Source organism: Cryptomeria japonica, chromosome 10, assembly GCF_030272615.1.
Source record: "Cryptomeria japonica chromosome 10, Sugi_1.0, whole genome shotgun sequence".
Lineage (NCBI taxonomy): Eukaryota > Viridiplantae > Streptophyta > Pinopsida > Cupressales > Cupressaceae > Cryptomeria > Cryptomeria japonica.
Window position 1 is genome coordinate 608424010 of NC_081414.1, and position 72089 is coordinate 608496098.

Genomic DNA, 72089 nt, shown 5'->3' on the forward strand with positions numbered 1-72089 from the left:
GGTCTGCTCGAACCACGCTCGAACCCACATGCTAAATTATGACACACACTTTTTCGTAACAACCAGGTTCGAATGAACCCGATATTTTCTAACTGTCGGTGTTCATTCGAACCCTGGCCTATAATAATCCACAAAATAATACTATTACTTTAATAATATAGAACTTGGAATATTCCTACATGAATAACTAATTACTCACACACAAGGCTATGCACAACAATATATACTATCACCTCGATCATAAATCAACAATCAAATTAGGACCACAAAAGCACCCAACAAGACAACTAAGGCTTAAATAGTAGAACTAACAAGACACCAACTAAGCCTAGAGTGTGATAAGACCTTATGCCATCTCCAATCAACTTGTCATTGGGATTAGAGATATACTCAGACTTGTGAAGCCAGGTGGAGTCAATGTATAGTACTTGCATCCTGTGGAACACCACACATCTATACAATAACATATACACTTGCATATATCATAAATAATCAAGCAGGTGAAAGAGAGTTGCGACATCACACCTTGCTCATAAATGAGTGGTATAACATCGTCCCTTCCACGTCTACAGTAGTAATACAATCATGGCAACCACAACATCATCAGTAACCTCAACATATCCAATATGAGCATGAAGTAGGGTTAGCACATAGCATGATATCATCATCCACATAAAACCATAATGCATCCACTATCAATATGAAATCTCTAGCACAAGATAAATCATTATTATAAATAAACATGAACCATGTGGATTAAGTAGCGAAATAATCACAAAGCTAATCATAAACCTTACTTCAATAATTAAACCATAGCATAGAAACATCGCCATAGTAATCATAATGAATCCACTAATGTCAAAGAAAATATCAATATAAAGAATTAAACTAGAGGTATCAAGAACATGAACAAATCCATAAGTATCTATCACATCCTATCATAGAGGATGAATCAAGGAGGGGCACTACATCCTCGCCCCCTTATACACAACTTACTCCTGGAAGTCGCAAATCTTAGGGCAAACACAGGCACACATTGGTCTAAAAACTTCATTTGAATATAACCAAATTATATCTTTCTTATAGGAGAATTGAAAACAATATACCTTATCTTCTCATTAAAGGATTCATTGATCAATAAAACATCTTACTTCAACCATTTTCCTTAGTCAAAACAATATAATAGCAACAAAAGTTTCCTTTTTATGATTCAATTATTCAAATTATTGCATTACACAAGAGATAAAACAAGACACGTCACTTTTACTAGCTACAATGAGCATAATAATTCATTAAAATACCTTCAAGAGAACATCATTTAACCATATTTTGTAAGATACACTTATAAATCTCATCACCGAGCTAGTATCTATAAACGCAAATTACAGTAACTCACACTTTCCAAGCATAAAAATACTCCTTTAACATCTATAAGCACACAAATGAGAAGATAGATATACACTTACACATTTTACACATAGACGCCACTATATTACTGAAGAGGTCACACAATTCATCCATTTGAGGGGAATATTTTTAGAATGAGTTTCATCAAAGTCAAATATAATCAAGATATTGCACAATAACCAAAATATAGTCCATACTCGCAATAAAAAACAAGATTCATGGCAAAAAACATCTCAATCTCCATACCAAAAGCTCTAAACATAAAGAACAACACACCCTTGGCTAAAGAGGAGTGAATCTCACTACATATTGCAAGCATTTGATGCACACCATCTACCCCTACCACCTATGCTAATTTAATATCAGATTTCAATCACATCTACTCCTACCATCTATGCTAATTTCCTAGCATGCCATTAACCAATCAATTTGTCTATATTAAGCATGAAATTAGATATCATAGCCTTACTTGCAACAACTTTATTTCCATTTACAATTAATGTCACTTGAATCCAACTATATACATACTCCTAACAAACTCATCTCCTACCAACACTTAACTATAAGCATTCATAAACTTAATGTTTTCAAAAACTCCAAGAAAATTGTCAGCTAGTGACATGTTATAACCTCATTCAATTCATTATCAATCTACTACAATTCATTTAGCAAGCTCATTCTTAAAATTCCAATAAATTAAGGAGATAACATCAATTCTTGATCTATTCATTTGATCACACAAAACATTTAATCAAAACCATGCAAATCTTCTATGAAGCTAAAGACTTTTATCTTTCCAAACCAAATAAGGACACAATGATATGATTTCAAATTTCCTATACTATGCATGCAATGCACCAACTTTACCTTACTTGAAGCATATACTATAATATGATCTATTAATTCATAAGACTTCCTACATTATTCATGCATTTTGTCTTTCAATGCTAATTAATTCTAACCAAACTTCTCTTTTTTACTGTACACAAAATCGTATTCATTAATGAGTGTACATTGCTTCTATTTAGTATCAAATAAACTCCTAAGCACTATGAACCTTATATCTAAATAGAGAGAAGAGAGGGGAAGAGCATTGCCAAACAATCAATATATGCACACAAATTATACATGGATGATTGAATTTTCCTAGACATGCCAAATCCAACCTTTCATGAGGTCTCCTAACATGCACACACACGCACACACATCATTAAGCTACTATTTATATATAGATGCATCCCATGCAAATTCATCATATACACATCATGATCTACACTAAGTCATACTCATATGCACAATACAAACACTTCATCCCACTTATTTATAAGAAAACAATGTATTATTCCAACGTAATAAGCTAATCCTATAAACATAGCTTCATTTAAAGAGAATACACACAATTTTCTTCCTAGTCTTATAACATGATCATTTATATACCGAAAACAACCTTCAACATAGGAGTTACAAGGCAAATCAAGGCCACATAGAATCATATAAACATTACTTGCATCAAGAAAACATGCATAAGAAATGAATACACATGTTACACACAATCATGATTTCTAGAAGGATTGGGGAGAAAGAACACAAAGCATAACCATCTAAATATCCAAGGTTATATTGACCCTTTGTCAAGCATAAATCTTGAAGGACAAGCACAAACACTATAAGACACCACACAAGGCTAAGGACTACAACCTTAACCAGAGATCCCAATGTTTGCAACATGGGCTCTGATACCAAATGTAATGCCCGCCAAAATACCCTAGAGAAATTAACCAACAAATGTAACTCTTGATAAACATTTACATTTACTTAAGTATGAACATATGAACATAAATAGGCAAGTGGAAATAACTTACATCACATAGATTCACATTACCTAGGGTATCCCAATGTCATTACTTAGCATAACATAAAGAACATAAACAATATCATAAAACTCTACTACATTATTTCTTACATTAATTCTAATATTCATTTAAACTAAGATATATAAGAAGATAATCACGTAACTACATCATTATGCATGCATGAAACTCAACTTATTAACATACCCCGAGTCTATATTATCATTTGTTCGTGATTCCAGGTCACACTAAAACTAGGTTCATTTTAATGCACCAAATCCAAATGTTCCTAGACATTATTTCCAACATCTAGATAATATCATCAATTGCAACCATAACCAAATCCTTTCTTAATAAAGGCATATACAAAAACATCTAACATAATACATGATCTCACATCACAATTATTACAAATAAGATCATTACAAGAATACATCATTCCTCTACTACAAGAACCATAATCTCACTTTACAAGAATAATCATCCTAATTGCATTTCATTCTACTCAAGACAATCACCCATCATACAACATCTATAGGGTAAAAGCACAATGCTATGTCACACTTTTATAAAGGAAGTGGCCAACACAACTAAAACTATTTAACTTCGACCACATAAAAGTGACATTTCTGAATTGAATTTAAAAATGATATAAACTATTCAAACATAGAAATATTCATGAAATTTATGTCTCTTATTTTTAATTTTTTTTTTTTAAATTGACATTTGTTTTATATATTGAAAGACAGATTTTTTATTGCTGAAAATTAGGGGTTCTAGTCGACATCACCAAACAAAATAAAAACGAACTTATTTTTTCTGATTTTAATTTTTCAAATAGACATATATATGCAGTGTTAAAAAAAAATTGATGTATATTTTTCTCGTAATAATATTTTGAAGTCCAACATAGTTGAATTTGGTATTTTTCATTTGGCGTCACCTTTTGTCTACTAAATTTATGATTATCAAAAAAAAAAATTATACCCTTTCGGAGAAGATTCTCTCATTTAGTGAAATATATATTTTTAAAATTTTTCTAATATCATTTAATATTTTTTTTTCTAAATTTCTAATCAACTTCTTTTTAAACTTTAAAAACCTACTTGCAATGTTTAATTTTTTCTAAATTTCTAATTAGCTTCTTTTTAAATTTTTATTTTTGTAAAAAAATATTCTGCCTAAAGAAAAATTGAGCAAAAGTGAAAATTTTTAGAAATATAGACAAAATAGGTGATTTGGCTGCCACATCACATGCCACATAGGTGAGTCCAGCCAGAATTAGTTTGGCAAAACTACTTTGAATTGTTTTAAAAAAAATTAAGTTCAAGCGCTCACAAAAATAGGGATAATGTAGCCAATAGTCCAACCAAACTAAGTTTAATCTAACTCTTGGCACCATTTAGGCACCGTTCCAGTGACACAAGGCGACATGTGGCTAGATTGTAGTCCGGTCAGACTGAGTCTAGCGGATCACCCCCAGTTAGCCCCAAGTGCAACATAGCTTCATGCTTTTGACCTTAATCTATTTCAATTGATCCTATTCTACCTTCAACTTTAGATAATTAATAAAAATTCTTAAGATGGTAGTTTATAGATAATAAAAACTCCCCAATGTTCCTTAGATTATTTAGTGCTCGTAGATGTCTCTTTAGCAAGCATCCCTCCCTCTACTCCTAGGTCTACAATTTCGAAAGTCAACTATTCATGGAAAGTTGTTTAAAGGCAGAACAAAGGTCTTTCTATTTATTGTTATTTCATCCTCTCAACAAGTATGTGTTTGTCTAAGATTAGATCAAACATTGTTTAGGCTTGATCTCTTTGGTTTCCTTTTTTATTGATAACTTGGGTGCTTTTTTGTGTGTAATTGCTTTGTTATTGTCTACTATTAGGGATTGATCTATCCAAAAAAAAAAACATACCCCCTTTCTCTAACAACATACCCTCCCCCCCCCCCCGCTCTCTCTCTCTCTCTCTCTCTCTCTCTCTCTCTCTCTCTCTCTCTCTCAAACTCAAACTCTACTAATCAACCCCTTTCAACCTCCTAATTAGAATAGATTTAATTAAAGTAGGATTTATATTTTCAAAATTATTAAAAAATATATATATTGATTACTTTTATTATATAATTAATTTAATTTTAGGGTACAACATATATAAATTATAATCCTAACTCGTTAACTAATATTTGAATATTTCAAATAATTGTAAAGTAACTATAAAGGTTTTTATCAATGATAATATATAAGCCTAACCGTAATTAATAATTATTTTAAAATATTAATTAGATAGCTTTTAATTATAATTATTATAACTCAAATAATTAAATTATAATTCAAATCCTTACTATTATAATTCTAAACTCATTATGACTTGATTACTTAGAAAAACTGATATAAATAAGTCTAGGGGAGTATTAGAATAAGGGTTAGAGATGAGATTAGATTACAAATTCGAGTTAGAATGAGTATTATGATTATTTTAAGAAAAATGTAAACAATGATCTTTTTAAAGACATTTGAAAAATTGTACTAATGCTAAGTTTAAATGTATAGTTAGGTTTAAGGTTAGGTTTAGAATTAGAATTGCGGTTAGGATTATTTTTAAGCTAAGTACTAGGGTTATAATCATGTTTAGAATTACAATTAGTGTTAGGCTTACAATTAATGTAAGAATTAGGATAATGATTATGCTACTATACAATAAGAGATTAGATAACAATTAAAAATTAGAATTAGAGCTATTATTACGATTACAATCAAAGTTACATGTACTATTAGAATTATGGTTAGGATTAAGGTTAAAATTAGGGTTATGGATAGGATTGGGAATAAAATTAAATAAAAATTACCCTTAAAAAAATTGATAAATAGTAAATATATATATTATTTCAAAAGATGTCAATCTTGAATATTTTTATTTATTTAAGATTTATGATATATTTCTTTAAATTTATTTAAGAGTTCTTTTATTTATATACTTAAAGAAGCTATTCTACTTTGAACACGATCAATTTTAGTTGTGCTAGTCATAATTGCATCTAACATGAATCAAACTTAAAGTTGAAGTGAAATCTAACAAATAGAATCTTCATTAGAAGTATTAAAAATGAATCTTCATTGGAAGTATTAAAAATGCACGAGTCTATTGATCTCATACTAAATCACTATGTTATATTCATCATTTACCTGCCTCTAAATGGACAATAACTATTTTACGTGCAAGAGTCTATTGATCTCATACTAAATCATTATGTCATATGTATCCTTTACTTGCCTGTAAGTCAACAACAGCTATTTTACATGCAAGAGTCTATTGATCTCATACTAAATCACTTTGTCCTATGCATCCATTACCTCCCTCTATATGGACAACAGCTATTTTTTTGTCTTTTTTCTGGAGATACCCCAAAGGAGGTCCCCTTCAGCTAAAAACCAAGGTATGAAAGATATCCAATCTACCAAAATCTGCAAACCAAAGACCCATTGAGAACAACATCTACTTTTACTAGACTAAACATACAAAACAAATACTTTTAGCACAATAACTGAACTAGACCTGCCATTGTCCATGGATCATGTGTCGATTCGTCGCTACTCCACCACAGAAGGAATTCAAGATAAGGTTTGATGATTCATCTCCAAATCATGGCTTAGACTTAAAATGTTTCATGAGTGCCAGAGTAAATCTTTGGAATAATCTCATTTCACCGTTGTAATAAATAGCCACATATCCACTGCGAGACGTAAAATATATTGATTAGGAGCGTTTACCCATTTGTGGCTGACAATCGTGGCTCATGGCCACAATCCTACGTCCTCCGCACGCAGTAGTTGCGCCTTTTCCTGCTAAAAGCCATGTGAATCTGTTCATGCAGTTTGCAAAACTCTAGGCCGCCAGAGGATTTTTCGTAACTTTCATCATTACAGACTGGATAGAGCAGAAGATATTTGAAAAGCCCAACAATTCCGCCGCGGTTTCCCGTCAGTTGCAGCAGCAAGGCCTGCAGATTTGGTTTCTGGCTGTTCCGGGTGACCACCCTCCCGACCATCGACGAATGCAAGCGATTGACGAGTACAAAAGTAGCCAGCTTTAAATCACACATTAACAAACATATTAACATATTAAGTCTAGTGAATGTCAGTTAAGTTAATTCTGAGTTTAATACTTTTAAATTTAGAAATCGAAGTTTAATCTGTGTGATTTAAGTAGTCAGGTTTAAATCACACATACTAAGCAATATATTAAACCTAAAAATGTTAATGAACTCTGAGTGTTTAACATTTTTAAGTCTAGAAATGTATTCTTAGTGTGACCACACACATTAAGCAATATATTAAGCCTGCAAAATGTCAATCAACTCTGAATGTAACACTTTTAAGCTTAAAAATGTAAACTTAATGTATGAAATTTAAGACGTTCTGATTTAAGATATCCACTCAAAACTTAAGCCCACCATATTTCGGCTCCTACATAGGATGACTAATGAAACCCCGTCAATCACTTGTATTTTGAGTGATCGGTGTGCATGTTGTACTAGATATTTGCCAAATTACTGCTATGCCAGGCATGTATGCGGTATGCAAAATGTGGATGCAAAGACAAGGCACATAGAGTGTATTATAGAATGCCACGTTTCGTGCAAAGCCCTTGAAATATTTTGTTGGGTGCTGCGGTGAAAACATTAGTGAATGCCTCTTAATTTTCCCCTACTTATTGCTCATTCGCTAGAGATTTTTATTAATAAAAAACAGAAAACCCCAATCAAATAAAGATAAATGAAAAGATCATCTCAGACCATAGGATAAATATCTTGGCATGGTTTTCAAAGTAGAAATTAATTACAAACGGCAACTTGGAAACATTAGTCTCTTCTTTGAAACGTAGGGACAGATTAAAAAAATCTTTGAACATGATAAGGAAATGCAAATATATGTTGAGGTTAAAATTGCAATGAAGCACGGGCAAGAAACAAAATCTATTGGGAAAAACTATCAAATCATACAAAGTGCAGGCCCATTAAGAAAGTATTGCACACAACTTACAACCTCCTAAAGTGCAGGCTCGTTAAGAAAGTATTGCACACAACTTATAACCTCCTGCAAAGCCTACGCAACAAAACATTGATTAAACTTGTGATCATCAAGAATTAGAGACCAACCTTTCATCTCCAAGACACATGATAGATAATTTAATTTGTTCTATAGATAATCAAATGTGGTCGCATGAACATGATATCTATCATTTCATATATATATAGAGGTCAATGATCTAGTATTAAAAAAATGCCTAATGAAATTGACAAGCTTATAGTCAGATTCCTCCCTTTTACTAGCATTATGTGTTACTGGAAAATGAACTATGGAGTAGGGTAAGACCATGCATACACAACATAATAAATTAATAAAACTTAAAATAAAACTTTGTGACCCCTCACCAATATCAAGATAGAAATTTTAAACATGAATAGAGTCAATAGACACACATGCAAAATGGGTTTCATTAATAAGCATAGAATTGATAAAATAGAATCTCGTGAATGACGATGATTGCAGGTTAGGCAGAAATTGAATCTGATACAAAGGCCTTTGAAATGGTGAGGAAAATGTAACTCATATGTGTAAGAACATAGGCAAAATTGGAGGTTTGGATTGGGATTTGGGCCTACTGGAAAGCCATAATTAAGTTGAAGTCAATTGCAACTTCTTCCGTAGACATGCATGAAATTTAAAATGTACAAACTATTCTCAAAGTCCATGAAAAATAAAAATAGAATGGTCTCATGATTTGGAAGGATCGCAAGACAAACACAAACACAAAATGATTGAATTGGAATGACTTCAATCCTAACGAAATTGGCAGACACAGAACATGAATAATGAGAGAAGATATCCTATACAAGTCAATAAATAAAAAGGATATTCATATATATATATTTTTTTTTCAAAAGACATTGAGCCTATATATATTAATATAAACAATTTACATAGTTATAAAGAAATAAAAGGCTCTCATAAGCCCAGATTTAACCATGAATTCTTGACTCCTATCTACAAGAGTTAACCCACTTCATTTGAAATCTACTACTGCTATGCAATAATGGAACCCATCAAAAATACAAAATGGTTCCCCATACAAATTTTAACGAATTTCAAAATAAAGGTATCTGAATCCCTAGATGCAGAACTTGGCAAGCACCTCTGATTCTTGCAACATATGTGCTACTCCTGCATATTAACCAGAGCAAAATCATTCCCCCCGAACCGCTCAACCGACTGGAGGCATCATTGTTTGGTGCAAGTACTGGAGAATGGTTAGCACACGCATTGTCTAGCACTGCTACATTCAAATCCGGGAATGGAGGTGATTGCAGGACATCTGCACCTTGCGCAAATTCAAAATGGTCTGTGTGGATGCTCTATGTTCAAAAGGGGTTTCCCATTCTTCCACCGTGATTGGCATTCTATAATTTCTAGGCAGATAATCCATGTGGATGCTTTGGCATTGATCGCAAACACCACATACCCTAATTTCTATCTTCTCTGTCGAAACAGAGCCTCAAATCATGCTTCCCGAAATTGTTATCTAAGAAAGCCCTTTCAATCTTCCACACTGCGTTAACAAGCTCCCTTGCCAACTGAATATAAATGCATAAAAGAACCTTTTCTTTGCACTCCAAACTATGATCGCGGATGAGATTATTACTTGCAAACACAACACAAACACATTAATGAATAACTTTACTTCGGCTCGCTGAGTGTTTGTCTTGGCATGTGCGGAATGAACTGGCATGCATGCAATTTGGATGAGGATTTAACTCCTCTCTATTTCTCTGCTACAATTCCCACAAGCCACCTCCAGATCTCAATTTAGGGAAATCCCCAAAATCAGATGTGACGTTCACTCCAGATATGCTACTTCACCTTATAATTTCATCATATGTATTCTAAAATTATCAAATCTGTCATCCTGTGTACTACTTACGGTGGCAATACATGTGCTTGTTAACATCCTCTCAACAAACATTATGCCTTTCAAGATTAGCTAACAGAGCAAGGTCAAGGAAATGGTGCCACTTGAAGGATCCATCTAATGTGTCAATCTCCTTAGCATCTCCACCCATATTGGCAAGCAAATCTGCAAGCTTGTTCCCCTCTCGGAATATGTGAGACAAAAGGTAAGAGTCAAATGTGTCTAAAATATCCCAAACCTGTTGTAATGTGTATTTGATATGCCAATTCACACTCTTCCTAATTTTACAAGCATTAATTATAATTAAAGAGTCACCCTCAACGTGAATCTCTTTATACCCCATTTCTTTTGCCGCGAGCAAACCATGCAACAGTGCTCGTGCTTCAGCAACGTTATTTGTCCCAACTAGAAGAGCAACTGATTTTCCTGCTAGAAGTATCCCTGTTTGATCTCTAATAAATATACCTGCTCTTGAGACACTCGGGTTACCTCTTGAAATACCATCAAAATTGATCTTGACAAATTGTGGATTAGGTGGATGCCACTTGATTTGACTTCTATCAATTTTGGCTTTAACCATAAGATGATGGCTTCCAATGAATGGTAAGGTTATATTGCTCCATTTCCTCATAATGTGATTGTCCCAAGAAGTAAATACAGAAGAAATAGTTTTATTTTTTTGAACAAATGAGTTAACTACTTCAGAAATGGACTTATTAATGGTTTCTTGAACATGCTCAATAGGCAATACTTCCTTTCTGAAAATTCTCTTATTACGTTCCCACCATATTGACCATACCACCATTACAGAAGCTACCCACCAAATATGTGCAAAAAGAGCATCTTTACATAGAGTGGGCCAAGCTTGAAACCAATCCCACAATGAAGCAGCAGTGGGGGTGAAAAAATCTAGTTTAGCCATAACATAATGCCAACATTGTTGAGCAAACTTACAATGGATGAATAGGTGGCCCACTATTTCAAATTCGTCACCACATAACACACATCTGAATGGATCAGCTATTTGAAGTTTTACTAATCTATCACTTGTAAGAATTCTTTTTCGAAGTGCAAGCCATTCAAAACTTCCAGCTTTGGGCATTATCAATGAATCCGCTCTTTGAGATGGCTATTGATTCTCTCTGCACTGTATAGCCATATATCCCTGCTTAACTGAGTATGAACCAACCTTGGATGGAAACCAAATGATTTCATCCGATTGACCATTTATGAAGACAAGTCTTTCCAAAAAGATTTGATTTAGCTTGAGTTTCTAATTTTCTTCAATTAATGTTGTTGAAAAATCTTTCCAAGTACCTTTCCCAAAGATGCAATCTATGATGCGTATGTAATCTATAACTCTAGTGCCCCAGCTGTGAGAAAGGATTGGAATTTTTCATCGTAGCTCATGGACTTCCCTTAATGGGATGTGTCCATTCCATGAGTCATCCCAGAATAGTATGCTTTCTCCATTATGCACTTGCCCAGAGAGATAATATGTTACTACATTCCTAGAAGACATCATAAAACTCCACATTGCTGATCCTTGGAGAGGATTTGAAATTGTAAAAATTTTGATTGGCTGAGAGGAATCTCAATATTTCGCTTGCATGATTTGACACCAAATTGAAGTTGGTTTAGTGTACATATTCCACACTAGTTTACCACCAAATGCTTTATTTCTTTTGTTGAGCTGGTGCACACCCACACCTCCTGAGGTCTTATCTGCTGCCATGCTATCCAATGAAATCAAAGGGACTTTTTTTCTATCAGACATATTCCCTTTCCAAAGGAAACCTCTAATAACGTTTTCAATATTCTGGATTACTGAGTTAGGATCCTTGAGGACTACAATGTAATAATTTGGTATTGCAGCTAGAATAGATCCTATTAGAAGAATATGTGTCGAAAGGGACAACCATCTCACTTTCCAAGCAGAAATTTTGAGTTTGATTCTTTCTATCACTGTATCCCAATAGGATGTCTTATTTGCCCCCACGAAAAAAGAAATTCCTAAATACTTACCTAGAAGGTCCTCAAGCTGAAACTGAAGAGTTTGTAAGATTTTCCTTTTTAACATTTGCTTAGTATTGAAGACATGGATCTTAGATTTTTGCTCATTAATCTTCTATCCTAAAATAGAAGTATACATATCTAACACCTTTTTGACTTTCTGAGTTACTTTGAAGCTTGATTTTCCGAATAGAAGAGTGTCATCCACAAATAAAGTGTGTGTGACTGATATGCTTGTATTAGGAATGTGGATGCCTTGCCAAAGGCTAAGCTCACTTTTGTGTTTAAAACTTTGATATTGCGGCTAAGGGCTTCTGCCATGATGATAAAATGAAATGGAGGGAAAGGGTCACCTTGTCTCACTCCTTGAGTCACTTTGAAGAAGCCCAAAGGAGATCCATTTATGATAATTGACAAGCATGACATTCTCCACTTACACCATTTAGCATAAAATCCGAATTGCTTCAAAACTTTGTGCAGGAAGTCCCATTTTACCTTGTCATAAGCTTTCATCATATCTAACTTAGCTATGAAGGCTGAGAGTTTTGAACTATGAATGGAGTGTAAAACCTCATGTGCCACCAATGCACCCTCAAACATTTCCCTACTTGAAACAAATCTACCTTTCTCTAGAGATATGATTTTTGGGATTAAATGTTGAAGCCTAAGGTAAATAGCCTTTGTGATAATTTTGTAGATAGTGTTAAACAATGATATGGGCCTGAAATCTACAAATATTTTTTGCTCCTTTACTTTAGGCAATATGACTATGTTTGTTACATTGAAAGTCTTTAAGATTGATCCACTCTTCCTTGATTCTTCTAAAACCTGAACCAAATCCCAACCCAAAACATCCCAACATTTCTAGAAGAAGAGAGCGGTAAATCCACCTGGACTTGGCGATTTATCTGCTCCCATGGAGAAAACAACCTTATGAACCTCCTCCAATGTGAAAGGTATCAATAAGCTATAATTATCCTGTTGATTTATGAGTGGGGTAATGGCTACTAATAGTTCTTGTTCTTCTTGATGTGGTGGGCCAATATCTAATTGAGGAGGAGCTAGTAAGATGTTGAAGAATCTGATCCCCTCATCTTGTATTGTTGTAGCATTTGTTAGAAGCTCCCTTATAGTAGCATATTGAATGGAGAAGATAGTTTGAGCTTCTCTTTTCATCTTGGTTGAAGCGTGAAAAAACTTTGTATTGTGGTCTCCCTCTTTGAGCCATAGCTCTCTTAATTTTTGTCTCCAATAGATTTCTTCTCGTTTACATAGTTTTGTCCATGTTTCCTATAAGGTTTTCTACTTATTGAAGGTGCTAGTGTCTAGACCATGCAAATAATGTGTTCATGAATTTCTGATAACTCTTTAGAAACTTGCTCTTTTTGAGTAAAAATGTTTTGGAAAACTTGTTTATTCCAAATTTTGATTTGTCTCTTAACAAAGAGCATTTTCTTTTGAAATTGGTACATTTTAGTTCCTTGGAGAAGCGGAGCACTTACCCACCATTGGCAAAGTAAAGGAAGAAAATGGGGCTGTCTAACCACATTCTTTCAAATTTGAAGGATGGCTTACGCAGGGATATGAAGTTGCCTTGTGAAATCTGCAATGAAATAGCATAGTGATCTGAGCATAGTAGAGGCACAATCTCTGATTGGAGGTTGTAGTTGTCTAGCATCCAGTAGTTTGATACCAAGAACCTATCTAATCTTTCAGCTATCTGCAAAAAATCCTTTCTTTTGTTTGTCCAAGTGAATTGCCCTTTCTGAGGATGAACATCTTGCAATGCATTATCTATTATGAAAAATTTGAAATCTTCTATTGTTTTGTGCATGGAGGAATAATACCTCCTTTCTTTTCTTGCACAGATGCAATAGCATTAAAATCTACCCCCAAAACAATCTTAGAAACAACATAATTTAGGATGTATGTTGTAACAGTATCCCATAGCTTCTTCTCATCATTGGTTGTTGTTGGCCCATGAACATTAATCAATAAAAAATTGAGATCGTGGTTCTTAACCTTTAATGCCTGCCAATTAGATTCTGAAGTATCAACTTGTATTTGCACCGATTTAGGATTCCAAAGAGTAATAAAACCCTCAAAAGCACCTGTTGTTGGATTGTGAATAACACTCCATTTTTGCCAGTTATTGATTGTGTTTTCAAAAGTTTGTTGTGAAGTTTTGGTTTCTTGAAGCAGTATAATATCTACCCCACATGCATCCAATTAACACTTGATCTGGGATCTTTTGTCAGAGACATTTAGACCTCTGACATTCCATGAAAGGAGTTTCATTGCACACGAGGAGAGAAGAAGACTCTCCTCGGCCTTTTTGAGAGTGAAAATTTACCATCCAAGTTGGATTGAATCCCAACATCAAATTTTTCCTTTAGTTTGTCAATCTTAGACTTCCTATCCCTTATCTTAGATGAAGGTTTCGATGGACTATGAGAAGACATAGTTTGGGAATTGGAGTGCTTGTGAATAATCAAATTCTGACTCTTGAGACTCTTCCATTTGCAACTCTGTTTCTTCAAAATTCGGTGCAAAGTCTATTTTGCACAATGAATCTTCGGAAGACTGGATAGGCTGAACCTTGCCCATTTTCATGTTACTATCATCATAGAAGATATCAACTACAATCTCATCTATTAACTCAGATCCTACTGACACTAACAACTCTTCTGGCAAATTTTCTAGCATCACATCCTGGACTATCTTTTTAGATACTTGAGCCTAGGCAACTTTGGTAATGTCTTGTAGCAAAAGTTGTGAAATGGTCTCTCTTTGTGGGAGATCAACAAAAAATGTTTGCTTTCCTAGGCGCATTATTTGAATGCAAAAAAGAGGATTACACTTCAAAGTTTTAAGCAGTGCCATATTAATAACCTTGATCGAACCACAATGAGGGCTTGTTGCTGACTGTAGAGGAGTACAATGATTAGATTCCCCAAAAACTATGGTGTTGACCAGATTTGGTTGGGATACATTGTACAAACTACTCCTTTCATCTTCTGAGTCTTGACACTTCTCTGCTTGAAAATATGATTGATTATTATGCAGCATGACCAGCTGTGAACTGATTGAAGTATCTACTTTTGTTAGTTGCATAGATTGTAGGCATTTATCTTGAAGATGTTCCAAAGAGTGGCAGACAATGCATGTGTTTTGTTTACTTTCTATAAAAATGGATTGGGTCCGTTGTCCATTAGCTGAGTTGATTTGAATATCCTTGGGGACTTTCTTAGAAGTGTCCAATAAGATGCATGTCCTTACAGATTTGGAGGGGTCATGGAAGGACGATTTGTTATGTTTGAGAAAAATACCAATCTAATTTGCCAATAGTTCAATGATAGGTAGTTCCCTAAATTCTAGAGGCAAAGCTTGTAGTTGTACCCAAAAAGGAACAAATCGATTGTCAAAACTAGCAGATGAAAAATGTGGTGACCAAGCATTCATGCAAAGACCAGCCCCTTGAAAGACCCAAGATTTGTTTTTGAAAACAACATCCCTATGCTTATTTGCATGAAACAGAACAAGAAAAATACCTTTTGCGACATCCAAGAAGAAAACTTGGTCCACACCTTCCCATTCATTCTTTAAAAGAGTTTGCAATGCTGATATTGGTAACACAGTTTGCCAAAACTTACAGATTGTGGATCTCTGCCTCAGAGCCTTAGATTGAGGTAACAGTTGGTCCTGCAGAAAAGTAATGGATGAGGAACCCTCTTGGATCAAAGAATCCTCACATTTTCCCATGGAAGGCTATCTCTACTGTTGTTTTTCTTTCTTTCACCATGTTTTTTCCCCTTTCTTATCAAACCCATAAGTTGTAAGTTTGGAATTTGTGCTTTGTGGTTTGGTTTGTTGGAAGCATCTCCCTTGTGTTGAGATCATGATAATATGTACCCTCCACCTCCACCTCCAACTTTCAGCTATTATCTGCATCTTTGCCCTCCTCCTGAGAATGCATAGGTTTGTGGGTCTCCTTGTGGGGCTTTTGAAATATTCTATCATGAGCTGAAAACTGAGACCTATATTGATCTTTTGGTCATTGATCAAACCCTTTATGTTGTGTTCCAGAATATTGAGGCTTGTAATTTGAAGTTCGAGTTCGGTAATCTTTAGCTGCTTCTTGATGAAGACGGTGGAGATACAAATGACCTTCCGGCTGACATGAGAATCTCTCATCCCTGTGTGGATCCTCCTCACATATATCAAAAACGGGTTGCTTTGCCCTACTTAACTTTGGAAGCCATCGAAAGGGAACCCAGTTAGGTCTTTTGACCTATAAGTCGGTATCAGTTATTTTGTTGCGATTTGTCGAGAAAACCCATTATACCTCTGCTGAGCATTGACCCTTTTGTCTGCATTTCCATATCTCTCCTCTGTACTCGACGGCCATGACTCTCTATAACCCCAATCTCTATTCTACTTCCAAAAACTGCCCCCTCTACACCAAATGGTCATATTCGCCTGATCTTTGGACGACGGCCATGGATCTCTGTAACTCCAATCTCTGTTCTGCTTCCAAAAACCGTCCCCTCTACACCCAACGGTCATATTCACTATCCCCTCACAACCTTCTTGTTATATCTCTCTATCCAATTTTTTGTGTCAGTTTCTTTGAAATCGAGCCACTGTAGAGAATATATAAGAAAACCAAGTGTGTAAGAAGTTAAACTATAATTAATTTAATTTCCAATGCACAAGTTCAAAGCTCTTCCACTATTTCCTCCTCCTTGCATTGTAATCTACATTATTTGACTATTTTTAGCCTCCAAATGAAACATGCACCATTATTGCCTGTCAGCCATTGGGAACCGACTATGTTAGTCTCCGATCCATTATTAGTTTAAACCCATAATTTTCAATTCTTTGGTTACTAAAGATATGAAAAAATTATAATTTCATCATAAACATGAAAGAAATAGTTTATTATATAAATTCAGAAAATAGGTTATTAATGAAAGAAGGTTGTGCTGTATAAGACATAACAACAATTTATAAATTTCAGTCATGGATAAAAAGAAGAAAAATTAAAGGTAAAAAAAAGAATTCAAAACTACATAGCTTTGTCCTTATCAAACATGCAATATTAGTTTAAATGAAAGCAAATGTACAACCAAGAAAATCTAATCCATCAGAACTAAAATGCTATCTAAAATTTAATTATTTTTATGATATTCAAAAGAAATCACAATTATTCAATTACCTGAAAAATTAAAATAAACATTTAATAATTCTCTAAGTGATTGTGTGTGCATTCTATCACAACCTTATATTGTCATCATGCTAAGTTCCCTTTCTCTAATGAGGTGGGAAAGGAGTAGGGGGAGGAGGTGGGGTAGGGGGTGGTGAATCAGTTTGGAACTTCAAAACAAATTATTAACAAACAAAATTAACTAACTTAGCATTAACACATTAATCACCAATACATGAGCATCAACCATCAACACATAAACACTAGATTTATGTGGAAAACCCAAACATGGAAAAACCACGATGAGAATCTGACTCACAATATGAATAACAATGATTACAACATTTTAGACCTACTGCCAAGGAGCACCAAAACCTGAAGGACTTGCAAAGCTAAGGCACACAACCTGAGGAAAGATACAAAGAGGACTTGCTTGACTGAAGATCACTTCTTCACGACAAGGTACAAACTATTGCCAAAGGACTCACTGTTAGTCAATCAACGAATGAAATAGTTGAATTGTAATTGAGAAGAATTCTCTTGAACATGAAATTGTCCATGAACAACTAGATCAAGTGATCACCATCAATGCAAACATCTCTGGTAATCTTCACTGGACATCACAACACACTATCTTGCAAAATATATCACCTTCAAAGCTCTTCTCAAACTAACATTTACACAACTACAAACTCAAATCTGCTTTCATATCATTTGCATAAACTTCTCACACAATCCACTTTCCATCACATCACAATTCATCCATCCGCACATCTTAAATATGAGATACAACATTGAAAACCTAATTAAGGGTTGACCAAAATAGAAAAAACAATATTACACAAAATAAGCCACTCAGACCTAAAATACTCAAATTGTTCTACTCCAAGAGAAAGAGGGAAACAAAAAATATTGCAATACATCCTTCCACAATTGATCCAATGATCCGCACATGCTAAGACATTCTCCAAAGTTGCTACCAGACGTATCGTGTAGAAATAGCAACCAGTCGGCCACCTAACCTCTTCTTATGCAAAATACTCCATGTGAATCTCCACAAGCCATGGTGAGGCCCAAAACAACATCTCAGGACAACTTTCAACAATATATGCAAATCAAAAGAATATGATCCACTAAACCACAACACAATTAGCAACATATCTGAAGCACACCAAAAGCTTTTCGGACCATCTTGAATACAATAAGCCACAACCAACACCAAAAATATTAACTACTACACAAAACACAATGTGCAACAACCAAGATCATATCTGGACCAACATCTATCCAGATAATCAAGTTTGATATCAATGACAACCATACAAGTTCATGCTTCCAACATCTTTTGCACTCATCGAAATGACACTAGAATATTAATCCATGTTAGTATCCATAATCAAAATCAAAATCCAATATTCATCATAACGTTTTACATTCTCTAAAATAATAGTCAGATTTTGATTGCTTCAAATCTACATAGTTGTTGCAAGGTGTGCGCCCTTGGTCTCTGTGCAACACAAGTGGTGGGTTTGTGACATGGTTTAACTTCCTCCCATGGATTATATGTGTCTGGTGGTTGTAGTGGGTATTGATAGACCGACCTTTTGGCGCAATGACAATCATACCCAACAATTGGTATCAGAGCCTAGTTCCTCAGAATAAGTTTAACAACTTGAGGAAGATCTGGGAAGGGGATTCAATGGATTTTGATGGTCTCCAATATCAACTCCTAGTTGCACTAGATGATTTTGATTAGTCCAAAGTTGAAGTCCGAGAACTGTAAGGGAATCTTAAGGATGCTAAAAAATCCATTCAATCATTGAAAGATCAATTGAACAAGTAAAGGGAAAAGAGAAAGGAACAATGTGAGAAGCTAAAATAGAAGGGAAGAAAAAGCATGGAAAATAGTCACCTAAGTCAAGCCTTGAAAGAGAAGACACAAGAATGTGGGAAACTTGCAGAAGAAAATGCAGCTCTAAAGCATGAGATGGAATCTATTGTGATGGGGTTGGCAAAGGAAATTGAAGGAAGAAAGAAGAGTGAAGAGAATCGTTCTCGGTCCTTGAAAGATAGATCTGATGAATGTTGTAGACATAATTGTGAGAATGATCAGGTGAAGCTTGAACTGCAGCAATCCAAAAACAATGAGGAAGAACTTGAAAGGCAGATTGTCATTCTTAGGGATGAACTTGCTGCTACAAATGAGTACAAGGAGAAGTTCAAGATTAGCTCAAAAGCTTGATGAAACTATTGGAAGCCAGAAGAGTGAATATGACAAGCGAGGTATTGGATTTAATAAAGGTGAACACTTTGGATCTGGTCAAAGCAATCCTAAGTCAAAAAATCAGAAGAACAAAACTAAAAGGTCTTTGGTAAGACAACCTAATGCTCAAAAGTTCAATGCCAATTGTTTTGTTTGCAATAAATTTGGTCATAAGGCTAGTCAATGCAGAAGTAGAATGAATCAAAATAGTCCATCTTTCTCCGGTCAATGTTTTAACTGCAATAATTATAGACATAAATCAAGTGAATGCAGAAGTATGATTAATAATTCTTTCAATAGAAGGAATATTAGATACTATACATGTGGTAGGTTTGGGAAAAAATTTAATCAATGCAGATCAAGAGAAAATCAAGGGAGTTATGGTTTGGGCAAAGAAATGTTGTGTGGTACAATTGCAACAAATCCACTCACATTGCAAGATTCTGCAGAAGCAATAATGTGAATAGGAATGGTCTGGCCGAAAAGAACAAGAATTTACAGGCATATGATAAAGGGAAAGAGAAAGTAGATGAAATCGGGAATCAAATGAAGAAGACATGGGTGAGTAAGACTAATATTGATGCAACAAATGGGTCCACACTTGAATCCAGTGCTAGAAATTTCTCCCAGAATTGATTTAAGGCCTCTGGCCTAGGGGGTTTTCATGAAAATCTTATACCCCACTATAACAAATGATACATGAATCTGACAGGTTGATAGATGTTGTATTAGGCTATTTTAGATGATTGGGATTGGTTTTCAAAAGATATTGGGCAACATTGAAGATTCACAAATGAATTTTGTGCAACAGTCTGAAAAAGAAAGATATCCAGAAGGTTTAGGGTAAAATGCATTTATTGCACCCTAAAAGTTAGATATGAGAGTGATAAAAAGAAACTATGCCTCTTCATTTGTCACTTTGCATTCGAAGAAAAGAGAAGGAGAGCACTCTACAAGAATATTTTCTGAGAGATCAAAGCGTGAAGGATATTCCCATGTGAAACCCTAATCCAGTGAAAAGGTATTTGATGCTCTGCAAAAGAGGACAAGTTAGATGAAAACCTGTGGTAGTATAACACACACACAAACAACAAAAAACAAGTGTTAAAGTTAGTGTTATTCAACCAAAGATTAACCTAAGCAGGCATATCAAAAGAGATACCAAAAGCATGAGAGAATATTTAACTAGGAAAGTAAATATGATGAGGCATCTCCAAATGCCTCCTAACATGCTCTTAGATCTTTCTCCTTTGTTCCTCTCCTCTCCAAGTTCCAAACTAGTGTAGCTCTCAACAACTTTTTGCACTATGGATGCTTATGGAGGTTTGAGATTGAAGTATTTGCTCTAAATGTAAATAAAAAGCTAATACTAGATGCTATGATGCTAAAATGATTTATTTTTAACCAAAATGACAAGATATTAGTGATTATGCTAAATGCTCCCTAAAATTCTTTATAACTTAGATGCATACAAGTTTTCAGGATTATGACTATGAATGCAAAATGCTTGAGGATTTGAAAATGAGGAATGTGAGCTCTATTTATAGGTAAAATGGAACAATGGATGGTTGAGATTGAGTAATCTCAACAAGGGTCGGGATTGAATGATATTCAATCCATGTGAAGGCTTTCAACCCAATCCCAGGATGACAAGTGTTAATGTGAGATAGGTTGAGAGGAGGGGGAATAAGCATTAAATGCTTGACATGACCTAAGAGTTAACTTGGGAGTCAAGGTCAAAGTTGGGTTGAGTGAATAAATTCTTTATTCAAAGAATAAAGTTTTTATCCAATGGATAAACTCTTGTGCAAAGGCAAAAGGGATAACCATGGTCAAAGCAATAAATGTTTGAGGAGACACATGAGTGCAAGTTGATATAACCATAAATGGCTATGTAAGAGCCATAAATGGTCATGTAAGAGCCATTAGTGGTCTTGGAAGACTTTGGAGGTTAAATTGTTGAACACACAAAGCATTAAATGCTTTTCAAAGACTTTGAAGTCTTTGAGAAGCGACTCCATGTTGCTTAGGAATGTGACAATAATTAGGGGATGGATTAGGCTAATTAGGAAGGGGTTAGAAGAATCTAGAAGGGGGTTTAGGCTTGCAAGTGGATTTGGTGGGTGAAGGAAAATAGGATTTTTATTTAAAATAAATTAATTTATTTCAATAAATGTGTGCAAGTTGCATTTGTAGGAAAATGCAAGTGGGGGGGATAAATGATTTAAATAAATGTTTGATTTTATTTATTTAAAAGAGGAACAAGGGGGATTTAATTAAATAAATAGAATTTATTCTTTTAATTGATTTGTGAATTTGGTTGAATGAATTAATTAAAATAAATTGAATAATTTATTTAATTAATAGGAGAATGTTTGAAGATGAATTAATTAAATATTAATTTAATTAACTGATGGCTAGTGGATTTTTAATCAAACTAATACGAAATATTCATTTAATTAAAATGGACAGATTTATGTGACTACAGTATTTATTTATAAAACTTTTCGAGTTGAAATTTTTTGAAATGGCGACTCCACTAGTTGCTAATATCACTAAAAGAGCTCGTCCAAATTTCAAGAAGCATCTGTTTATATTTGTTGAAGTAGATCCTCTAGTTGCCTTTTCATCGGTACCATACGGTGTTTTACATGTTGAAGATATTAGGGTTTATATTCATGCCAATCTTGAGAAATTAGGAAGTTCACATATGTTAAATCTTTATTCCAAGAAGATGTTGGATGAGAGTTTCAGGCTCAAGTAAGAATACCAATTACTGGAAGAGAAGAGTTTTGTGCAGTTTGTCAAGTTCCCTTTGTTTGATGAACATGAGTGGGTCTGGTATATAAACTTCCCATGGTTAAACAAGTCATTTAAGATCACCAAGAATGTCATTAGGGTTGTAAATGGTCTATGCTCATCCAGTGATTTGCCCACATTGAAGTCCATGAGGAACCAGATAGTCATAGATACAACCGGTTCAAAATTTGACAAGAGGGCAATGACAATCAATGACATACTAGAGCACGATGTGAGATTGGCTTGTATGGTGATTGGTTACAAAATCTACCACTCCAACAGGGAAAATTCAGCATCCGGTACTACAATTTATGCAGCATAAGAGATGGTCAAGGAAAACATGAAATATAATCTATGTGAGTTTCTCTAGAGTGAGCTGATGAAGAATATGACAAAGATTAAGAAGGATAAGAAGAATACATTCAAATACAGTACTTTAATCCTATGTCTATTCTTCTATTTCATGAATGAAGTTTCGAGAATAGGTCAAGTTCAATGGTAATATGATAGACCGGTAGCTATTCAGATCAGAGAATTGTTTTTACAACATTGGTGATAGCAAGGCCTAGAAAGATACTCTCTGGGGATACTTCAAGAACTTTCAAAGTGCAACGCAAGATAGAGAGAGAATCCCTAAGTCAATAGTTGAGAAGTATAAGGACACAATATGCTTCATGTTTGACATTGGTCAATGTCTAATGGAAGCAATGGAGCCAAGGATAGTATGGATGATGCCCATAGGGTATGAATTTGATGAACAAATTCTTGAACAGTGTGCTCAACATCTCTTGAGAAAGCCTGTAGAGCCCTCTAAAGAAAGATTTGGCACATTTGCAAAGAAGGACTTACAACTATATTCTCAATTTAAGAAACCAAAAATTGTGAAGAAGGTGAGGAAACACATAGAGGAGTATACAGAGAGTATTAGGATTACAAAGGAAGTGGTCCGGGAGGACACAAAAAGAACTCAGCAAGCTAAGAAGCCAATAAAATTTGAATCTATTGGTCCATAAGCCTCCGCTTCCAAGCCAAGACAGAGTAGAAGCATTGCACCCTCCTTTGGTTTTGCCAAGATAGTCAAATCACAAGCCAAGCCATCCGAAAAAAGGTGAAAAGAGAAAGAAGGATGAAAAATCTAAGGTGTATGTCATTGTTAAGGATGATGAGGAAACTGATTTTGATGAGGCAGTAGAGGAAATAAAGACCAAGGGCACTAAAGCATCAAAATTTTCTAAGGTCAAACCCTCCAGTGAAGAGAAATCTAGTAAGAAAGTGAAGGTAGATTCTGACAAGCCTAGCATGATAGTTCATGAGGTTGAAGAAGCTCTTACTATGCAAGGTAATCTAGATCCCCTCTTTGAATTTTATGACAAGTTTGATGACGCCAGCAAGAGGACTCTTGAAGAAGCCACAGTGAAATACTTGAACATTTTCAATAGGGCTCTTGTAGAAATTATGTTTGAGATTCCTAGAAGCCTATATGATAATCTGGAAATGAGAAAAGGCAGTGTAAAAACAAAAGATGAAATATTAAGAGAATATGTGATAGTCAATTTACACAATGTGATAGCAATTGAGGAAGTCAAAAGAATACTCAAAGAAATTAGAAAGGCATTTAGAAGCAAAACCAAAATCAATAAGCTCGTGATTGGGGAAATAGATGAAGTAGTTAAAGATATTGACAAGATTTTGAAGCCAATTTTGAAAAAGAATCAATATGATATTGTCTCATCTGTTTCTGAAGTGAAAAAAGTACAATCAAAAGTTGATCATATTGAAGTAAATGTTTCTTCTGCTCCAGAAGAGAAAGGTGTAGATGTTCAAAAGGAAGATGTGATGGATAAGGGTGAAGAGGAGACATGAAAAGAAAATGAGGTTGAGGATACTCATAATCCTCTTGATCGACCTATGGACACCATGCCATCAGTAGAGACTCAAGCTCCATATGATAATTACGGTTCAAAAGAGGTCAAGACAAAAATTGACATTGAGGACAAAAAAGGTTGAGATGATTGGTGTTGTCTCTGAGACAAGAGACACCGTTGAGGATGTAAAGGACTTTCTTGAAAAAGATAAACTGATCTTTGATGATCCAACACTGTCCCAAGGGCCAATCAACTTGGATACTCTCTCTCCTATTCAAAAATTGAAGCTAGCATCTTTTGCACAAGCAAAGGCAAGAGAGGAGATCTTGAAATCTCACATTGAGGATAGTGAGCTGTTAAATCTATCTTCTGGTGTCCTAGAAAATATAATGCCTACATTTGCAAGGGATACATCATATTCTCCCTCTGGACAGTTGAAGAGCCTTATTAACTCTGTAATTACTCATTTTGAATCTTTAGAGAAGCCAACTGAAGTCAACGTCCGGAATGAATTCAATGATAAGAGATTCGATGAATTGAAGAAAATGATTGCCCATGACAGAAGTTTGTTAAACACTTGTGTAAAAGGCATTCAAGATTCCTTATCTGAGGGAGGCAGTGTTTACAAGTCTTTTTTATTATATTCTAAATTCATTGAAGACATTGAAAAAAAAAGAAAAGAAAATGTGAAGCAATTGGTAGGGATTTCTTAGTCTTTTAATCCATTGTGCGCCAAAAATATCAGGTCATATCATTGCTTGACAAAATTAAGAACTTTAGTCATGACAAGGAGAAGATCATTAGCAAAGTTTGTGAGCTTCGGAGCCTAATTACTCCTAAGTTGGACACAATGCTCAGTGCTTTGAAGGAAGCTGAGGACGCCATAGCCACAAATGAACTTTCAAATCTTCAATCGACAAAGATGCAGGCATTCCTTTTCAATGGTCTCATCTCAGTCTTAGAGTGTCTCAAGAAGGTTTGGGACATCTACTTGAGCTCATTGAAAAACATTTTTGCAGATATCTTCAAGCTTATGTAAGTTAGTAAGGTTTGCGTGTACATATGTGGTCTATATATAATTTTGTGTAAATTTTTGGCTTGTGGATCCCTACCTTTTCCATTGATGTCAAAGGGGGAGTATATGGAATTGAAAAATGTTATATTCATCTCAGGGGGACATCTAAAGTTTTGAAATATTGAGTTTTTGAGTTTTGCAATGTATTCATATGTTGGTACTGATTTTGACACAGTCATTTTTCATTGTGTTGCTATCAATATCAAAGGGGGAGATTGTTGGCAAGAGACACTACACAAGTCATCTGGTGTTGTCATTGATGGCAACCCCCAAGTCAGTGATCCCATACCCAGTAAGTGATTTGCTTATATCTGAAGTCAGAATGAAGATTTGGTTAAGTCCGGCAAGCTAGAATAGAGTATCTGGTAGAGCTCAGTGTTTTGATTAGCACTTCATTTTTATTAAATATTTTGTGTTGTGGATATAAGGGAAGGTATTTGGATGTATAGAATATCTTATTCTAGAATGTTAGCATCCGGTGATGATTGTTGTGCAAGTTAGAAGATCTGATGTACCGGTTTTTGGGTTGAACAGTACAACATAGCTGACTTGTGTAGTTGATTGTTGTGTGGACTTGATGGAGCAGTTTTGGTGATTATTTTTGTGATTGAGGATGTTTATCCAATATTTGGGAAGTGTGTAGATGATTATTTGTTGTCCGCATTAGCATTTGAGATCAGATTTTGCCAATAGGGTGTACACCTTTGGTAAATATTCTAAGTGTTCTTCAGCCGACTAGCGATGGATAAGATTTCATGTTGCAGATATATAAGATCAATTTAATTGATTATTTTGAGCATGGAAAAAGTGTTAGTGATTGATTGTGTGCAGTTTCACGTGCACAGGGAAAATATCTATGCTCCAAATTTGTGATAGAACAATGAAATAGAGCAAAACAAGATAAGTATGAAAAGTGTGATTATTGAGCTTAACTGGAACTGTAGGCATCTAAAAATGGTCAATGTTTGTGGTGTCATACTTTAACATCTTCGCGTGACCTTATTTTAGGGTTTTCACATCCTATTAACATTTCTTCTATGTCGTGCACTTGATCTTCATCATTTGTCGACATTTTGCCATTCTTCTGGATTTCTTCCCTCTTCAATTGTGTTTCTCACATTCTCAATTAGGTCTTGTCACACACTCAATCATCAATTTGTCAATCTCTTGTCAATTTGCGATTGATTTTGTCATTCGACCTTCATCAAGTCGACCTTTTATCAATCTTTGATCGATTCGTCATTGATCTCAATGAATCATTATTTCTCACCAATTTGGATCGATTAGTCATTGGTCCTCATCAATTGGCGCCTATCAATTGCAATCCTTGTCAATTTTGATCAATTTGTCATTGATCTTGGTCAATCGACTTCGATGCTTTATCAATTGTCCAATTTTCATCATGATCAGATCAACCCTATATCAATTATCTTTTGTCAAGACCTAATTGTCATCCTTGCATTTCTAATTCATCTCCTAGGGTTTTCTAATTTAATCATTTAATCCTTTTGTCATTTTCCTTCTAGGATAAATAATATTTTATCCTAGGTCCCTTTGTCACAATTAAATATTTTTATTTAATTGGCTAACTATGAATTAATGAATAAGGAATATTTATTTATTGATTCTTTCTAGTTTCCATTTTTCAAAACTTTCTAATTCTTAATTTCTTCTCATTTTCCTAATTTTTAATTCATCAATATCCAACTATTTCCTCAAATTTCTATTTTGATTTTGCCAACTAATATCCTTCCTAAAATCTATCTTATTTTGTGCTTTATTTGGAAGATATTACTTCTATAATTTTCAAATTCAAGGACTTGACAATCTTATCTTGACATGATCTTATCCTCTTGCATGGGAAAGTGTGTCATGGCATTTCTTTTTCAATTTGATTTTTCCCTTGATTGAAATCAATTGCAAATTTTATTGATTTTATTCCAATCTTTGATCAATCTCTCCAATTTCTCTATAAATTGGATTCATTTCTCATTCATTTTACAACCACGCTTCTAGTATGCTTATGTTGTCAATTTGCTATCATTATCTTGCTTACATCACACTTGCTTTGTAGGTGAGATCCACAAACATCAATTTGAAGGAGAAAGAAGAACAATGGAGGTCAATGAAGGCAAAACATTGCAATGGTTTGCATTTTTGTTTTAGTGTTTTTGCTTTCATTCTTTTATTGAGTGTATTAGGATTTCTTATCATTGCATTTTAGCTTTCGTGGTTAGCTAATTTATTTGCTTTAATGTTTTCCCGATTTCCTAATTACATTTTTTGGTGAACCCGACGTGAACTAACTAAATTTGTTGCCTTTTGAGTGTTTTTTTGAGGTTTTGCAGGTTGGATCTTAAGAAAATAGACATGTTTGTGTTGTTTCAGTGAAATTATCAACTTTGCATGTGTGTTTTCTTGCAGGAAAGAGATTCAATGTTGAATCTATGCAATTGAGTGATCTTCTTGTGTATAAGACAATTGTATTTACTTTTCATGGTGTTTTGGTCTTCTTACTACAATTCATGTGCTTAGTGTAATCTCCACATTTTTCCAACTCCAAACACGTTTTGCATGCAGTGGATATGTTATCTTTGCTCAGTTTTGCAGATTTAAAAAATGGATCAGAAGAATTAGTGCATTAATTAGCATTTTACATTCACAATCTTCTATAAAACCCTGTCATGCATGCCTGTGTTGAATTTTATAATACCTATGTGACATTTATTTCTGATTGAAATTTAAATCATGTACTGTTATTAAAATTGTGCACGCTTGTTTGCCAAAATAATTCCAAATCTGCTAAAACATTATCAAATTTGCTAATAAATTAAAAATCTGCAAGGAAAACATGCAAAAATCTATAAAAGAAAGAAACCGTTTCCATTAAAAAAAGTAAAAAAATCAAACATAAAAAATAAGAAGTCTTAAAATCTTTGGAAGGTTTTTTTTTTACAGTCCACGTGGGACTTCTCCTTCCCTACGTGGGCTTTCTTTTCCTTTCTTACTTTTAATTTAACTTCTTTATTTTTTTAGTTTAGGTTTTAATTAAATACAGTTTAGTTTTTTTTTTTTAGTTTAGATTTAGATTTTAGTTTTTTTCTTAAATTAGATTTTAAATTAGATTTTAGATTTGTTTTTTTCATTAGATTTTAGATTTAGTTTTTTTAGATTGTAGATTTTGATTAGATTTTGGTTTTTAGTTTTTTGATTTTTCATTAGATTTTAGATTTAGTTTTTTTTAGATTGTAGATTTTGATTAGATTTTGGTTTTTAGTTTTTTGATTTTAGATTAGATTTTTATTTATTTTTATTAATTTAGATTTGATTTTAAAGTAATTAATTTTTTGTTAAATGAAATTTTAGTTTTGTGTTAGTGTGTTTTGATTTATTTTTTGTGAACTAATCTTTGTGGTTTTGTGTGGTTGTGCAGGTTCCCTCGTGAGGCGTTCATTTATTCTTGCTTGTCAAAGACATAATCTTGAAACTGTTAATGAATTTGTTGCAAGACGCGGCTAAAGAATTATATTCGAAACCATTTATTTGTGATTTCTAGCTTAGTTGCACACTTCGTTTTCTAAGGGATAAATGAACACCATGTATGCCATGTTTTTTTTTTCATTTGCTTGTGTGTTTTAACCTATAGATAGTGGGCCTACCTCCTAATTTGCCTGGTACCTTGACGAAAATTGGTGAGAGGGAACGACACTAAGTGGTGACGGGGTTGAAGATGAACCTCTTCTTAACCACTCTAAATAATTGTGGATGCAACAAAAGTTGTAGACAACGGGTGTTGAATAGCATAGCGACGATTAAATTTGCCGAATCTACATCCACCCAAACGGATGCCTTGACTAAAAACCTTTGTGCTTAGAGACCAAAAACCTTCTAGTCATTGGTACAAGAGGTCGGATCTCTGATTTCATCTCACATTTTTACGACTCATAGTAGAGATACAAAGTTTTCCATGGGGAGTTTTCATGGGAACTAATCCTTGGCTGCCCCGAACAAGTGAATGTTGTGGGGTGGAGCCAGTGGGGTCAAGCATCTAAGTATATGCTTTGAGTAGGCATAGCCGGGAAACCAAGTGAGATCCAATGACTATTGTCCTTGCCAGCCATAGGATTTGTTGTTGAAGCTGCATGATTGTCTTGGGTCAAAGTCAAACAAATATCTTGTCTTATATGCTTGTAAAAGATTGAATTAAAAATAATTGTCACAAGTGGTCCTAAACAACCTCATTTTCAAAGTTCAAACAACATTTGACAAGTCAAAAACAAGTTTCAATTGTCCAAACAAGATTCAAACAAAGTCAACCTTGGTCCAAAGAACTTCAAAATATTCATCTTGCAAATTTTTTATCAACATGGCTTGTCAAAACATTGGAAATCCTTGTCTCAAAATACATGTCACTTAGGGTTAGACTTTGCATAGTCCAAACTTAGGTCTTAGGACATTCACATTGCCTTTCATATTTAGTCCATTGCATTGTCATAATTCCTTTGCACTTAGATTTGGAATCATTTTCCTAAGTCTCCATTGCATTATCATTATCATACCAAAATTAGGTCTTAGCTTAGGTTGCATTTTGCATATTTCAAGTCATTGGTCCACGCATATCCCTATCACATTAGCTTTGTCATTGCATAGTCCCAATCCTAGGTCTTTTCTTAGTTTGACATTGTCAAACATTTCCATTCATATCCTTGGTTAATATCATTTTGTAATATCATATCATATCCTTAAGTCATTGTCATTATCATTGTCCTCTTGCATTTAGTCTCGAAATTAGGTTTGCCAAACTTGCAAAATCAAAAATTTATATTAAACCCTAAGTTTTTGTTAGGGAGTCTTGACCTTGTCCAACATTTATCCTTTTGTCATTATCATATTGTCAAACCTAGCTTATTGTCCAAGCATATAGGTGAGACATTTTCAATTTTTCCTATTGTCATTTTTTCCTTTGTCCTCTTAAGGTCTTGACTTCATTTCAATTTCTTAAGGGTCAAATCGTTAGGTTTGCATTTTAAGAGTTTGTCCAACCCTAAAAAAAAAACAAAAAAACATAGATTGCATTTGTGTCCTAGAGTGCATGATCATTCCCTAAGACTGCATTTCGTTGCATACCATCATCACTTCAAAAATTCAAAGGGTACAAAAACATTTAGTTGCATTGTCAATCACCTAGGTTGCATTAGTTGCATACATCATTCCTAAATTCAAAAATCCCAAAAATATTGCATAGTGGCATGTCTATTGAAGCAAGGTTCCAAGCTCCTATGATGCAACCAAGTTTGACATATCAACCGATGATCAAGGTCCAATGAATAACACAATGCAATCAAGGTTTGATCCAAGGAAATCACAATTCTATCCAACCCAACAACAAAGCAACGTTGATAAAACTTTTTATGATGAAACAAGTGTCCAAATACGACAACTGGAGAAAAAACTAGCTCAAGAAAAAGAGATCTTGGAATAAAAAGTGAAAAATAGTGAGAAGATTAGATCCCAAATGTCCAAAATGTTTCAAAAAATTTAAGTTCCAAACCCAAACTTTGAGCCAATTGATGTAAAATCTCTTATCGAATGATCAAACATACCAGCTCTCATCTCTCAAATAGAGATGATGAAACAATTTAAAAAAAAACACACACAAATTTCAATCAAGTCCCAAATCAGACTTCATTTGATCAAATTTCATTCAATCAAATCTTGAATCAACAACAGATCCAATGACAAAAACCAATGGTTCAACATATCCCACAACAACAACCAATAGTCCAACATTTCCAACCAACACAACCAACAGTCCAAATCATCCAACCAACACAATCAATGGTGCAATTTCAATAATATGCTTAACCAAACACACAATGTCAACAAATGGTTCAACCAACTATCAAGTATCAATACCAAGTTCAGTCAACAAATCAATATCAACACTTACAACCAACAGTTCAAAAAAAAAAAAAAGTTGCAACTTAAACCAAGACAAATTTCAAACATGATACACCAATTAAACCCAATTCAAAATCAAAACATAATACCAAACCAAAACCAATTCCCTTTCAAACAAGTCCAAAATCCAAACCCAATCATGTCAAAACCTCACAAGGATTCAAATGTGTCTCCAAAGAAAGGTGGCTCTATTGCACAACTCTTAAAGAGAGTTGTAAGTATTTTTTTTGAGAAAGATCAAAATCATGCACCTATGTTTAGCAATGGCTCATTCCCCCATAAGAAAATCAACTCTCCATTGGCATCTTTTGCTACACCTTTTGAAAATTTGCAAGAACCTCCCATATCATGATCATCAAATGATACATCAAATAATGCATGCTCCCAAGGCTTGTCTACAACAAAAATACAAGATAATCTATGTCTTTATACCAATCCCTTGTACTATTCAGAAATCTCGGATCCAATACCACCATATGCTTCATTTCCCATCAAACATATTTTAGAATATCCCATTCAAAGTCTATCTCCCTCATGTCAAAGCATTGATTCCTTGCCAGAATTCCCCATGCAGGTTCAAAGTCCAACCCCATGTCAAGAGGATATTTTAGAGCATGAACAAGTGATTCCTAAAACAGATCAAGATGAAGACCCTACAACTTTTCCATTGCATACTACATTTGACCAAGATCTCATTTCCTTTGACGATTCATCTATTCCTATCTATTCTATCCTAGAACATAATACCATTATAAATCCTGTTGACATTCCACATCTTGAACAAGGTCAACATATACCCTCCATCCTTTCTGATGATCCCATTGAAATCCAAGAGCACAACACCCTTTCAAATCCCATTGGCATTCCACATCTTGAGAAAGGTCAAGATATCCCCTCCATCCTTTCTAATGATCCTATTGAAATCCAAGAGCCGAGCACCTTTAAAGAGGAAACTAATGATCTTCCTCCTTGTCAAGATCAAAGTATCATTCCAAATTCATGTCCACCACAAGACCCCATCATTCCTTTAAATCCTTCACAAGATCCCTTTGTTCCTCCATCTCCATGTCCTAATCCTACATATCCACTCCAATAAATGATATCCCATTATTTCCCCCATTCTATCTCATGAAGAGTTCATCATTGATCTTGATCCCCCTCATGAAGCTAACATTTTGAAGCAAGATGTTCATGAATCATCCACTTTGGTCTAGTCTGATCCACTTCATGATCGCATTATTTCTCTCATATCATGTCCACCTTATAATGGACTCACGTCTTCTTCCCAAAGCAAAGAGTATCCTACAAGTCAAGATATTCATAAAGGCAAAGAGGTAGACCTCCACAAGAAAGAATCCCTTCATGTTAAAGAAAATATTCATAGTCATGGCCTCAGTGACATTCCTCAAGATGTTGGTACCCCTTCTAAATCCAACATCCCTCCAAAATTCAAACATGGCCCTTCCCCTTCATCCCTTCCATACATCTTAGGTCCTTATATTCCTTCGTCCCCTAGTCAAGGTTAGCACAGGCACACATCTTCGAGCACCTTCCATCCATCAAAAAGACCTCCATATCATTCATATCCATCCATACATTCCTTTCCCCCTCCAAGCAATTTGGATGCCAATCATAAAAATCATAAGTCCAACAATCCATGTGTATTCAAGGATCAACATAACCAGTCTAATTGACATGTCAAAAAAAAGAAAAATATGATCCAAAAAGAAAGAAAAAAATGTCTAAAAAAAATGTCTAAAAGGCCACAAAGGCCCACTGAGCAAAATAAAGCAAAGTCAAAATATATATGGGTTCCTAAATCCCTCGTGCAAGCTATGCATTCCAAAGAACAACAAAATCATGAAAAATCTAAAACAATGTGGATTCCTAAGTGGCTCCTTGAGGCACAAAAAGAAAAAGCCAACTTGGCATCCAAAATTGCTATTTGTCCATCCAAACCTTCCAAGTCTATTCCTCATCTGTTTTGGGTCATTATGTTAGCCTTTCCTCCATCCAAATCTCAAAATCTAAGAAACATTTTTTCTCCATCAGTTCACCACCTTTCAAGGTGTGTGCCAATGTTTATCTTGCCCGCATTTCCCTCCACTCAAGCCCAAATATTCCAATACCCTATCCACTATCCAATGCATATTTCCCATCCTTTCATCCATCCTATCCAATCTTTTGCATAAATCCTTACCTTAGTCCCATCTCATTTCCATGTCATTATCCTGTCAACGTCTTTGAGCATACTTTTAAAGGTCATGGTCTTTTTTTCAAGGCTACTATCCAAACGAAAAGATGCTTGAGTCCTTCTTCCATCCCCTATCATGTGTCCATTTTCTGCTAAAAAGTCAAAATAAAAATAAAAAAATTAAATGAAACAAAAAAAAATGAATGAAAAAATAAAACGAAAAATGAAAAAAAAAGAAGAAAAATATTTTGTCCATTGGTGAAAACCTAGCAAATAGGTGCCTTGGGAAAGTACCATGATGAAAACCTAGCAAACAGGCATCATGTGTAATCTATGAACTTCTTACATACCACACTTGGGGGCAGGTTTCATTATCTTATCACCCCTCATGTCTATATTCCTTTTCCACCTTTGATCTTGACAAGGTTGGGCATCTTCATGAACGTCATTCACCCTATTCATATCTTTCAATCTATCATATATTTTGGTCTTTATCCATTCACTTATTATAAAATTTCATCCGTATTGCAACCTTCTGTCACTATCTTTTACCATATTGCAACCTTCAGTCCATGTCCCTTATCCATTTTTTTATCTTGCTTATCCTATATGTATCCTATCATTGTCCATACACTCTTTTTCATCCCTTGATCTTGATCTGACATAAGGACTTAAAATGCAAACATGGTTTCAAAAAATTCTTGATATGTCCCTCATGCCATGCCATTGCCTTACATTGTCATATCCAGTCCCTTATCCCATTGCGCGATAGCCCTTGGACTTGAATTTGCTTTGTCTCCATAATAAATGCCCTTTGTCTTCCCTCTGTCCATCAACATTTCAGCAAACTTATCTATCCATTTGGCATATTCCTTGCCTTGCTAGACACTAGGGGCAAAATCCTGAAAAAAAAATCATAAAAATTAAATAATGTCCTAAAAAAAAACACTAGAAAATCAAATAATGCCCTGAAAAAAATTCATAAAAGTCAAATAATGTCCTGAAAAAAAAATCATAAAAAAAAAAATATATATCGTGAAATAATCCAAAAACATTCATAAAATGTCCTGAAATAATCCAAAAACATTCATAAAATGTCCTGAAATACTACAAAAACATTCAAAAAAGTCCTGAAATAATCCAAAAAATTTGTAAAATGTCTTGAAAAAAGCCCTAAAAATCAAATATATTAAAAAACCCTAAAAATTGGAAAACATTAAAAATTCAAAACAAACGCTTTCATTTCATTTTGCCAATAAACTATCCCCTTTGTACATAGACAACCATTTGAGCAGACGTCATACATAAAACATGATAAACATTGTACTTGAACAAATCACGCATTAACAGATGTACTTTTCAACCAACCAAGGATTCAAATTGGTCATCTTGTCTTATCAATCAATCAACATTAATATCATTTGTCTTTGTCAATATTATCATGGGTCTTATACAGGGTGTGGTATACTCGAAACCAGACTGTGTCTTGTCTTAGACGGGGTACAACGTTCCTTGAAACCAGACATCATGATCATCCTTTAATCAAAACACTATTAGTTTGGCAACGAAGATTAGAATGTTTGTTTGACTTGTTTTAATTGGCAAGTCTTATCTTTCTTTGATTTCTCTCAGATCATGTTCGTATATCGCTCGATGATGTCACTGAGTGATTTAGAGTGGTCGGGATGGCTCATGATCGTTTTTGTTTTTTTGTTTTTTATTTGTGGAGTGTTTCATCAACTTCTGGGGCAAGTATGTCTTGGGTGTATGTGATAAGTATGTTTTCTCTGTGAACGCTGCACATACCTCGACCTTTGACAAACGTCTTGTCTTAGGATGTTTTGACTCACTCCTTGTCTGCAATGTGTTTGTTTTACACAAAGGGATTGCATTATCGCCTTGGCCTTCAATGCCAGGATGCGTTGCATCTGTTTTGCAATATTAAAATAAAGGTTCTCACCTACTCTTTGTGCATTTGTGAAAGCAAGATTTTTCTTCACCACTAACTCTTCTCCATCTAATTTCCTCTAACTAACATTTCTTCTCTCAGTCATTGCAGTCATCTTGGTCTAGTCTTGGTATTATTTTCGATAAATTGGCCTATTTTCTAGATTTTTTTGGCCAATTCCTCAAGGGGGCATCCATAAATGTTGTCATTGTTTGGAGCATATTTCTTGATTGTTCTTTGAAACAACACTCATAATTGCATTGTCTCAAAGAGGGGCAAAATGTAGGGATCTAAAAATGGTCAATTCTTGTGGTGTCATACCTTAACATGTTTGTGTGACCTTATTTTAGGATTTTCACATCCTTTTAACATTTCTTCTATGTTGCGCACTTGATCTTCATCATTTATCGACATCTTGTCATTCTTCTGGATTTCTTCCCTCTTCAATTGTGTTTCTCACATTCTCAATTAGGTCTTGTCACACACTCAATCATCAATTTGCCAATCTCTGGTCAATTTGCGACTGATTTTGTCATGGATTTTTTGTCATTCGAGCTTTTATCAATCTTTGATCGATTCCTCATCGATCTCAATCAATCATCATTTCTCGCCAATTTGGATTGATTAGTCATTGGTCCTAGTCAATTGGTGCCTATCAATTGCAATCCTTGTCAATTTTGATCAATTTGTCATTGATCTTGGTCAATCAACTTCGGTGCTTTATCAATTGTCCAATTTTCATCATGATCAGATCAACCCTACATCAATTATCTTTTGTCAGGACCTAATTGTCATCCTTGCATTTCTAATTCATCTCCTGGGTTTTCTAATTTAATCATTTAATCCTTTTGTCATTTTTCTTCTAGGATAAATAAATTTATTTATTCTATCCTAGGTCCCTTTGTCACAATTAAATATTTTTATTTAATTGGCTAAATATGAATTAATGAATAAGGAATATTTATTTATTGATTCTTTCTAATTTCCATTTTTCAAAACTTTCTAATTCTTAATTTCTTCTCATTTTCCTAATTTTTAATTCATCAATATCCAACTAGTTCCTCAACTTTCTATTTTGATTTTGCCAACTAATATCCTTCCTAAAATCTATCCTATTTTGTGCTTTATTTGGAAGATATTACTTCTATAATTGTCAAATTCAAGGATTTGGCAATCTTATCTTGACATGATCTTATCCTCTTGCATGGGAAAGTGTGTCATGGCATTTCTTTTTCAATTTGATTTTTCCCTTGATTGAAATCAATTGCAAATTTTATTGATTTTATTCCAATATTTGATCAATCTTTCCAATTTTATTTCTCATTCATTTTTCAACCACGCTTCTAGTATCCTTATGCTATCAATTTGCTATCATTATCTTGCTTGCATCACACTTTCTTTGTAGGTTAGATCCACAAACATCAATTTGAAGGAGAAAGAAGAACAATGGAGGTCAATGAAGGCAAAACATTGCAATGGTTTGCATTTTTGTTTTAGTGTTTTTGCTTTCATTCTTTTATTGAGCGTATTAGGATTTCTTATCATCGCGTTTTAACTTTTGTGGTTAGCTAATTTATTTGCTTTGATGTTTTCCCAAATTCCTAATTACAGGAACTATCATCAGGCATTTGTAGATGCTAGTTTTTAGTTCATATACTTTAGTAATCTATTGTAATAGATTTTTAGGCAGTGAGCCTTCTTTATTTTTTAGTAGTGAGCTCTAGGCAGTGTGACTGAATGCAGGTGCATTCACCCTTGTAATATTTACATACTTCTGCAAAGTATACTTATATTGTGGGTTCATCCCTACTATGGTTTTTCCCTTAACCGGGTTTCCACAGATAATTTTTTTGGTGTTGTGGTTATTTTCTTTATGTTCTTGCATCCTTCTTTTGTTCATATGCATTAAGTGGTTGAATGAAAAGTTAAACAAAGTTAAAGATTACAGAACATTGATTCACACCCCCTCTTAGTGTTCCTTCACTCCAACAATTGGTATCAGAGTTGGGTCGCGAGTTCAAACCCTGCTTGCGCTAAGGGGGGATTGTTGCAAGGTGTGCACCCTTGGTCTCTGTGCAACACAAGTGGGTTTGCGACATGGATTAACTGCCTCCTGTGGATTCTATGTGTCTAGTGGTTGTAGTGGGCATTGACAGGTCAACCTTTTGGTGCAACAACAACCATACCCAGCAAAACATACAAGCTCATGCTTCCAACATCTTTTGCACTCATAAAAATGACACTAGAATATTAGTCCATGTTAGTATCCATACTCAAAATCAAAATCAAATATTCATCATAAGGTTTTACATTCTCTAAAATAATATTCAGGTTTTGATTGCTTCAAATCTACACATCTATGAATATGAAATATTTAATGTCAGCTCTATATAATCTAATCAAAATGGGTTGTGATAGAAAATCATGTATAAGTTGGTAAGAAAACTAGCTCCATGGGCTAAACAACATTCTTGAGGATGTCATCCCTAGTGTCAAGTTTTGTCCTAATAATTCACAATGGCTCTTGCTAGCATAGTGTTGAAATGGGCCTTGGATTTACTTCATTGTCCAACTTCCTAGTGTGAGTTTTGTTCAGTGGAAAGAAACTTCAAAGTGGGAAATTGACATCTTAATGGCTAAATCCAAACCATATGGAGATGATGCTACTACTTGGTCTATTTCTTGGGATGAAGTCTCTAGGGGGGATGGATCTCCTCTAGCCAATGACTAAGGATTGGTTTAGATGATACTACCTAGTTACTTATGAAATAATTTATGCTCTATGTACAACAATGTATATATTTCTACATGATGTTTTTTCCATTACCTATAAGTATATAAATAGTCTGGTCTATGACTCTTTTCTACTTGACCTCCTATTTAGTCATTTTTCTTTGTAGTTGAGGCTCATAATAGTGAATTAATTGCAAAGAAATGTAATACCCACCTAGTCATGCTTTCTCCTACCCGAAACTTTGATTTTGGATGAAAATTTCTTTCTTTTTACTTAGGATTTAGGTGTAAAGTTGAGGTGGAATTATTTGGTTCACCGTTTCCTAAATATTTTTCTACCAATCACAAATATTAATCTTTTTGTTCGATCCCATTTATGGGTTAGTATAGGATCATGGGGGGCCAAAAAGTGGCGATGTGAAAAAATAGCCTTTTCCACTGACCTTAAAATGCAAAAATCTGTGTTGACTTTTTGCCTAGCCTAGGTGTTAGTACACCTTGGCATGGTAAACACGTGGGCAAATCGGATATCCCATTTTAATAGGTATTTTTAAATTAAAAGTATTATATAATATATTATATATTATATAATATATAATAATATATTATATAATATATAAGATATTTTATATTATATATTATATAATACGTATTATATAATATATAATATAATATAATACGTATTATATAATATATTATTATATTATATCATATATTATATAATATATAATATATCATTATATTATATTATATATTATATAAGACATAATATATAATATAATATTACATTATATAATATAATAATGTATATATTATATAATACATAATATATTGTTATTTTGAAATGATTTAACTATAAAAATTGGATATTTGATTTCTCTGAAACAATAAAAGATGACTGTGACAACGCGTGGGTTATTTTTAACCCACGGGCTACACGAATTCAAGCAAATCTGATATCCGGTTGGACCCGATATCCGATTTTGTGACCCAAATTTGCAAAAAAATCCAATAAAGGTAGGATTTTTATTGTTTTTCATCATTTTCATTCAAATTTTTGTATTTGTTTTAATGTTTATTTGTTTTTTCATTCAAAATATGTTTTATTCATGAAAACTGAGGTTTTTTAAATCAAATACAAAATTGTTCAAATTTGTTAACTAAATTCAATTGTTTACATTCAATTAGGTTAAAATGGGGGATGACAGTGTAAACATTGATCAACCACAACCGCAACATCTAAACCCTCCTACACAAAACCCTCCTTTGCCAAACCCCCCCTCAATTCAGGATTTAATTGCACAAAATTTGAACCAATTGAGGGGGATTGCAGATGTATATCATAGGATCCCTTGCCTGAACCCAATGTTTGATCCCCTCACGTCCATCATAAAGAGTATAGAAATTATCACTGAGGAGAAAAATGCCCCTCTTTTGTGGTGAGATTCTATGATGGAAAAATAAGCAGATGGCTTGTCCTATAAGGAGATCAAGGATCTCAAGATATCCACAACCGATATCGCTGCATTGTTTGTGAATCCCCGCACTGGTCAACCCATAGACCCCAAAAAATAAAAATTTCTATTAAATGGTGCACAAATGATGATATTGTGAAAAACTTTTGGGATTGTTAGTGGATGGTTTTTGATAAACCACCCAACAACAATCTTGATGTCCCCTTCTACTTCATCAAAAAACTGTATGCTGAGTTTGTTTTAGGAAAACATGTGAACTACTTTGACATCCAACCTTTCCAGGGTGGGGGTTTAAGTATGCCCCAAGATAGACATGGGGCAGTCAGAGTAGTCCAGAGCCCATATGTCCCCCTCCTCCTGTTGATTCCCCACCTCTAGTACAACATCCAGATATCATTTGTTAGGGGGAGTCATAGACCATATCGGTTATTCACTCTTTGAGTATCCTTTTGGTTTCTTAAGATGGGGCAGTAGCTCTGTTGGCATATGTGCAGAGTATGATGACATGATAGTGTTGTATGTTGTCAACGATGTCAATATGCTGAAGTATGAACCGATATATTGAAGTAAGCGACCTAGCAAGTGAACCGATATGATGATACAAGTAAACCGGTATGATGGTACAAGTGAAGTAGTATGATGAAGTGTGAACTGGTATGATGGAATGAACCAGTATATGCAGAAAGTGAACCAGTATGTGAACTGGTATATGGAAAGTTTGTATCGGGGTTTGTGGTTGATGCATTCCAAGTCTGTGTGATTTGACTGACGACATCCTGTGATGAGTTAGCATTGAAATGAAGATAAGATCGCGTTGCCACGTTAGCCTTGTGCACGTGAAGAATCTTCTTGAGGATATTGCACGAGGAAGATTGATTCTATCCACCTCAGGAATGTGCAAAATCTGAGTAAACAGTGGAGAGCGCGTGATGGGTTATCAGCTTCCAGAAGTGATGAAGAACAAACCATGAAGAACGTCTTGAGATTTGTTCAAGATTGTTTTACTCTATGTAATGTGATTAAATGGTCAGGATTGGACTGACTGTATTAATAACCTAGATGCTTAGGGTTTAGGGTTTATGCTACCGACCTAATCGTTGTCTATAAGGTCGATGATGACTTGCATTGAAAAGTTGTTGGCAAATGTTATGTGTGTATCCAAGTGAAGAGATACTTGATTCTTGCTAGACCGCATAAGTGTGTTGATACCTACAGAGTGTGATTGCAGAAGTAAAGGAACTAAAATGGATTTGTCTTGGCATTGAGTGTTGTTATCAGATCAGTGTATTACCTGTTGACTTCTAACCATTTCAGCAGTTGGAAAATCCCTTTACCAGGTAGCTTTAACAGGCTTTTTGTAAATCCTTTAATAGGGTGACTCAAAATCATTGAGTTCTTCAAATCTTCTTGTGAGGTAACCTTTAACAGGGTTCTAACCTTTAACCGGGTGATCCCTAGTAGGATCGGTTCCTAGCAGAACCTGTTCTAAAAGTCCTTAACCAGACTAGGCTCCTAACAGAGTAGACTTCAGAAGAGTTCAAAGAATAACTTGTGGGTATTCATCCCCATCATGATTTTTCCCAGTTGGGTTTCCACGTGAAAAATAAGTGTGTCATGTGTGATGCTTTTTCATGTGATGTTTTAGTGTTTTATGTTAAGCGGTAATGCATGCTGATCCAGTGGTCATTATATTTCTAATGTATTACCTGTTTAAGCATATGGGTGAAGTGGAAATGAGTTATTAGATTTTGTGAAGATCTAAGTGTTACCGATTTATGTGTTTTACCGGTAGTGCCCTGTTTTAGATCGGTGATATTGTTTACTAGTTAGTACAGTCTTTGCTATTTAAGTTGTGAAAGAAGTTTTTGTGTATACTAATTCACCCCCCTCTCAGTATCTATTGAGTATTTACTATTCATCATTATTCATCAATTGGTATCAAAGCGTCCTCCAGGTCCTCTGTGTTGTAAGCTTAATCGCTTGAGGAAAAGATCCTATTCTAATGATGAAGAGGGAAGGTCCTAAGTTCAATAGAGATAAATTTAAGATATGGAAGGACAGAATGAAAATATACATTAAAAGCATGGGTGCTCAACATTGCAGTTATGTTGAGAATACTTATGTTGTCCCTACCGGTACTCTCACCAATGATCAAAGAAGAGAAATTCAGGAGAATGGGCAAGTAATGGAAGCTCTTATCAGCAGCCTATCTGATGTTGAGTTTATAGATGTTCAAGAAAAAGACAATCCCAAAGATGTATGGGATACTCTGGAGTCTATCTATGGTGGTGATGAGCATGTGAAGCAAGCTAAGGAAGAAAGCCTTAGAGGAAAGTTTGAAGACATGCAGATGGTCGAAGGAGAGACCATTCAACAATATGGGATAAGGATTAAAACTGTTGTTGGAGACATCAAGAGTGTAGGAGGTACAATGGATGATTCCACCATTGTTAGCAAATTTTTGAGAACCTTATTACCGGTCTATGCAATAAGGGTTGTCACTATTCAGGAGTTGAGATCTATTGACAAGACAAAGGCATCCCTTGATTCTATCATTGCTAAGTTGATCGCATATGAGCTAAACAGTTATGATGACAATGTTCTGAAGACTGATTCAACCTTTAAAGCATTTGTTGCACTATCCAGAAAGGGTAAACAAGCTAGTACCAGTTGTGAACCTAGACAAAGCAGAGATATGGATGATGAGGAGATCCTGATGGAATTTGAAGCTCTTTTGGCCAAGAGACTTCCTAAGGGAACTGGAAAATACAGAGGTAAGATCCCTTCAAAATGCTTTTCTTGCAATAGGATAGGACACATTGTTGTAAACTGTCCTAATGGTCATAATAAGGACAAACCGGAGAGGTTCAAAAAGTTCAAAGGAGGAAATAGGAGAAACTGTCTTGTTGCAGTTGATGAAGGTGTCATTGATGATGAATCAGAAGATGAAGAAAATGAAGACTTAGTATTTGTAGCTGTTAAGGAAGATGTGTCAGACAAGAAGGCTCTTGTCTCCCACTTTAATAATTCCAATGAGTGGATTATTGACATTGGTTGTTCTCACCACATGACTGGTGACTAGAGAAAGTTTCTATCTCTGGAAGAGTATGATGGAGCTGCAGTCCGATTTGGTAATGATGCACCTTGTATGGTAAAAGGAAAATGGTCCATCTCTTTAAATGGAAAAGGCAGTGCTGATAATGTGTATTAGGTAGAAGGTCTTAGGCATAACTTTTTGAGTGTTGCTCAGTTGAATGATAATGAACTCACTCTAGAATTCAAAGATGGAGTATGCAAAATAAAAGGAAAGAGTGGTGAACCGATGACCACCAGTATGCAGACAAAAGGTAACTTATTTCAGTTAAATGCAATTATGAGTCAATGTTTAATGGCTAAGTATGATGACAGTTGGATATGGCATATGAGACTCTACCATGTAAATTTTGATAACATTGTGAAGGCCAGTAAGATCAAGGCAGTTAAGGGATTGCCTGTGCTGAACAAACTGGAGAATCCTTTGTGCAGAGAATGTCAACTAGGGAAAATGTCTTCCTCAACCTTCAAAGGTAAATCTTTCACAACAGATAATTTACTTGATCTTGTGCATACTAATTTGTGTGGTTCTATGAAAACTAGGAGTGTTCAGGGAGATAGGTACTTTATGATTCTTACTGATGATTGCTCAAGAATGATGTGGGTCACATTCTTGAAAGACAAGTATGAAGCTTTTGGAAAGTTTAAAGCCTTCAGAGCACTTGTTGAAAAAGAAAGTGGTAAGAGAATCAAATGCCTTAGAACTGACCAAGGAGGTGAGTTCACTTCTAGTGAGTTCAATAAGTACTGTGAAGAAAATGGCATCAAGAGGCAACTGTCTGCCCCCCAGAATCTACAACAGAATGGCCTAGTAGAGAGGAACAACTGGACTATAGTTGAAGTAGCCAGCACAATGTTGATTCAAGGGAAGGTTGCTCACACTTTTTGGAGAGAAGCGGTTAGCACTGCAGTCTACACTATGAACCAAGTACTCATCAAGAAAGGAAAGGATAAAAATCCTTATGAGTATTGGACTGGTAAGACTCCTGTAGTAAGCTACTTTAGAGTGTTTGGTAACAAATGTTATATCAAGAGGAGTGAACACCAGAGCAAGTTTGATGCAAAATGTGATGAGGGAATATTCCTAAGATATTCCACCAAGAGCAAAGCTCTCAAGTGTTTTAACAATAGGACTTAGAGAATTATCGAAAGTATCAATGTTAGAGTTGATGAAACCTTTGAGAAACTTGAGGAAACCGATAGTGAGCAAGTGGTAGATGAATTGGTTGTAACCTTCTGGGAATTGATTGCAAAACAACCTAGTACTAGTAATAGTGCTCCTACACCGGTAGATGTTGATGCTAATGAAGATGAGGATGAAGAGGAAAAGAAAGAGGAAACAGTTAAGATCATTCCTAGGTATGTAAAGCTGAACCATGATCCAAAGCAGATCATAGGAGATAAGGATGCAGGAATTCTTACAAGAAGAAAGGTCAGAGAAAATTCTTGCATGATTTCTGAATTTGAGCCTAAAACATTTAAAGAGGCACACAAAGATGAAGACTGGATTAAGGCTATGGAAGAGGAATTTGAACATATAGAAAATAATGGTACATGGTCTTTGGTACCTAGATCGGAGCATAAAAATGTTATTGGCACCAAATGGGTTTTTAGAAACAAGCTGAATGAAGATGGCACAGTGGTAAGAAACAAAGCAAGACTTGTATGTAAGGGATATGCTCAAGAAGAAGGAGAAGACTATGGAGAAACCTTTGCTCCAGTAGTTAGATTGGAAGGAGTTCGAATGCTTCTTGCGTATGCAGCCTCCAAGAGATTCAAAGTTTATCAGATGGATGTAAAATCTGCATTCCTAAATGGAATACTTGAAGAGGAAGTGTATATAGAGCAACCAGATGGGTTTGCCCTATCAGAAGATAGTGATATGGTATGTAGGCTACATAAGCCTTGTATGGATTGAAACGAGCACCTAGAGCATGGTATGAACGTTTACACTCACACCTTGTGAAGATTGGATTTGAAAGAACAAGTGAAGATAGCAATATCTATTTGAAGTCAGAAGGAGATCAGATTTTGATCTATGAAGTGTTTGTTGATGACATAATTTCTGGTGGAGATGACAAGATGAGTCAAGCATTTGAAGATGAGATGAAGAAGGAAATTGAGATGTCACTAATTGGAGAGATTAAGTTCTTCATTGGACTACATATTCAACAAATGAAAAATGGTATCTTTATCACTCAGTCCAAGTATGTCAAAGAGGTTTTGAAGACCTTTGGCATGGAAGACAACAAACCAGTTGGTACATCTATGGTGACCAGTTGTAAATTGTCAAAAGAAGATGACTCAACATTGGTGAATGAGAAGGATTATCGGTCAATGATTGGTAAGTTGCACTATGTAGTACATAACAGACCAGACATTGCACATACAGTGGGCGTTGCTGCACGTTTTTAGAAAAGTCCAAAAGAATCCCACTTGGTAGTAGTCAAGTGGATTATTAGATATCTGAAGGGAACTATTGATTATGGATTGTGGTATCCATAGAGTAATGAGTTCAATCTCAAAGTGTTTACAAATGTCGATTGCACTGGTAATGTGGAAGACTGGAAGAACACAACTGGTGGTGCATTCTTTCTTGGTGGTAGACTAGTCTCATGGATGAGTAAGAAGCAGAGTTGTATCTCTCAATCTACAATAGAAGCAGAATATGTAGCAACATTTATGAACTGTACTCAAACAATTTGGATGAAGCATGTATTAAGTGGTTTCAAAGTCCCTAGATTTGAACCGGTGAGCATATTTTGTGATAACACAAGTGCAATTAATATTTCCAAGAATCCAGTATTGCATGCTAGAACCAAGCACTTTGAGCTCAAGTATCATTTCTTGAGGGAGAAAGTTCAAAAAAAAGAGGTTGTATTGGAACATGTTTCCAGTAAGGAGCAGTTAGCAAGCATATTCACCAAGCCTCTAGCGAAGGCTACATTTACCTATTTAAGAGGTGAATTAGGGGTGCTGCCCCTTCAAGAGGTGAACTAAAGGTATGTGCTCCACATCAGTCAGGTATTGCAGTGTCAAATCTTCTCAGGATTGATATGTTGAAGGATGCTACTCCTTAGGGGGATCAACATAGTGGAACATGGATATTTGTGCCTCCACTTTGACATTGTTGTCAAAGGGGGAGAAGATGTGAAGCGAAAAAGATATCTGCAGTATTGGCTACACATTCTATGGAAGAGATTGGGAGAAGATGTGAAGCAGAGAGATATCTTTGTATATTGCCATGTATATTGCCATCAATGCCAAAGGGGGAGATTGTTGGCATATGTGCAGAGTATGATGACATGATAGTGTTGTATGTTGTCATTGATGTCAATATGCTAAAGTATGAACTGGTATATTCAAGAAAGCGACCTAGCAAGTGAACCGGTATGATGATACAAGTAAACCGGTATGATGGTACAAGTGAAGCGGTATGATGAAGTGTGAAGTGGTATGATGGAATGAACCAGTATATGCAGAAAGTGAACTGGTATGTGAACCAGTATATGAAAAGTTTGTATCGGGGTTTCTGGTTGATGCATTCCAAGTCTTTGTGATTCGACCAATGACATCTTGTGATGAGTTAGCATTGACATGAAGATGAGATCACGTTGCCACGTCAGCCTTACGCACATGAAGAATCTTCTTGAGTACTTGCATGAGGATGATTGATTTTATCCACCTCGGGAATGTGCAAAATCCAAGTAAATGGTGGAGAGCGCGTGATGGGTTATCAACTTCTAGAAATGGTGAAGAATAAACGATGGAGAACATCTTGAGATTTGTTCAAGGTTTTTTACTCTATGCAATGTGATTAAAAGGTTAGGATTGGACCGACTGTATTAATAACCTAGATGCTTAGGGTTTAGGGTTTATGCTATCGACCTAATCATTGTCTATAAGGTTGATGATGATTTGCATTGAAAAGTTGTTGGAAAATGTTATGTGTGTATCCAAGTGAAGAGATAATTGATTCTGTCCAGACCGGAGAAGTGTGTTGATACCTGCAGAGTGTGATTGCAAAAGTAAAGGAACTGAAATGGATCTGTCTTGGCATTGAGTGTTGTTATCAGATCAGTGTATTACCTGTTGACTTCTAACCATTTCAACAGTTGGAAAATCCCTTTACCAGGTAGCTTTAACAAGATTTTTGTAAATCCTTTAACAGGGTGACTCAAAATCATTGAGTTCTTCAAATCCTCTTGCAAGGTAATCTTTAACGGGGTTCTAACCTTTAACCGGGTTTTTAGCCACCCCTTAACCGGGTGATCCCTAGCAGGATCGGTTCCTAACAGAACCTGTTGTAAAAGTCCTTAACCGGACTAGGCTCCTAACAGAGCGGACTTCAGAAGAGTTTAAAGAACAACTTGTGGGTATTCATCCCCACCGTGGTTTTTCCCAATTGGGTTTCCACGTGAAAAATAAGTGTGTTATGTGTGATGCTTTTTCATGTGATGTTTTAGTGTTTTTTGTTAAGCAATAATGCATGTTGATCCAGTGGTCATTATATTTTTTATGTATTACCTGTTTAAGCATATGGGTGAAGTAGAAATGAGTTATTAGGTTTTGTGAAGATCTAAGTGTTACCGGTTTATGTGTTTCACAGTCTCACTGTGTTTTACCGGTAGTACCCTATATTAGATCAGTGATACTGTTTACTAGTTAGTATAGTCTTTGTTGTTTAAGTTGTGAAAGGAGTTTTTGTGTATACTGATTCAACCCCCCCTCTCAATATCTGTTGAGTATTTACTATTCATCATTATTCATCAATCTCAACCTTCTTTTGATGGCAGTGGTGCATCCGGTGGCGCTGACACGACCTCCTTAGCTCCAGACATTTGTCTGCCCCATAGTTGTGGCATGTGTGGGCACCTATACTTGGGTCCAGTTGGACAACATGTTGATCCTCCAATGCACACTACAAATTATGAGGTGCATGAGATGCACACTGCACCAAATGTTATGACAGGGACTGGAGGATACCCTAGAGAGTCCTCGCATGCTAGAGGTGAGGAGGCACCTTCATCATACATTGATGATGTAGTGGTAAGATTTATATTTTTACAGTTCATTCTATATTTTAAATGAATATTTATAATCTAGATAATATTAAGTACTAATGTTTATTTACATGGTCTATTTAACAATTTATGATAGAGGACGAGTTGACACATATCCAAGAGGGCATCTTGATGGCAATTTCCTTTGGCCTTGATAGATTTACGGTACATATATCATTGCACCTAGTCATTTGTATTTTATTGTACATACATGCTCATCATTTATATTGGCATTAATTATATTATGTAGTAACTTTCATGTATATCTTATTTTACTCTTGTAGGGCACAAGTAGCACAAGTGCAGGGCTATGCGATTCAGGATCTGGTAGTGCAACTGGAGACAAGGGAAGGGTAATTGAATGCAAATATGATTGAATGAATAGTTTAAATAACTTATAATGATTATACACGTCTGGACATAGATTGATAGTTTCACATACTTGTTGTGTATATGTATAGAAAATTCTTGGCTTCACATCCTCATTGACTACGCCCACTATACTTGAAGATGAAGAAGAAGAAGAAGAAGAAGAAGAAGAGATGCCTCAGGTACATGTGTTTATTTTATTTTGTGTGTAGTAGATATAATTTGTTATTATTAATGACAATTATATGCTAACTTGTATCAATGTCATGTTTGTGAACATATGCAGGTTGTGTATGAAAATATTGAAAACATACCTCCTCTATGGAAGACATACATCAAGAGTCCTCCAAAGATGAAGAGAAAACATGGAGATTTGGTAAACAAGAATAGTTCAATTATAGTTCATTTTTATGTTAACTTTTTGAATGTGAGTTATATAATATAGCTAATCTTAATCATGGTTTGTTTTTTCTTGTGCAGGATCCTTTAGAGCTGAGCAGTGCGGCGAAGAGGATCGATTTTGATGATCCATCAGTAGCTTAGGATGTTATAGATAGTTTTGGGATGCTTACATGTCTAGTTGGCATGTATATTTTGTAAATGGACATACATTCACGTATATAGACATACATTTTGTTTGAGTTGGCGTTTATGTCATATTTGTGTATGGACATACACTTGTAATCATTTGACATTTTCATATATACAGAAGTTGATATTTGATCATATAAATTGTTTCTCATGTGTGCATGGTGTTATCATTTTAAACTTTAATCTTCTATCCAATAATTAACAATGGTTAAGAATGGTTATTTAATGAACAATACAATTCATTTCATTTCATCGTAAGTGTTGTTTGTATAATCTTCAAATTATATATAATTCATTTCGTCTAAATCGTAAGTGTTAAATTTGGTTGCCTTTGGAAACTTCACCAAATTTAATGATCTCCTTGCTCATTAGGCCTCCACGAGGTCAAATTTGGAAGACAAGTTTTTTGATGGATTCTCAATGTAAATAAAGTGAAATATAATCATTTTTTATGTAATAAGGTCATCTAGACCAAATATTGGCAAAATTGCTCAAGATTGCTCAAAAATTGTAAGAAGTTGTCAATGGGGGATTCATGTGTCGAAATGATTCATCTCGGTTTTTCAAGATTCCCTACGGTTTTATTACGACAACATTTTTTTCAGTTGGCAAAAAAATCGTCAGTCTCATTCAATCAAATGTTGTTGTGTGGCCAATTTCTCATTTTGCTTGTTGTGATCATGAACCGTCAGTTCCGACATGTACAGTTAGGAATTCTTACCCTATGCATTCTCCTATTTTGCACCCCCACTCGGTCAAACACTCAGGGTCATACCCTACCGACGTCGTCCCTTGAGCGCCCTAAGTGCTAAAAATTGTCAAACTTTGATGGGACCTAATTCAGAATCAGTGGCACCTATGAATGATCCATTTGAACCTACAGGGCCATGAGAGGGGTCCATACAAAAGCCAATCTCATTTTTTCAAGATTTCCTATGGTTTTATTAGGGAATCATTTTTTTAGTTGGTGAAAAAATCGTCAGTCTCATTCAATCAAATGTTGTCACGTGGCGAATTTATCGTTTTGCTCATTGTGATCACGAACCATTGGTTCTGACATGTCCAGTTAGGCATTCTTACCCTATGCATGCTCCTATTCCCCCCCCTCTCCCACTCGGTCGAACACTCGGGGTCATACCCTACCAGCGTTGTCCCTTGAGCGCCCTAAGTGCTAAAAAAATGTCAAACTTTGATGGGCCCTAACTCTATGCCTATGGCACCTACGAATGATTTGTTTGAACCTACGAGGCCGTGAGAGGGGTCCCTACAAACTAAAGTCTCAGTTTTTCAATATTCCCTATGGTTTTATTAGGGCAGCATTTTTTCAATTGGTGAAAAAATAGTCAGTCTCATTCAATCAAATGTTGTCGCGTGGCCAATTTCTTGTTTTGCTCGTCGTGATCACGAACCGTCGGTTCTGACATGTCTAGTTAGACATTCTTACCCTATGCATGCTCCAATTTTCACCCCCGTACTCGGTTGAACGCTCGGGGTCATACCCTATCGGCGTCGTCCCTTGAGCGCACTAAGTGTTGAAAATTGTCAAACTTTGATGAGCCCTAACTCAGAATCCGTGACACTTGCAAATAATCCATTTGAAACTATGAGGCCACAAGAGGGGTCCCTACAAAAGCCTATCTCGGTTTTTCAAGATTCCCTACGTTTTTATTAAGGAAGGATTTTTTCAGTTGGTGAAAAAATCGCCAGTCTCATTCAATCAAATGTTGTCGTGTGGTGAATTTCTCATTTTGCTCGTCGTGATCATGAACCATCAGTTACGACATGTCCAGTTAGGCATTCTTACCCTATGCATGCTCCTATTTTGGCCCCCCCCCACTCGGTCGAACGCTCGGGGTCATACCCTACTGGCGTCGTCCCTTGAGTGCCCTTAGTGCTAAAAATTGTCAAACTTTGACGGGCCCTAACTCGGAATCCGTGACACCTACGAATGATCCATTTGAACCTACGAGGCCATGAGAGGGGTCCCTACAAAATCCTCTCAGTTTTGTAAGATTCGCTACATTTTTATTAGGGCAACATTTTTTCATTAGATGAAAAATCATCAGACTCATTCAATGAAAAAATATAGATAAACAAGCATTACAATGTAGACACATAATGATCATCAATATTTTCATGTATTGTATACACATAATTACCATTAAACTTGTATGTGACATCCATGAATGAATATGCAAACATGATTTTTCATCATTATCAATACAACTACACCAATGTACTCATGTACATATACATTGTATATCATCAATATAATTAAACCAGTTTGCTCATGGACATTATATATCATCATGATAAAGTTACATCAATTCACATCCATATACAAATACAACATCCCACTTCATCTACATCAGACATCCTCATGTCCTAAAAGAAAAGCTTATGTAGAGTAATGCCTGCATATAAATGAAGACCAAAATAAGCAACCTTTTTATGCAGAATGAATGTGCTACAAGAAAAAAATTATAACACTTAATATAAATTATTTTGTTAAATTATAAATAGACCATTTGGAACATTTTTAGGATGTACAAGATTGTATAATTACGAAACTTACCAGTTTCTCTGCAAAGTCTACGAGCATAACTTTGAAGAAAGACACATGTTGATTAAAGCCCTTCTCACTGCATTTCTCACTACATTCTCTGCATGGTTGAAGACAATGGTAGATATTGTCATTTATTAATGGCAATACATTCATTTCACACAGTGTGTAAAAGTTTAAAAAAATTAATCACATTGACAAAGTGAGGGACTTAGTGTTTATACACAAAATTTAATCTCATTAGTGCACACAGAGCATATGGTGTTGTGTTTGGCTATAAATTTTTGTATTTCATGAAAATAAAACTTAAAAAGTAGCTAAATATTGATACCCAAGGAATATGTACCATCACCAAGAGTAAACTAGTCAATGACGAATGATCTAGCATGAACTTGTATTTTTAAGAATTGTTAGTCTACACATAAAATGCATGCATGAACATAAAGGCTTTATGATAATCACTTCAACTAAAATGCAAGATAATAAATGAAAAGGTGGGATTATATACCGTAAAAATACATCCCTTCGAATTATATCGAGTGAACCCACTATGTTGACACAAAAATCATAATGTGATAGTGTTGTATATCATCCAAAAGACCTGCATAAGCATAAAGGTTTTGCGATAATTATATCATAAAAAATTATCAAATAGTGTTGTCTATTATCAAAAATTGTAATTCTCATCAAATGCATGAAAAAAGCCGTGTTGCAAAAAACGTCCCTTCGAATTATATCGAGTGTACCCGCTATGTGCATGCAAAAATCATGTTGTAAAAAAAACGTTCATCAATAGACCTGCATTTTGAACACATCCTTAATATACACGTAACAAACTTGAACATTAAGGTTTTATGATCATTGTTTGAAATGAAATGCATGATAAAAAAGTAAGACACCATTAAAGACCTACTACTAAAGTGTGCCTGAAGGGCCATCTCTTTGCTTAAGAGTATCCAGTATTGCTTCATGATCAATAGTAGCCACTGTCCATAGCTCTTTGGTCTTCGGTTTTTCTTGATGCTTCAACAACTTGACATTTGTAGCTATAATAAGGTGTGAATACATGAGAATGGTTGTATGTCTCTCATAGTCTTCAAATGCAGGTATGACATTCTTTCTAATCATGTATGTTTGTAACCAAGTTCCCACAATAACAACTAAACCTATAGGATATGTGAACCCATCATCATCTGTCACTGGTTGTGTTAACTTCTGTTTTCCCTTTACACATCGTGCCAACCAATATTCTAATCTCTCTTCATTCCTTGCGGTGCAACAACTGCAAAAACATGTCCTAGCTATACAAGATTTGATAGACGGTCATACTCAAGTGAACTTTCCATGTCATCGTTTGACAAGGATATTGTTTGAGATAAAGGAGTTAGATATTGTGGAACCCACGTATCAACCCACTCACTTGACTCGCACTGATCCCAATCACACCAAACACAACTCTAACAAAAACAAGCCAACGCTCGTGTCCAAATGGTCCATGTACTTACATCTGAGCTAAGAAATGAATGCATCTTTGAAGAATCTTTAATTGTTTAACAATCCAATCTGTCTCCCACCGTTCCCTCCTCAACCAACCAAAAGAATCTGGTCATTGCTGAATCAAGAGTACCTCCATGTGACAATGCTGAACTATACCAATCAACAATAGAACGTGCATCAGAGAAATTTGCACCTGAAATCCTCAATTGATCCTTAACTAGAGCTCTCTTCAAACATGCACTTGCTCCATTATGCTCCCCCTTCCCATGTCTTGCCTAAAAAAAACACCAAATATGAGGTATACACCTCTCTACATACATTCTACTCAACCAATAAAACATATGAGAATTCTTGAATTGACCCGTACAGTTATCTGACCATATGAGATGTCGATCAATTGCAATATCTTTCTCATGCAAGAACTCAAAAAAATTCTCGAAAGAATGTTGCACATACTCGGAGGAGTGTGATCTATCATCACTCATATAAAAATGATACTCCCTAATTATCTTCCTGTCCTCTCCTGTACTATCAGGAGCATGTCTATATGTAATGTGAACAAAAATAGCAATCTAGATTGAATTGTAGTACTGAGACTGTACCTCATTCTGTGGTTGCAATGTATATTTCTCTGCAAAATCAACCATCGATACAATAGTGTCAATTGGGAAAGAGTTCTTACACATCCTGAACTGTTGATCCAACCACTGAGACCTATGGGTGTGCCTTGCATACTTGTAGAAAAGATTTTCCTTAAAATCAAAAATAAAATCAACAACACTCACTTCTCTTGAGACTAATTTGCATCTAGAACCTTCACCTCCACTCTTCAAAGTATATTTCACTGTCTAATATCTTTTTTTCTCAACATAATTCTTTCTAAACTCATGTTTGTTGCCCTCATGAAAACATGAAATAAACTTTGACAACTCACCACATTCTGAACACTTCTCATTCAAACAATCATTTCTATAGAAATAACAACCATCATCTCTAGGGCATAAAAATAGATCTTGCAAGTCTCTTGATGATCTTGAAAATAGCATTACACCACACTCCTGCAACATCTCATTAGTATACATCCTAGAATGAATATGGCATAAAAGTTCATGGTACATTGAAAACTCCACATGGTACTTGCAACAACAAGTATTACGAATCTTAAGAGGTACACAATAAAATGGCTTCAAAGAATTAAAGGACCTTTGTGATATTTGCAAAGTTGGATGTACTTCACAAATTTTTTTGTACAACATTGTTTGGCTTGATTCCAAGAAATTTTTGGGATGCGGTGTGTTGTCTCGGTTGTCGATTCTTAATTTCAAAACATCCTTTACATTGGGTGATACTCTAGACTTAGAGTGCCAAAATTGTTGAATTTTATCCTTCTCTTTGTCAGTCAACTTTCTATCAACATGTGGAAGCCTCCCACCAAAAACCCATGTATCATGTTGAAGTGGATCGTCAAGTCTTTGTCTTCGTGCAAGTTCTCTATCCAAATTTTTATGGGTTATGTTCAAATCAAAACAAGTTTGTCTCATTTGAAGAGCCTTTCTCAATTGATGGCTTACTAAGGAGGTTGTAATCACTCTTCGAGCGACTCTCTTATCTCTTTCCTTGGTATTCTTTCCAATAGAATTGGGAGCATTAAATAGATTTTTGACAATAATAGAATTTCTCTCCATCTTCTTGTTCATACGAATCTTCAATTTGTTTAGCAATGATCTCATCTTTATCATCTTTAGCAATTGAACAAAAAGTTGGCATTGCTTGGTCAATTCTTATTGCTAAAATTTTGGTCGAAAAGTTGTGTAGCCCACAATCGAATGGTTCTTGTTGACCTCTTGCCTTCAAGATTTGCAATAATGTTCTCATCAATTTCAAGTAACCATTTTGGGGTTCTTAAAGGTCTTGGATTTGGAATTTGTCTTTCATCCATGAGAGGGTCTTCATTTCTGAAGTAATTAGGTGTTACATATTGTTCACTTGGTTGAGCAATTCCACTTTCAATGTCAAAGTTTTCCACATTTTCACCTCCAATGTCAAAATTTTCCACATGTTCACCTCCTATGTCAAAATTTTCTACATTTTCACCTCCAATGTCAAAAAATTTCATATTTATACCAAAATTATGGACACCTTCATTGTCAACTCCTGAATTTTCACCTTCTATTCTCACATCATGTTGAGGATTTTCATTATCACTTTCAACATTTTCAACATGTTCAACATTTTCACTTTCAAAATCTACATTTTCATTTTCAATAACTTGTTCAACATTTTCAAATTCAATTTCCTCTTCACTTGAAGTAACATTAGAAATATTTAACATACCTTGTCTTCTCCTCCTATGACCTTCTCTATCTCTTTCTCTATACACTTCAATTTGGTCATTTGAAATATTTATTTTGCATTTAGACTTCCGATGACTACTACTCCCCATTTACCTCCACAAAGATGCTCCTAAATGATTGATAATGTAACATTTGACTTTAAGAATCTCTCAAAAGCACAAATTTGTCTCAACCTGTCTAAAAACCAGTGATTGTTGACAAAAACTAGAATGTGGGCTGTTGGAATCCACAAAATGGCCCACAAGGCTCTTTTTTATTTACAGAAATTGGATATCCGATTTTAATACATAAATCTGGGGTCCCAAAAATAATTCCCATTGCTGCCCTTTTTTTACTGTTGTCATATTAATGGCAGTGGCAGAAATCGGATATCCAACTTGAGTACTCATATTTTAGAGAGAGAGATTAGGGGAGGGGGAGAGAGAGATTAGGGGAGAGAGGGGGGAGGGGGTAGGGGGAGAAAGAGATTAGGGGAGAGAGAGAGAGAGAGAGAGAGAGAGAGAGAGAGAGAGAGAGAGAGAGAGAGAGAGAGAGAGAGAGAGAGAGAGAGAGAGAGAGAGAGAGGAGGGGGAGAGGAGGGGGGGGAGAGAGATTAGGGGAGAGGGAGAGAGAGAGATTAAGGGAAAGGGGGAGAGAGAGAGAGAGAGAAATATTAGGGGATAGGGGGAGAGAGAGAGAAATATTAGGGGAGAGGGAGAGAGAGATTGAGGGAGAGGGAGAGAGAGATTGAGGGAGAGGGAGAGAGAGATTAGGGGAGAGGAGGAGAGAGATTAGGAGAGAGAGAGAGAGAGGGAGAGGGAGAGAGGGAGAGAGAGAGAGAGAGACTAGGGGAGAGGGAGAGAGAGAGAGATTAGGGGAGAGGGGTCATATGACCCCTTAAGACCTATAACGACCCAATATGGTGTCATAAGGGGTCATATTGTGTCCTAAGGGGCCATATGGTGTCTTAAGGGGTCATATGACACAATATGACCCCTTAGGGTACAATATGACCCATAATGACACAATTTGGTGTTGTAAGGGGTTATATGTTGTCTTAAGGGGACATAGGACCCAATATGACTCCGTAGGACACAATATGACCCATAACGACACCATATAGTGTTGTAAAGGGTCATATTGTGTCCTAAGGGGTCGTATGGTGTCTTAAGGGGTCATATGACACAATATGACCCCTTAGGACTTAATATGACCCATAATGACACAATTTGGTGTCAAAAGGGGTCATATGGTGTGCTAAGGGGTCATAGGACATAATATGACCCCTTATAACACCATAGGACCCATAACGACCCAATATGGTGTCATAAAGGGTCATATGTTGTCCTTAGGGGTCCTATGGTATCCCATGACCCCTTAGGACACCATATGACCTCTAACAACACCATATGGTGTCATAAGGGGTCATATGACCCATAACAACACTGTATAGTGTCGTAAAGGGGCATGTTGTGTCCTAATGGGTCATATGGTGTCTTAAGGGGTCATATGACACAATATGGCCCCTTAGGACACAATATGACCCATAACAACACAATTTGGTGTCATATGGTGTCCTAAGGGATCATAGGATACAATATGACCCCTTAGGACACCATAGGACCCATAACAACCAATATGGTGTCATAAGGGGTCATATGTTGTCCTTAGCGGTCATATGGTATCCCATGACCCCTTAGGACACCAAATGACCCCTAACAACACCATATGGTGTCCTTATGGGTCATAGTGTGGCATAAGGTGGCAAGATGAACCATTGTTATAACATAAAGAGTAATGCCAATACTGCTTACAAAAATTTGACATCTAAGGGGTCATATGGTGTCCTAAGGGGTCATAGGACACAATATGACCCCTTCTCCCTCCCCCTCTCTATCTCTCTCTCTCTCCCTTCTCCCTCTCTCTCTCTCTCTCTCTCTCTCTCTCTCTCCCCCCTAATCTCTCTCTATCTCCCCCACTCCCCCCTCTCCCTCTCCCTCTCCCTAATATCATATACTAATATATTTATAAATTAATATATTGTATATTAATATATTATATATAAATATATTAATAAACAATAGATTAATTATGTGCAAATTTAGTTTTTGAAATTTGAAATTTTGGCTCGGGTTTGCTTTGGCATTTGGCTTGGAAGTGACAAGCCTAGAAAGTCAATTGAAAAAATTTGTTTTTTAGTATTCCTTGATTTTCCAGACTTTACACTGCTGGCTGACGACTTTTTTTATAGCCAAAATTGATCAAAAGAAAAAGGGTTTTTTAAAGACGTTCTCAACTTTCCAACAATATAAGGCTTGTCTTATTTCGACTTTAATACATAATTATTATTTATATTCTAATTGAATTATGACAAAAGTCTTGATTGATAGACTGTTTGAAAAACACTCATAACTTTCAAACGGTATAACATTTTTTGAATCTGAAACATGCCTCACATCCTATGCTTCATCTAATATAGGGAAAAATTAAAAAAAATTGAATTTCATAAGGTTTTGACTAAGTTAAGGTGGTCAGACGTAGGAGTTTCTGAATTTCTGAAAAGCTGTAGTAAAAAAAATCATAAATAATTATTTAATTTATAAAAAAATATGTGTTAGATCCGGAAATGAGTCTAATACTTATATTATAAATCTTATAAAAAAATATTATGATTTGATTGCAATTAGGGTGGTCAAACATATGCCTACTTCTTATCCTTTTCCTGAAATTTTAGTACCACTGCATTGAAATTTAAAATTTTCATCAAATAGGATTTTTTTTTTCCAAAAACAAAATAGTAGCTTAGAAACTAAATTCAATTTTCTATAGATTCTCTTCTTACATATTTTAAAAATAATGTTCATAACTTATTCAAATTTTCATGTCAAGTTGCATAACTCTGATTTTCTGAAATTTCATTGCCACTTAAGGTCCTGTTTTGGCACACCATGATCCTCCACATACCCTTATTTGTAGGAGCTTTAGAATTTTAACAAACACAAGAGATTATTAGCTCTTGTAGATGACACTCTAAGATTTATTAGGGGAATACTAGATTCTTATATTTCATTGATGGGTTTGTGCATGGTATGGATTGGGCCTCCTATTCTTATGGACCTTATGAAAATTCACTCAACATGAACCTCTTTGTGAATGTCGTGCATTGGTCTATTTTAGTTGCTAAAGAGGTGAATGAGTGTAAGGGTTGTTCATTGGGAATATCATTAATATTTGAAGGAAACCTCTTCCTTATGCTACAACTAATCCTATGGTGTCTCTAGAGTATGACATGATTTATTTTTTGGGCATGTCAAATTGTAAAATTTATTTCTTGAGTAAGAATTTGATTAATAGATTTTTCTATATTTTTCCTTCTCTCCTAAATTTGCATTGAAGGATTTTGAAGCATTTAACTCCTCTAGTTGAGAGTAAAATTAAAATCTACCCCAGTTATAGAGATTTTTTGTGTGGTGTTTTGATTATTTTTATGATAAATAGGTTTTTTATAATGGTGGAGTCTAGCTATAGGATTCTTATCCTCTCTTGAATTTACCTCATTCTCCCTCTTTCAACCACTCAAATAGTATGTTGATATAATACCTATTTATGTTCAATTTCATTATCTTTTCTTATAGTTCTAGTATGAACTAGCTTACAAAGGCCTTGGAAATACACTAGGTTATTTTTTAAGGTGTACTTCTCCTCTACAAACCTTACACCTCTCTTGTTGATATCTTGTTGGAAATTGATTGTATAATTCTTTACTAGCTGAGGCCTTTTTATACATTGATGGTTGATATTGCTCTCGATTTAATAATTATGATAAAATTATTTTTAGATGTAGACATTTCTTTACTAAACTGGGAACTTGACTTTAGATTTCTTATATGGTTTACATAAGCACCCTATACCAACTTGGTGAAAAAATGCTCCTCCTAACCAGCTTATAGTCCATTCTAAATATTCAATTACAGATTGGAGGGATTCAAAGTATCTCTCTTCTATTCTAGAAACTTCTTCTCAATACTTGTCGAGTCTCATCTTGAGCCTTAAAAAATATTCTTGAATTTCAATAATATATTTCAATTCATCCTATTCTACCTTCAACTTTGGATCATTAATCAAATATTCCTAAGATGGTAGTTTGTAGATAATAAAAACTTCCCATTGTTCTTTAGATTATGTCATGCTCTTAGATTGTCTCTTTAGAAGGCATCCCTCATTCTACTCCTAGGTCTACAAATTTGAAAGTCAACTATTCATGGAAAGTTATTTAAAGGTGGAAGAAGGGTCTTTTTAAATTAGTATTTCATCCTCTCACTAAGCATGTGTTTGTCTAAAGTTAGATCGAACATTGTTTAGGCTTGATATCTTTGGTTTCCCTTTTTATTGGTCACTTGGATACTTTTTTTGTTTGTAATTGCTTTGTTTTTGATAAAGATAAACAGGTTTTATAGGGACTTGAAACTCAGAGTTTTATAGACCAAGGACAGCCACCAACCAGACATTAAACCTAAGAGAAATAGGGGAAATACCCCACATAGACTGAACACCAAAAAAAAAAAAAATCAGAGCCAAAAAGAGAACAGGACAAAGCACTCGACTGAGAGAGTGCATCAATTCAGATTTCTTCTGAATAATCTCCATGTTGATTTTCTCCAAATACTCCATGATGAATCTGGAGGTTCCCTGGTCTTGGTTCCGGTTCCTAGTCCTAGTACAGGGACCCGAACTAGTCTTCCCTCCAGCGGCACTCAAGCCACCCTCTGAAGCATTATTTTTCTATTTTTCATCACCTCCCTGCTGATTTCCACTAGATTATCCATCTTTGTGTCGAAAACAAATTGCACATTAGGGTTAGAGGAGGAAATCTGGGTTTTATCCTTGGGGGAGGGTTTCACTTCATGATCTTTGGCATATTCCATGATTAACATGATAATCCCTTCATGAAGCACTGGGTTATCCTAGTTTTCAACATGTTTGACTAAACTATTCTCCAAGGATGAAACCAAGTAGAAGGGGATGGAGATAATTATAACATGCCTAAAATGGTTTAAGATAGTAAAATGATACGATAAAATACTAGCATATCTACCATCAAGGGTGATGTACCTCATTATGAATTCTGCCATATCAACCCAAAGGGAATTCAAATCGTTTATATTGTAGCCACTGTCTACCATTTTTGAAACCCTCTATCGCTCCTTTTCCTTCTCAAAAAAAGAAGCAATGACCTCCTCACCTGACTTCCTATCTCTATAGAATTTCTTGCCTTTCATATGGGTAAGTGAACAAAGTTGTGTCCACTTAGTGTGGAAGTTTTACACTTAGAAAAAAAAGGCAAATCTCACGGAACGCATGAGAAACGAAATGGGATCCCAAGCCAAAATTTGAAATGGGATCCCGTTTAGCTTCGGGATCCCGAGCCTAGATCTAAAAATGGGATCACGTTTCAAAAACAAAAGGGGATCCTGTTTTTAATAAAAAAATAATAATTTTTTTTTTACTAAAAAATACAAACTATATATACATGAAATATAAAATTTATATATGAGTCACATTTCTCTTTGTTTATTTTTTCAATTCTATCTCACTTTGTCCCCTCTCTCCCAAAATCTAAAACTATGTCTCTACCTCTCTCTCACGTCCTTAACTCTTTACTCTTTATCTTCGCTATCTCTATACACCTCCCCTTACCCCCTACCTACATAACATAGGTCCTATTATGTCACAATAGGTCCTATTATGACATAATACCCCTTAACAAGTCCTAGTAAGGGGTATAAAGTCATAATAGGTCTTCTTAAGGGGTTTTATGATATAATATGACCTATGATGTCATAATAAGACCTATGATGACATAATAGTACCTATTACATCATCATAGGTCTTATTATGTCATTATTAGTCCTATTATGACATAATACCCTTTAACGGGTCCTACAAAGGGGTATAATGTTAGGTCCCCTTAAGGAGTCTTATGACAATATAGGACCTATTATGACATAATAGGTCCTAATATGTGATAATCAATCTTATTATGTCATAATAGATCCTACTAAGGGGTCTTATGTCATAATAGGTCCTGTTAAGGGGCCTTATGACATAATAGGACACTATTATGACATAATAGGTCGTATTATGTCACAATAAGACCTATTATGTCACAATAGGTCCTATTATGTCACAATGTGACCTATTATGACATAATAAATCATATTATGACATTATAGGTCCTATTATGTCACAATGTGACCTATTATGACATTATCAGTCATATTATGTCACAATAGGTCCTGTTATGACATAATAACTCTCTCTAAAAGTACCATATCTCTCTCTCAACCAACTTATCTTTCTCTACATGTGTCATAATAGGTCCTACTAAGGGGTTTTATGTCATAATAGGTCCTAGTAAGAGGTATAATGTCATAATAGGTCCTCTTAAGGGGGTCTTGTGACATAATAAGTTGTATTATGACATAATAGGTCGTATTATGACATAATAGGTCGTATTATGTCATAATGGGACCTATTATGTCACAATGGGACCTATTATGACATAATAGGTCATATTATGACATTATAGGTCCTATTATGTCATAATAGTTCCTATTATGACATAATACCCATTAACAAGTCCTAGTAAGGGGTATAAAGTCATAATAGGTCCTCTTAAGGGGTTTTATGACATAATATGACCTATGATGTCATAATAGGACCTATGATGACATAATAGGACCTATGATGACATAATAGGACCTATTATATCATCATAGATCCTATTATGTCATTATTAGTCCTATTATGACATAATACCCTTTAACGAAGTCCTAGTAAGGGGTATAGTGTCATAATAGGTCCCCTTAAGGGGTCTTATGACATAATAGGACCTATTATGACATGACATGTCCTCTTAAGGGGTCTTATGACATTATAGGACCTATTATGACATAATAGGCTCTATTATGTGATATTATGTCATAATAGGTCCTAGTAAGAGGTATAATGACATACTCTTAAGGGGTCTTATGACATAATAGGACCTATTATGACATAATAGATCCTATTATATCATAATCTATCATATTATGTCATAATAGGTTCTACTAAGGGGTCTTATGTCATAATAGGTCCTAGTAAGAGGTATAATGCCATAATAGGTCTTTTTAAGGGGTCTTATGACATAATAGGACCTCTTATGACATAATAGGTCGTATTATGTCACAATAGGACCTATTATGTCACAATAGGTCCTATTATGACATTATAGGTCTTGTTGTGACATAATACCCCTCAATTCTATCTAAACATACAATGTCTCTCTTCCAACCAACTTATTTCTCTACATGTGTCATAATAGGTCCTACTAAACGGTCTTATGTCATAATAGGTCCTCTTAAGGGGTCTTATGATATAATAGGTCGTATTATGACATAATGGGTTGTATTATGACATAATAAGTCATATTATGTCATAATAGGACCTATTATGTCACAATGAGATCTATTATGACATAATAGGTTGTATTATGACATTATAGGTCCTATTATATCGCAATAGGTCCTATTATGACATAATACCCCTTAACATGTCCTAGTAAGGGGTATAAAGTCATAATAGGTCCTCTTAAGGGGTTTTATGACATAATATGACCTATGATGTCATAATAGGACCTACGATGACATAATAGGACCTATTACATCATCATAGATCATATTATGTCATAATTGATCCTTTTATAACATAATACCCTTTAGCAGGTCCTACTGAGGGGCATAATGTTATAATAGGTCCTCTTAAGGGGTCTTATAACATAATAGGACCAATTATGACATAACAGGTTCTCTTAAGGGGTCTTATGACATCATAGGACCTATATGACATAATAGGTCCTATTATATGATAATAGATCTTATTATGTCATAATAGGTCCTACTAAGGGGTCTTATGTCATAATAGGTCCTAGTAAGAGGTATAATGTCATAATAGGTCCTCTTAAGGGGTATTATGATACAAAAGGACCTATTATGTAACAAAAGGACCTATTATGACATAATAGGTTGTATTATGACATTATAGGTCCTATTATGTCACAATAGGTCTTGTTATGACATAATACCTCTTAACAAGTCCTACTAAGGGGTATAAAGTCATAATAGTTCCTCTTAAGGGATTTTATGACATAATATGACCTATGATGTCATAATAGGACCTATGATAACATAATATGACCTATTATGTCATCATAGGTCCTATTATGTCATAATCAGTCTTATTATGACATAATACCCTTCAATAGGTCCTACTAAGGGGTATAATATAATAATACATCCTCTTAAGGGGTCTTATGACATAATAGGACCTATTATGACATGTCATGTCCTCTTAAGGGGTCTTATGACATTATAGGACCTATTATGACATAATAGGTCTTACTAAGGGGTCTTAAGTCATAATAGTTCCTATTAAGAGGTATAATGTCATAATAGGTCCTTTTGAGGGGTCTTATGACATAATAGGACCTATTATGATGTAATAAGTCGTATTATGTCACAATAAGACCTATTATGACACAATATGACCTATTATGACACATTAGGACCTATTATGACATAATAGGTTGTATTATGACATTATAGGTCCTATTACGTCACAATTTATAAGATCTTCTAAAATCTAGAATCTATATATTATAACTCCTATAGATCTGAAACCATTCTCAAACATCCTACTAATATATACATAAAATATAACTTAAAGTATAAGAAAGGAAAAAGACAGAGAAATATGCCTTAAACTTAAATTTAATATTTCCTGTATATATAGTTTGTTTTTTTTAAAAAAAAAAAAAAAAAAAAAATTAGAAAAGGGAAACGAGATCCCGTTTGCTAAACATTTTTTTAATTATTTTTAAAAATGAAACGGGATCAAACGGGATCCGGTTTCTAAAAATTTCAACTTTGGTTCGGTTGTAGCTTCGGTTTTGGCTTGGGAAATGGCTTGGAGAGTCGACCCTTAGGCTTGGACTTGGTTTGACCTGCAACTTAAAGGCCAAATCAATCTTCATATAAAAGAATGACTTCAAAAATATATCTGAACACCAAATTTTTAGAATTTTTTTAAACAATAAAAACCCATTATAGTAGAGACTGTCTAGATTCTAAATATGTAATTTTAAAAAAAAAATTAATCCATATTTTTATTTTTAAAATAATTACTAATGAAAGAGGTCTATAAACTTGAAATAACATGGTTTTTTTGTTTTTTAATAACTTTTTTGTTTCTAAGTTTTTTGAAAAAAAATTATATGACATCAAAGTAGAGACAATTCTATACAGTTTAAAAAATAAAAAAATAAAAAATGTTAAGTTTAGGTCAAATTATGCTTGTCGTACACAAGAATTTTTCAAAACAATGATTATGCCCAATAAAAAATTAACAAGAAAAAAAATATGCAGAAAAAAATTACAAAAAAATATTCTCATCAAAGGTGAGTGAGTTATAGATCTTTTCCCAAAAGGATTTATAAAATGTTTTTCATTTAGGTCAAATTATGCTTGCCATACACGGGCATGGTATGGTCCTAAAAAGTGACTTTTAAACTATAGGTTTTAGTAATGCCTATTCAAACTTCATTTTTAAGATCTGGGTATTAAAATAAATTACATATTTGGAAATTACACTTCGAGTACTACATTTTCTATTTCTTAACTTTTTCAAGATTCATTGTTTAAGTGCCTCAAATATTTAGGTCAAATGGGACAAAATTGAAAAAAAAGGGAAAAAACTTCCACTTACCCATATCCAGACTAGTAACAATGGCAACCAGGGTTTCATCAACTTCAAACTTTGCACCATAAGCATCCAACACACCCTTATTCCATCCTTTGACAAAGCTTTCAATAACTAGGGAAGAATGACCATGCAGTCTCTCCAAAAAGGACACCATCCCACTATCAGATATTTCCTCCCAAACCTCCTTATTCTTCTGCCACTTATCATAGGCCGAGGGTTCAAACCTTTTCTTTTCACCTCCCATTTTGTAGCTCAAACAATTCAGAAAATGATACTCCAGAAGCAAAACCAGGAGGAAACAAAACCAAAAACAGGGCGGGTTGAAAGTTCTAGAGCTTCTCAAAGTGGTAATGATTTGAAATACCACCCCAACAGATCCCATCCCATCATAATCTTTCATCATTAAATTCATTGAAAAGGCCGAATATATTGGCATAATTTCTTTCTAGGTCGCATAGATTTTTTGGGTAAGTTTCCCTTCCTCTCCACCATTTAACCGCCACGTAATCAACAACCAAGTTGGCAACATGATCCACCGGTTTGTTTCCTTCTCAGAAAACATGCATGATCTTGAAATCCTCTAGGCTGACAATCCTTGATCAGGTTTGAAATAGTCCAGCTAGGCTCCGTACTACCCCTAATGTATTTCACAATGTTAAGCGAATCACTTTCCAGCCAGACCCGTCGGAACCCTTCCTTGCTAGCCATGTGTAGTCTTATGTAGGCGGTGCTGGCCTCCACAAAATGGTTAGTCTGGGTGCCCAAAGGGAGCACCACCGTGGAGACCAGCAAACCCAAATGATTCCTTGCCACTCCCCTACAACCTGTCGTTCCAAGATTTCCCTTGGCTGCCCCATCGATATTGATTTTGATCCACCCCAGAGGGGGCGAATGCCAAGAAACATTCTCTGTGGTATGTTTAATTTTATAGACCGGGACAGATATATTCCAACATATCTTCCATCTATTGATAGTATCCCATTCCTCCTAGTTAGAATCAAGTGGAGGATCATTTTTCCTACTAGGACAGTAATTAAGAATTTTTTCCTTAAGAGCATTTCTTATTATGATAGCCACAACAAGACCACTGGACTCCATATCTTTGAAAACCCTATTATTTCTTTCCTTCCAAATACCCCAGGAAATATGAGGTAGGGATAAGTTCCATAAAATACCAATCACATGGTTGCCGTAAGGGCACTTCCATTGGTACCATAAGTTCTATATAGAATTAGGGGGGATCTAATTAATATTCCACAGGTTGAGAAAGAATTCCCAAATGTCCCTGACACAGGAACAATGTAAGAGTAGATAATCAACATTTCCAGCTTCTTCTTTACATAAAAAACATATATTAGTGATGGGGATCCCACGTTTATAGAGATTATCAATGGTAGAGATCTTGTTTTGCATGAATAACAAGAAGAAGATATTAATTTTAGGTGCACATGGTGAAAATGGATAACAATAATAACCATATTGAAAGGCTAAATGAATTCAACCACAAAACCCTAGCCTAACGACAACAAAGATCCACCATAACATATGAAGATTACCTAAGACAATGCAAATCAAATGAAATCACAAAGATTATACCATCACATGTCCAATAGGGTTTGGATCTCCATTCTTCCTATCTCCATTGATCTTTCTTGATATATTTGCTCTCAGATTTTATGTGCACAAGAGCTCAACAAAGAACGGAATGTGGTTGCTAGTAGGATCGTAGTGTAGTCAAGTGCATAAAAGATGATTAGAATACATAGAATGATTAGGGTTTGATAATGAAGGAAGCATCTCCTTATATAGAAGACACTATATGAAATGGAGGGATAAGATTGAGAGGTGTAAAAGGAGGCCGGCTATGATTAGAGGGTAGGTAAAAATAATAATAAAATAATGAAAGGGGTAGGTAGTGTATGAATTAAGAGATGAATGACATGTGTCATGGGTAGAAAAGGTTAATGAATTAATTAAATAAATAAAGATTTATTTAATTAATAGAAGAAGTGGGATAATTAAATAAATAAAAATATTTATTTAATTTAGGAAAAGGATAATTTAAATAAATAAATGTATTTATTTAAATGAGAAATAAGGCTAGAAGAGGATAAATGAATTAATTAAATAAATAAAGATTTATTTAATTAATAGAAGAATTAAGCTTAGATAAATAAATAAAATATTTATTTAATTAAACTGGACAATTTTGGGTGTCTACATTTTGCCCCTCTTTGAGACAATGCGGCTTGTCGCATTGTTTCAAAGAAGATAAGATGAACTGATACAAATTTGCCCCAAGATGGGAATGATATGCCCCCTCGAGAGATTGGATGAAAATGTCTGAAAAGATCATAGACAATCTCTCGATAAGAAAGAAAGGCGAGATTGGACTGACTGGATAAAGTGACAAAGTCATGGGATAACGAAAACTGACTCAGGAGGCGAGGGCTAGGGCTAGGGTAGTCTATAAGATAGACCACGAGGGAAAATACATCCTCATTGTCATCTACACATCCATGAGATTAGAGTGCAGAGAGAGAAAAGAGCAGCAGCAGTCAGCAGCGATGGCTTTTGTTCACAGATTCGACCGCATTTGCCGATTCCAGAGGCCAGCAGAGGCAGGAGAGTCGGTGAGTACCACAAAACCTCCTTGTACTTTGATGCATTTATTGTTGTCATTAATGCATACTAGGTAATGTAATAAATGGGTGTTTATGTCAGGAAAACACGTTTGTGTCCAAAAATGTGAATTTTTGTCTTCTAGGTCAAATCGGCAGTTCTGTGATGAACATACACTATCGATTAGATAAGCTGCTGAGAGGATACACTCAAGCAGGTCCTCTAGGGAAGACTAGGATAACAAATAGGGCTAGGATTGACAATTCTATGATAGAACATACGTTGCCAATTAGGAAACTACTCAAGAGGATACACTCAAGCAAAGGCCCTAGGATACGATAGATCAAGGCACTTTGTGATGAACAGTGAGTACCAAGATATAGTACTTTGTGATGAACAGGGAGTACTAAAATATGAGCAGCACTTTGTGATGAATAGTGAGTGCAAATGTGAGCAGCACTTTGTGATGAACAAGGAGTGCCAAACACATAGTACTTTATGATGAACAGGGAGTACCACTAGGATAGAAGCAACACTTTGTGATGAACAGTGAGTGTCACTAGGACTGAGATGATTGATTTGTGTGACTACAGGAGTATTTGCCTATGCTGGAGTCACGAGATAGATTCCCATCGACTCAGAGGTTGCGACCTGAGTTGACAACCAAGGACTGAGCTGCGATTGAGGCTATGGGATTGAGACATATTCTGTATGTGCCTAAGTTTTGGGCAAACATGGGACTGCTGACTGCACTGGCGGAGAGGTGGCACTTTGAGACTTGCACTTTTCATTTGCTGATGGGGGAGATGACAGTCACCCTGGAGGATGTATACAGGATTCTACGAATATCGATCGATGGGGAGATGATTCCATATGATCGAGATGGAGACAGGGATGCCCTTAGATGAGTGTTCTAGGATCCAGAACTCAAGATGAGGGTGGGACATGTGGCATGGGATACCATGACATGGGACAGGATTAGCACTACCAACAGTGTTGGCAGGAGTTATCAGTGGGTTCCTCTGTCTGGATAGGGCGACACGAGGGGTGGCTACAGAGGACATAGGGGCCAAGAGAGATGATCTTGGGGCGGGTCCTTCTAGGGCTCAAACTTCATCGAGGCCAGCCAGCTCTCAAGGAGGGAGTTCATCATAGCCGTAGAGGGCTCCCTATGTATCAGTATTGTACCATTTTTGTATGATGATGTAGACACCCGCGAGTGATTGTAGCCATATGATTTTGATATCATTGTATCATGAGACTTTATATATATATATGAGATGATTCATCTTTGCGGCAGCTATATGCATGTGTACCTATGTGATGAGATGTTTCATGATGTATGTTTCTATGTGATGAGATGTTTCAAGATGTATGTTTCTATGTGATGGTTATGATATGGATGCAAATATGTACATGATGAAATGCAATATTTTTTTGTTCTTTTATGTTTTTAAAATGTTATGCCAATGCAAATGTGAATGTATGAAATGCAAATGAATATGATAATGCAAATGTAAATTGTGCTAACAGGTGTTGTGTGCAGGATGTGATGCAGTTGTGATATCTATATGTATGTATGAAATGCTTATATGTGGTAATGCAGGTGCAACTACATGAAATGCAAATGTTTTTGGTGTGTCATTATACTCAGTCATGTGATAGTAGGCTACGCAGACTCGAGAAGGATGATGGAAGTCAATCAAGAAAGGGGGATGGAAGACAAAAGATATGAAAGTGAAAGAGCTTCTTGTGTGTTATCATCATTGAGCTTTATTATGGCAAGTAGGTTATGACAATCGAGGCATATGTTCGACCCAGAAAGTCATTGTACCTATTTGCATGGAGATAAGACAGTCACAAACAAGGAATGCCCCAGTTCACACTAGACTCACAGTGTCCTCATATCCTTGGACAAGTCATAGCATTACTAAGAGACGATCCACAGACAGCAAAAGAAAAATAGGTGACGATACCCCATCCTCGCCTTTCTAGTCAAAGACATCCTGGAGATAGAATCTCTAGTCAGAGACATCCTGGAAAAGCTAAAAGACATGTCACTAGAAAGATAAAAATCAAAAGAAAACCAAGACTCGACACCAACATCCACTATAGTCCTCAAGTTTACTGTCTCTTGTCACTTGTATAAGTCTTATTTGATTGTGGTCACAATGTTTACTTTCACAAAATGGATAGATAGCACTAAACCATAATGTTGTCTGAGTCTGTTGAAAGATTTGATTTGTTGAAGTCCATTATTGTTGTTGTGTCTCATCTGAAACTGACTGAATCCATGAAATTGATACCTTATTACGGAGAAGATGAAACTTTATTGCGGATCTATGATGCAAATGCTACTTTATTGTGAATTGTGCGTGGATAGACTGAAGGAAGCTGGAAGAAACTGTACTCCTCAAAACATGTGATGTTCTTAGTTCCACACCCATCACTAGACGTAGGATTTGCCTTAGCCATAGATAGGAGCTGATTTATTATGGATGGAAAGGGAGGTGAAAAGGGAGGTTTATTATGAATGGCTAACCAATCTTGGGTAGATCAATAACAAGCCATGATGGGAATGGGCAAGTTTATTATGGATGAATTGGTTGTGAGTGTGTGCAAAGTGAAGTGATGAAAGAGAATCCTGAAGGAGGGAGGAGCAATGTCTCTACACATGGCGTTGGTGACCCAGTTTTCACTATGGTACTTGCCCAGGGCGCCACCGAAGTGGTTTTCACTGTTGGACGAAATGTTTCTCTTTACTGTTTTGATTTTTTGATTTTTTTTGTGTCACAAGGCGCTTGTTCACTAGGTTTTCACCAAGTAGCGATTTTTTTATTTTATGATTTTTTTTGTATCTTGAAATTTTTGATTTTTTTTTTTTTGTATTTTTTGAATTAGGATACTCTGAAGAGCTATGTGTAAAACCTGCGAAGGTGCATGTTGTTGATAGGATCCTCCAAAGGTTCACCTTCTGTAGTTGAGAGCTGATATGCCCCAGATCCATATGCTGCTGTAATGATGTAAGGACCAAGCCAATTTGGTTCAAACTTGCCCTTCTTCTCTCTGTCTTGTTGATTTTTGGGGTTTTCTCTGAGAACCAAGTCACCTACCTCAAATGTGCGAGGCTTGAATTTATGATTGTAACTGCAATGTTCCTTGACTGAATGATGTGTATCTTGAGTGATTGTCTTCCTTGATAAAGGAATTGAGATAGAATTACTAGTGTGCGGACTACACAGGGCCGTATGCGTGTCACCTGAAGAAGTTTGGGCATCCCTGATAACAAAGTCCTTCGAGGAAGCTCCATTAGAGGTCCATGATGTATCGCCAAAAGGGAACGGATGTGTGGAACATGTGGATGAGGAATGAAGGCTTATGACTATGAAAAGAAGTGAAAGTAGGATAGCATGATGGAGACTTAGGATCAACAAGTATGATTTTTGACTTAAAATTGTAGAACTTTTGCCCCCAGTTATTTTGATATTAGGGGAGATCAACTCTTGTTCTTTTTCTTTCATAGGAGTTTTATCCTTGACTTTGATTTTTGCAGAGTCCAATAGCTTTTGATTTTGATTTGAACTAAAGGACTTCTCTCTATTTTTGACTTTTAGATTTTTCTTTTCAAAGCTTGATTTTTGATCCCCAATGAGTGAGGGCTTTTGTGATTCTTGTTGATCCAAGTCTGGGAGCGGAGTGGAAATGGAATGAGTGGATGAAATGGTAAGGCTATGTGAGTTATCAAGAGGGTTGGCGATAGACTCAATAGATTCTTTGTTGGAACCACTCTTAGGACTATTGATATCAAGAGTTGCTTGCACCGCAAGAGGAGATTCACATTCAGACTTAGTAGCCACAACACTAAGTGGTTCACACCCAATTCCTTGGTCTTGCATATTGCTTGTAGATTGTTTATGTCGATTGAATGTCTTAGGAGATACTGGGAGTTGGTCAACATGAAATATATACTCACCACATCCTAGGTCTTTAACCTTGAATTTTTCTTTGAGCTCTGTTTGTTTTGATGTAGAAGCTTTTAAGGATTCTGGATCCACATATGCTGATGAAGGAATAGCTTCTCGATTGACTAGGATTGTTATTTCTGACCGAGGTTGCAGATTGTTGCAATATATGAATGGATTTGGATCTGCTTTGACGGTCACTTCAACTCCATTGTGTGGAAACTTGATACATTGATGATATGTAGATGGGACTGCGCTCATCTCATGAATCCATGGACATCCCAAGAGTATGTTGTATGTGAGATCTAAATCAAGTACTTGACAAACCACATCCTTTGTAACTGGCCCAACTCTGAGAGGTAAGGTGACTGTGCCCTTGGATGAACGCTCTTCATTGTCATATGCCTTGATGGTGATTTTGTTTGTAGAATTCAAAG

At 35.3% G+C, this 72089-nt stretch overlaps 2 protein-coding genes across 2 annotated transcripts; one reads left to right on the forward strand and one right to left on the reverse strand.

Annotated features, from left to right (window-relative positions):
* Positions 1 to 6572: 6572 nt before the first annotated feature.
* On the reverse strand, positions 6573 to 16004 carry LOC131064337 (uncharacterized). Its single transcript, XM_057998445.2, has 2 exons — positions 15794 to 16004; positions 6573 to 7347 (listed from the first exon to the last, which is right to left on the reverse strand). Exons 1-2 carry the CDS (start codon positions 16002 to 16004, stop codon positions 7181 to 7183), a joined length of 378 nt encoding a protein of 125 aa, XP_057854428.1. The 3' UTR covers positions 6573 to 7180.
* Positions 16005 to 19345: 3341 nt separating this feature from the next.
* LOC131859095 (uncharacterized) lies at positions 19346 to 24373 on the forward strand. The gene is made up of 3 exons (XM_059212626.1): positions 19346 to 19618; positions 23284 to 23400; positions 23669 to 24373. The coding sequence occupies exons 1-3, from the start codon at positions 19346 to 19348 to the stop codon at positions 24371 to 24373; spliced, it is 1095 nt and encodes a 364-aa protein (XP_059068609.1).
* Positions 24374 to 72089: the final 47716 nt, after the last annotated feature.

Coding starts and splice junctions, on each gene's coding strand:
- LOC131064337 (XM_057998445.2), bottom strand. CDS start 16,004: ATGGGAAAATGTGAGGATTCTTTGATCCAAGAGGGTTCCTCATCCATT. Junction 7,348..15,793: donor CTTCTTGGATGTCGCAAAAG/GTATTTTTCTTG, acceptor TGTGATTTAAAG/CTGGCTACTTTTGTACTCGT.
- LOC131859095 (XM_059212626.1), top strand. CDS start 19,346: ATGGAAAATAGTCACCTAAGTCAAGCCTTGAAAGAGAAGACACAAGAA. Junction 19,619..23,283: donor AAGAACTTGAAAGGCAGATT/GTCATTCTTAGG, acceptor ATTCTTGAACAG/TGTGCTCAACATCTCTTGAG. Junction 23,401..23,668: donor AACCAAAAATTGTGAAGAAG/GTGAGGAAACAC, acceptor GTCATTGTTAAG/GATGATGAGGAAACTGATTT.